General features: G+C 34.2%; 3 protein-coding genes and 1 pseudogene across 3 annotated transcripts; 2 read left to right on the top strand and 2 right to left on the bottom strand.

Moving 5' to 3' along the window:
• The first annotated feature begins 3,992 nt into the window (after window positions 1-3,992).
• On the top strand, window positions 3,993-5,784 carry LOC120121895 (ran-binding protein 10-like). Its single transcript, XM_039141181.1, has 3 exons — window positions 3,993-4,270; window positions 5,184-5,229; window positions 5,362-5,784. Exons 1-3 carry the CDS (start codon window positions 3,993-3,995, stop codon window positions 5,518-5,520), a joined length of 483 nt encoding a protein of 160 aa, XP_038997112.1. The 3' UTR covers window positions 5,521-5,784.
• A 28,608-nt stretch (window positions 5,785-34,392) lies between these two features.
• Window positions 34,393-35,403, top strand: LOC120121835 (annotated as a pseudogene).
• Window positions 35,404-37,719: 2,316 nt separating this feature from the next.
• LOC120121859 lies at window positions 37,720-40,385 on the bottom strand. The gene is made up of 6 exons (XM_039141153.1): window positions 40,060-40,385; window positions 39,574-39,637; window positions 39,200-39,364; window positions 38,499-38,564; window positions 38,156-38,337; window positions 37,720-38,087 (listed from the first exon to the last, which is right to left on the bottom strand). Exons 1-5 carry the CDS (start codon window positions 40,335-40,337, stop codon window positions 38,158-38,160), a joined length of 753 nt encoding a protein of 250 aa, XP_038997084.1. The 5' UTR covers window positions 40,338-40,385; the 3' UTR covers window positions 37,720-38,087; window positions 38,156-38,157.
• Window positions 40,386-63,834: 23,449 nt separating this feature from the next.
• On the bottom strand, window positions 63,835-64,356 carry LOC120121842 (calcium-binding protein KRP1-like). Its single transcript, XM_039141143.1, has one exon. It carries the CDS (start codon window positions 64,224-64,226, stop codon window positions 63,888-63,890), a length of 339 nt encoding a protein of 112 aa, XP_038997074.1. The 5' UTR covers window positions 64,227-64,356; the 3' UTR covers window positions 63,835-63,887.
• Window positions 64,357-72,089: the final 7,733 nt, after the last annotated feature.

Here is a 72,089-nt window from a genome sequence, read left to right as displayed (position 1 = left end):
AAAAGTTGTGGTGATTGAATTTAATTCTTTTAGCGACCATATTTATTTTCACTAATATTGCATTTATGTATCTTAAAAAAATTTAATTTAAGAAACTAAAAAAAAATCTAGAGTAAAGCGGTGTTGTTTTATTGAGTATATCAACTATTAAAATTTATAAAATAATCATTTCGACTATAAGGTATTATTTTGTTGAGTCTCCAATTATAAAAAGCTATAAAATAGTCGCCGACTAATCATATATTATAAATTCATCCTTTTACTTTTAAAAACCGGAGACCATCTAAGCTGAACATTAACATGCTCACCAGAATTTAATAAAATATGATTCTAGAACTGTTTGAGTTGTGTTTTGAGGATTGAGTCTTTGTTTACATTATGTCATCGAGTTAGTTCTTGAAAAATTATGGCGTCGAACCAGTGCTTGAAAGCAATGGCGGTGCCAATAGACATCATTAAAATACGATTTTATCATATCTCAATCAGTAAGTTAACGTCCAGATCAAACGACCTTCAAAATTTTAACGAAAAATAATGAGTTTGGAACATATGAATATTCATGTGACCATTTTGTAACTTATTATAGTCGAGGGCTCAATAAAGTAGCGCCCTATAGTAGAGGATCATTTTGTAACTTTTAATAATTAGAGGACTTAATAAAGCAATGCTTTATAGTTCTTTTATAGTCGATAGATCATTGGAAAATTCTAGAATGCACGTTGTACACTAAAACACACCACTAATGTGACACATCGATACACACCACTAACTAAATTGTCCTTATTACATAAATTTGGAAAAAAATATAATGATCTATCCATAATTAATCCTTTATTATTATTTTATTTAAATTTTTATATGGATATAATTAAATTATATTTTTCTTAAAAAATATAATTATTTCTAGAATTTTTATTTGTTTATGATTGAAACACTTAATTTATATAAATTTACATATTCATCCCAACAATAATCATCGGAATCAACAATCGACGATCCAATTCATCGTCGGAAAATCATGTTTTTCAACCACAGCTTTAAATTCTTGTTCACCCAGTCCCCACCGATTTTTAGATGCTTTACAATACCCATCTTGAAAATTTTTTAATAAAGAAGACGAGTCTTTATTAAAACCCCCTCATAATCGACATTAAACACAAGGTTCAACGTCAAAAAGCGAAAAGGTAAAATAGTGCCAAGAATATGTATTATAAATCAAACATCATAATGTTCTTACAACAAAGGAATAATACCAAAAAAAATAACCAGACTTAAGCAAAATCAACGCAACCAAGGAAGGTAGCAGCTTGCATCCCCTAGACTACAACATACCAAAAACACAAAATTGACTCCCAAAATACTGGAAAAAGAGAGAACTAAGGAGTTCAAGAAAGCAGTTGACAAAACTAATACACCACTGAGGAGAAGACCAAAACAGCCAACAGGAAAAGCAATCCAAAAAATAAGCAAAGCTGCAACTTACGAAACAGAAAATGCATAGCTTGAACCATTCAATAAAAACATATAGAATAACCATAACTTATACCTCACAGGGAATCATAGATGTTGGAAGAGGAAATTCCGTATAGAAACTTCAAATTCACCTTCACCCAAAAGATAACGGTCTAAAAAATATTTGTAGCCTTGATTAATTCTTCATATGTAAACAATGACTTCGAATTGTCTAAACTGTTGGGTTCTGCCATCATTGATGGTGAATGCACAAAATCACTTCCGAAACTAGTTTCAACGAGAGGAGCTGAAGATTGTGTCTTTGTATGAGATGAATCTATAAGCATGTACCATTTATCAAAACAGAAGCTCCAATTACATATAAATCGAAAATTATCAATAATTCCTTAAGCAACTGAATAAACTAATATGCAGCTGTGAAAAAATTATGTGATCTTGAGAAGAGCCTAGTGGGGATGACATTACATAACCACAGGTAAGTAACACGATTTTTCGGCAATGAATAGGATCGTCGACGGTTAGTTTGATGGTTGCTATTGGGATGAATATGCAAACTTATATAAATTAAGTGTTCCAATCATAAACAAATAAAAAATCTTTAAATAATTGTATTTTTTAATATTTAATTAATAAAAATAGTCTAATTAGTGGTTGCATCGGTGTGTCGTATTAGTGATGTGCATCAGTCACTACAGCAAAAATGGTTTTTAGCGGCGGATGTAGCGGCGTTTTTACTGCAAACGCCGGTAATTGTTTACATATAGCGGCGTTTTTGAACAAACACCACAAAATACTATAATTTAGTGGCGTTTGTATAAAAACGCCGCTAAAGAATCGTAATGTAGTGGCATTTTTATACAAACACCGCTATAAACTAGTATTTTAGTGGCGTTTTTATACAAACGCCGCTATAGACACGTACTTTTGTGGCATTTTAATACCAAACGCCGCTATAGACTCGTACTTTAGTGGCATTTTTACACAAACGCCGCTATAGACACGTACTTTTGTGGCGTTTTAATACCAAACGCCGCTATAGACACGTACTTTTGTGGCGTTTTAATGCCAAACACCGCTATAGATTCGTACTTTAGTGGCGTTTTTACATAAACGCCACTATAGACATGTACTTTTGTGGCGTTTTAATACCAAATGCCGCTATAGACTCGTACTTTAGTGGCGTTTTAATACCAATCGCCGCAATTGTCATATAACCTAGTGGCGTTTACGTAAAAAAACATTGCTACTGAACACTACTTTAACATATCGAAACAAAACCCTAATTTCATAGATTCAGTATGGGCATCGAAATATATCTCCCCTCCCTTTTATCTCTTCGCATCCACTCTCATCCTTTGATCCTTCGACCTCCATTGTTCGATCCATCTTCCCCTTAGATTCAACCCAGATATCTCCCTCTTTCATTCCCCTCTTGGTGGTGGCGCCTGATAAGTTGTCGGTGAAGTATACTGCCGTAAGCCTCCATGGCCATGATGTCGGTGTGGTTCAAGCCAATAACCCGGTTCATGTAAAGCGTCTGGTTTATTACTTCGAGATTTATGTGAAGGACGCTGGAGTCAAGGGTCAAATTGCTATTGGATTCACCAGTGAAGGATTCAAGATGCGCAGGCAACCGGGGTAATCTCTGGCTTTTTTCTTCTTCTCTGTTTCAAGATATTGTTGTTGAAAACCAGTTTTAGTTGGAGTACTTTTCATTTGAAATAGTTTGCATTTGTTTGATGAATTGGGGGAAAACTGGAAATTAAGAAAAAAAAGAAAAGCAAGAGAGAAAAATAACCGAGCGCTTTTCAGTTAGTTAACAAAGGAGCAAGAGAGAAAAAGAAAAGGAAGGATAGAGTGAGAATTAATTTCATTTGATGTTTTCTAGTTTTATCAGTATGTATGATCGTTTATAGCTGCTTGATAATGGAAAACAATGCATAAGAAGATTAAATCCAATCTGAAAAAAGAGGAAAGGGAGTTGCTCTTAGTTGAAGTGAAAGAGAACTGATCTTGTGTTCTGCCTGTTGTTCATTCAGTTCAACTGATTCTATGACTAGTTTTGATGAGAGATTCTGGATATTGAGAGAAGTAAATCTCTTCCTATGTTAAAGAAATGATCTTGTGTCGAGGGTCCCTATTTTTGGTAATTCAGTTCAATTGGGCTTATTTCTTGTTTTAGTGAGAGATCCAGAATATTTAGATAAATGAATCTCCTTTTAGTGATTGGGAATGTGTGTGCATTGGGGGGGAGAAAGGAATGAATTCTCTCTTTTAATATTGTGGGAAACACAAGATTTTTAAAGAATGAAAGAAATATAATCAAGATGAAAGCTTTTAATTATGTAATACATATAAGAAAAAATTTATTTTTCGTAAATTCTTATATGTACACACTAAGTTCAAAGTATCCTTAACTGTGTCAGGTGGGAAGTAAACAGTTACGGGTATCATGGGGATGATGGTAGGCTCTATCGTGGGCAAACAAAGGGAGATGCTTTTGGTCTAACATATACAACATGAGATACGGTTGGTGGCGGCATAAACTTTACTTCACAAGAATTCCTTTTCACGTAAGTGCAGTTGTTCATCAAGCACTGTATTTAGGAGCACTTGTGGCTCAAATGTATATGCTCCTTACATGTGAGGTTCTGTTCATTTCTGAAGATTCTCATGATTCTGTATGCTCATATGTTGATGCCAGTAAAAATGGGGCAATAGTAGGAACTTTTAGCAAGGAAAAGGAAATGAACCGTTGCTTGTTTCCCACCATTGCTGTCCACAACCAAAATGAGGAGTATGTTTACCTTCTTTTATTGTGTATTTATATGAATTCTCTCATCTATATGTTGTTATAACGTACCCATATTTGCATTTGGCGAAATATAGGAATAATGGATATGCCATTTCTCTCTATTCCTTCCTCTTCAGTTGCATTTAATTGATACATTGAGGTTTGTCTATAATGAATGAGAAGTGATGGGTTAGTTATGACACCTTTTTTCCTGCCATTTTCCAACATATTGTTTGGCCTTGTAAAATTACTTTAAGGGGTAAAATAAGCTAAAAGTTGCCTGAGGTTATTCAAACTTATTTCATGATAGTGACAGTGCCAGAGTCGGTTTATATGGCTTCAATATAAAATTTTCAGATCTGAACATAGGTTAAATGTGGCTTGAGCAAGTTAATAAATTATCAAGCTGAAGTGTAGTAGGCTTTTGCCAGACTCTGCTAAGCTAGTTTACAGTCATATCCTTGGGCAATTGGTGCGCTATGTTTAAATCAAATATAACACAATATTGTCCTACTCCGTTAATAATGTCATGTATATTTTCAAAAAACTTGGCTTTGGAATGTTATAATTAGGCTATATGTCCGAGGGGAAATTTTGTGATTAATGCAAAAGTGGCAGAAGTATGTGTTATGGATGTGACTTTTATATGCAATTTGCAAATGATGTTTATAGTGATTCTGTTATTTGAAAAATCAAACAAACTCTTCTCATTCGGTATGCTAGTAGGTTGGCATTTCTGGTGATGATATGCTGCTTTGGTTGTTAAAAACACCTAAAATGCAATTACGATATATCTTATCTACTTTGGTTTTTCCTTACTACTTGCATTGATATTTATTACATAGTTTCATCATCATGCAATTATGATATTTCAAGTTTTTCTAATGAGCTTTTTTATTTATTTCAAAATGTGCAGGGTTCATGTCAACTTTGGGCAAAATAAGTTTTCTTTTGATCTGAAGGCAAGTTATGCTTCCTTTTTCTGCTTGTAAATAGTCTAATTAATCTTAGTAAACCATGGTTCCCTCAGTCTGTCATTTTAACTGGTTTTTTTCTGTATCTTCCTGTTTATCATCTTTGATGCTATATATAAGGAATATGAAGCTCAAGAAAGGTTGAAGCAGCAGATGACTATTGAAAATATGCCTCTACCTCCAAATATTAGTTATGGGTATTTTTTTCTCCTTCTGCTTTTATGTATTTTCTGTTATGTTGTTTTACATGCCTGTCCATTGCAGTTACCTATTGGATGATTTGATGTTTGTGGTTAAAGAAGTATCTAAATTATTTAAATCTAGGCTACTGCTATGATAATGTAACAGTTTCTGTAAAATAGAAACTTGTCCTCTAGGCAATGGTGTTAATATTAACTGCATGTTGTTGGTTCTTGATAACTGGTCTATCTTCTGCCTCATGTTACATCACATTGTAATAAGGCATTGAAGAAGTCTGAAAGGGTTTTGAAGCACCAGAAGCGGTATGAGTAGAAGATAAAATATTAATACTTGAAGATATATGTGTCAGACTAAATCTAGAGAATAAAATCTTATGCATGCAAGTTCTAATGTTATCAGCGATGACGATTTGCAAGCCTTTTTGCGTATATTCCGTCAAACTACAGAGTACACAAAGGACATTATTATATATGTATTTCATGATCCTAAGCTGGAGCCCAACCTTCTAGTCACAACAGTTGTTATCTTGGGGTAAGAATTCTAACTTCTATAAGTAAGATGGCAACCAATACATTATTAAATTTTTTCTTTATGATGACATTTTTTACATTCTTATGTAGAATATATTTTAGTTTTCATGGTTCCTGCCTTCCTGTTTTTGTTGTTTGTTGCAACATCTTTTTTCAGTTCTCAATCACTCACATGTAGGTTATGAATGCAAGTTCTGCTGGTTGTTTCATTTTCTTCTTAGTCTCATCTAAATTATTATAATTGCAGTAATCTTGAAGAACAAACTTCAACAAAAAGCGGCTTCTTCAATAGACTGGCACAACGTTTCCCATTTGTTTTTAATCTATTGAGGAGAGATCATTCATTGTCAAATGATACTTTCAAATAAGATGTCAAGACGATGAATATGACAAATTCCAATGAAGTGGGAAACAAAGTAGCTTTAGAAGGCATATCTGGAGGTTATGATGATGACGCTAGTGAAATTGAGGATGTATCGAACAATAAATCCATGTATATCTACACTTTGAGGTTTAATTGTAACTCATTTGTACTTTAATGTCTTTTAAGGTTCTCTTTCCATAAAAAAAACTTTAATTTATTTTGTTGTTAAGTATTTTTCTTTATGTTTTTTGTCTTAATTAAAATGTATGGTTGTTGTTAATTAGATAAAGCTAAAGAAAGGTAATTAGCGGCGTTTGTATCCAAAAACGCCGCTATAAGTCTGACTTTTTGCGGCGTTTGTGTTCAAAAACGCCGTTATAGGTCTGACATTTTGCAGCGTTTGTGTCCAAAAACGCCGCTATAGGTCTGACCTTTTGCGGCGTTTGTTCTAAAAACGCCAGTATAGGTCTGCTCTTTTGCGGCGTTTGTATCAAGAAACGCCGCTATAGATCTGACATTTTGCGGCGTTTTTTTCTAGAAACGCCGCTATAGATATCGACCTTTTCCGGCGTTTGTTCAAAAAACGCCGTAATTGATATTGAGCTATTACGGCGTTTTTTGTTCTCAAACGCCGCTAACTTTAGCGGCGTTGATATTGCTGGCGCTTCTTACGGCGTTTTTTCTATCGCCACAAATACTTTTAGCGGCGCTTAAAAACGCCGCTATAAGACTAAAAAAACGCCGCTAAAACTCTATTTTGCTATAGTTAATGTGTTGCATTAGTGTTGTGTTTCAGTGTGCATCATACACTCTACACTCATCCATATATCATTTGTGTATTTTACCCAAAAATCTAAATATGGTATTTAAGGGTCAACGTGTCGATTAAGTGAGGTATATAAGGTAGGGTAGGGTTCTTGTTTGACTATGGGGAATGAGCCGACCAGCGCCATAGCAAAGGACAACCACATTGTGGCGTTTCCATTTTCTCGACCGCCCGAAGAAATTTTGTTCTTTCAAACATTTTGAACAACCGACTACGCTCTCTAAAGTGGGTTTCTGTCTTAACTTGCCTGTGTTTTTTTCATGTTTTTCTTTTTGTTGCTTTTTAAATGACAGTGAGTGTAAGAAAATGTGAGGGGGTTAGAAAAGCAAATGAGAGACCATGTAAATTATTATCCGTTTGTTTACTTTTTTTATTTTAAAAAAGATGGGATTTTTTACTAACAATAATTCACTTTATTGGGATGTTGATTTCTGGGTTGTGAGGGGTTAAAAGGATTTGCTGTAACCTTAACCGATGATTGCTTCAAGCTTTACTTCATTGACGAAGGCAAAGTTCAATCCAGATTCTGTAGTTTTCTCCATTTACATTACGTATTAAAAGTAAAAAAGAAATACCGTCTTAATTTCGTTTTCTAAGTATGAACAGCCCTTGTCTGAGTCTCTACTCTATGGCTATTGTTTGTTGAAAGCTAGGCCGTATGCTGTTGAATTCTTATTTGTTCACTTATAAGAGAAAGACAGGAATGGACCAATAGGGAGTTTCCAAAAGTTAAAAGTATCGGCGGGAGGGATGAGTAGGACATTATTAACACCCTATTTGCAAATCCATTCAAGTCGAAGACAAACTTTATTTCACGGCAAGAAGATGACGCTTATAATGTCAACCGATATACACTTGACGATTGGGGCTCCTTAATCATTAGTTGTTTGCACTGTATGGATCATGGAATAATGTTTTGTTTTCTGATATCAACTTTAGTTTTATATAATGCTAACGCTAAGCCATTTGATTTCTTAATTACAGGAATATGGGTCAATTTCGAGCATGTCGTGTGCTATCCGATATTGAATAAGTAAAGCAATGAGAACGTGAATTTAAGTATTTAAACTCATAAAATTTTATCAATTATAAGAAAGGAATGTTGTTCTTTATATATATCATCGATTTGAGCAGTTGCGACCATGAAATAGAAGTGCATTATCAATTGATTAAGAAAATTTTAAATAGATATTATTTTGTAATAACTCTAAATTAATAAAAAAAATATATTTATAAGCATTCAAACCGTATTACAGGTGCCATTTAAACAAGTAAAAAATCAGTTGTTTTCGTGGTGAACAAAGTCCTGTTTTCTGTGGAGATTAATGGGCTCAGCCCTCTTCAGTTGGGTAAATAAGTATGCCCAGAAGTAATTAAATCTTTTTCTTTTTCCTATTATCCCCAATAGACCATATGTCTCCAATCAAATCAATATCTGAAACAGCCTAGAGCTTAAAGCCAAGCCATAGATACACGCAGTCACTACTCACCATACTGCACCACAAATCATTTCAAAATTCTCGTCACTTTGATAGTTATCGAGTTAAACAACGAGAAACGGAAAAATGATAAAGAGGAGAATGCATAATTCTTCTACCTAGCCTAGCCTTCCGACATTTAAAGCTTAGTTACCCTTCCATATTAGGGATCGGAATTGTTTTCTTCTTCTTCGTTTTGAGTTTTGAGTTAGCGATCTACGCAGACTTTTTCTTGTTAGGGATCGGTCTTCAAGGAATTCTTGCGAAAGATGTCTCTGGACCTCCTTACCAACGCATCAAACATTGATGTACTGGCCTCGGCCTCCTTTTTCCCATTAAAAAGAAATCACCTCAACCAGTATTTAAAACGTCAAATTATCAACTTAACAGCAATAATTAATGGTTTATGTAATATAACTATTAAAAAGACAATAGTACCAAATAATGGTCCTTGTAAGCGTCCAAAATAATGTATCCATTATCCATTCGACTAAGCCCGATACTGGCGTCTGATTATTCCACCTAATTGTGTGTTTTGGCATTAAATATAAAAGTAAAACTGTGTATTAGAGATGTTATAGGTTTAAATGAATTTGATTCTCTATTTCCTGAAAATGATTCAGCTGTAAGAAATAGATCAATGGCAAAGGTAATGCCTTTGGTAGCATCATGTCCCTCAGGAATATCTACAACAATCCTGCAACACAAACATTAATTTTAAAGGATACAGGAATAGGTTGATATAGGGGTTCAAGGAGATGGATGTTTGCTGTCTGTCTGTCTGTATTTGTGTGCATGTATGTAATTCGTTCATTTTGATTGAAGGGGGAATCATAAAATATGGGAACAAACATGAAGTAATGCAATATCCATGTAAAACAACCTTGAAACTTAATTCATATAATGAGATACTCGATAGACCAAAGAGGCCCTTTATATATGATTCTAATCTAGCGTGCTGCTTGATTTCGACACCAATTAATGGTATTGGGGTAGTCATCAAATCAGAAGACTAGTTGTGTAGTTTGCACTTGGTATTAATTTCCCAAATATTGGAGAAAAAATCTAGGAAGGCTAATCAACAAAGAGAGACAAAACCTGGAGTATTTATAATTCTCTTGAATCTTGACTCCTGATATGCATTTGCTCCAGAACTAGCTCAGGCCACCATAGAAGGCAAACTACTGAGTAGATAAGAAACTGATTTGGTCGGAAGTCCTGTTGAGGCCTAATTTTATTTAAATATTGTAATGGAACCATAAATTTTGTACTACCTTTAACCCTGTTCCAACTATCGAATTCATTGTCTTGTCTACCATGATTTTCTTTATTACAAATTCAGCTTCCATGTACGGACCACTTGAATGGTAGGTTCAAACTTCAAACTCAAATCTCATAATTTCATAATTCTCCATTCACAGCATGCCTCCATGGACCAGCTTTTTCAGGAATAAGAACCAACCTTGGATAATAACACCTGATTTTATTTTTGGCATTAAAACCTAAATTTGATTATATATATAAATACAGTGAAGTTACATGTGGAAAAGGGGATACATTGACTCAATTTAGCATATTTGACAAGAAGAAAATTTGAGGAACCAACAAATAGTTAAATGTACAAATTTATTATACATAGAATTGGTTTATCGTCTGCGAAGAATCATCTTACCCTCAGCGTCTTCCTCCACAATACGTAAAACTTCATTCGGAGGAATGTGCCACCAAATTCGAGGCTTCTCTAGCTGATGTCCGATTTGAGCAAACTTATCGGCAGCTTTATTGCCTTCCCTATAGATATGAGTCAGGACGCAATTGTTAAGCTCCGGTATGATAAAGTTTATGTGGCTAACATATCTCTGTAGTTCGGCACATTTAACCTGCCTCCTACGGACAATGACATCAATCAATGTCCTGGCATCGCCTTCGAGCCATAGATCGGTCCAACCATTTTCCAATACCAACTCGAGGCCTCTTCGTAACGCAGATAGTTCGGCGATAGTGCTAGTGGTTCTCCCTATGGATTCAGCATAGCCGAGTAAGAATTCAGCCTTGTGGTTCCTGATGATCCCTCCAATGCTTCCTTTCCCTCCTCTACCCTTACAAGATCCATCAAAGTTTAATTTAGTCCATCCGATTTCGGGCTTTTCCCAGGACACTGGAATTGGTTCTTTGTGCCAGCTCCTAAGCAACAACCGAACCGGGTTCTGTATCAGTCTATGGCATCTAAACATATTGCTGAAGGCCAACATCATTTTTTCCTTCTAATATTTCCTTTATCCTCGTTGAAGTTTATGAGAAAATCAAAACTAAAAAGAAACGGTGAAGAATGTGTCGAGAAGGCAAAAGGTTGAAGAAAAACCAGAGGTGTTAGGCTTATACAAGTCCGTTTCGTTTACTTTTGGCATTGGATAACAAAAGCTGAAGTGGAGATGAAGCAAAGAACATTCAAATTCTTAGCAACATTTTGATATTCAAATGGGCAGAGAGATTTCTTGAAAAACTCTCAAGCATCTTCTCTTAATTGGATTCTTAAGGAAACCCTGCGTGCTTCCTTGGTTACTGCACATGATGGCCACCATCAAACTATAACTGTAAATTTAATTACCAGCTTCCATTATTTTTTAAGTATATTTGTATATCGCAAGCCAAAACTTTAGGGGCTTGGAGGGGGTTTACTTAATTTAGTTGACTTTGACTGGAATGTATTTATTTGCCACCTTTTGATCTAATTTATGCATGAGAAATTACTGCAAGCTGGTTTGAGTCCTCCTATTTTCTTACGACATTATCGCACATGCTGAGCTTTGGGGATCTTTGTTACATACGATATATAACTGCCGGAAACTCTTTAATTTTTTTTAGGTTAAATTCAGTCAATGACTCCGTGTAGATAAAATTCTGGTCGCTTGTATACGTAATGCTGGTGCCCTGAAACCTTTCAAGATTGACGGGGATCACTATACATATTTCGTTTACGTTTTCAGTAAGATGCTAAAAAAGACTATGAGGTTGACTGTGATTAAGTTGATTTTTTAGGGAGTTTTGATGCTTTATATTTTATTAATAAATCGATTAAATGTGGGTATGATAATTTTATACATCAAAACATAACTGGAAAAAATGATAAACATAATATAAATATATATAATTTTGTCCCGTTGAGCTTAGATATAAGATTTCTAACCTTTTTGCACGTACAATTTATTTTGACTTTTAACCCCACGGTTCGAATAAGCAAGCCGCTGGTTAAATAAAATCTATATATAATGACGATCATCCCTTTTTTTTCACGACAAATATGATTTTATTGAAATAGGTAAATAGGCCAAAAAGGTTGCTAAATGGTATTTCCAAGAAGTATGAATATAAAATCAAGCACCGAATAACTTCGAATTAACGAAAATCAATAATACAAGTAAAATGTTACAAGTGTACAACATTAATACACTGACTTAAAAACAATATTGCAGTTAAAAAATTACATTCATTATAATTAAAAAAATTATTAATCAAACCTTTTATAATGTTAATCATGTCAATCGTTACTTTTTATTAATGTAACTAATGAATTATTACAATGGTTGTATTTATGCACATAGCGGATTAAATGATTATTTTATGTTAAGGGTTTAATTGGATACACATTAGGGAGATTAATTTTAAATATGTATTTTAAAAACATAAGAAGCATTAAATTAAATATAATAACTATTATGAAAAGTTGTAAAATTATAAGAATATATACATATAATTATAAAAAAAATAAAATCATTTAAAAATTATAAAAATATATAGCACATTACAAATTATAAAAAGGAAAGAGAAAAGAAAGTTTAGCTCTCGGTCGTCGATACTCGGGATGGTGCTCCATGAATTCGAATGATAGGGAAACACAAAAGGACTAAAGGAGGAATATACTTCGACTTTGCTTTGATCGGATGACCGGAAAAACTAGATCAATTGTCGAATGATACAACATTAGATCTACACTACCTTGGGTCATTTTATTGTAATTTCTTATTTAGATTATTTTAAATTTTATTGATTCAATTTAGCATTAATTGCCATTATTGATTCAATTATTTATTTATTTATTTATTTATTTATTTTATACTTATAATTATTATGGCTGACATCTTTTTTTAATGGTTCATTTATTTTATAAAATGTGACAACATTTGATTCCTTTAAAAGTATTAATTTTTCATTGTAAATATATATATTAAATTTAGATGTCAATGCTCTAATATTCCCTAAGCATAAAATGTTTTCGAGCTTGTTTTTGATCTAAAATTTAAATATATTCAGTTATATTTAACCTAAAATGACCAATTATAATTCTATCTCTTGATGAGTTTTTTAAAAGACAATTTTTGTTTGAACCACCACTAAACGGTTTCGTCAACTTTAATCTTATTGGGCCGATCATTCTTCCCAGTTCAGGCCATATGGGACCGGTTAGGCACCTTACCCATATTTCTAAAAACGTACATAAACCATTTTCACGGCATACAAGAATGCGTAAGATTTTGCATCTAATTGAACCTGGCCTGGGGAGGATGTGAGAACCCGACCACGCTCAGGGTGGTCCAATACAAGCCTCGTCCAGACATCTGCGACCTTCATACAGCAGAAAGTTATTTTTAACTGCGGCCTTGCGTGGTCCAAAGTTAACATATATGTACAGTGTCTGAACCCTGATCCAAAGGGCGGGATGGCCAAGAGATGTTAGCAGCCTCAATAAGATTGGAACCCAATTTAATTAACCACTCGTTGGTCCTCTTCCGAAAGTTTCATGCACATCAAAGGGGTCGGAATTGATTCTGATGTCGACTACTCCGCCAATCCCTATGTCTTTGTTTTTGTGGTTTTATTATTGCATTAAATTTTCTGGGACCAACACTCACTTTTAGTTCCAGAGGGTAAAACTCTCAGTTTTCTCAACCCTACATCTAACATTTGCGCAATGAAGTGAATTTTAAAATGATTTAAATCGAAAAATGTTTAAAGTCTGTTAGATAAATTACTAATTTGTATAGGCCATAGAGACGGACAATATCTCTCACCTACACTGCCTTGACTCATGGGTGATGATGATTGATCATGAATCCATGACAACACAAACATCACTACAACAAAACAGGCTTTGCGGCTTTTTTTTACCTTGGCGTTTATAAACGCCGCTAAAAACACATGCGGCATTAAGACAAACGCCGCAAAAATCACCGTTGAAAATTAGGTATTGATATTTAGCGGCGTTTGTGTGAAAAACGTCGCAATAGGTGTTGATATTTAGTGGCGTTTGTTATAAAAACACCGCAAAAGGTGTTGATATTTAGCGACGTTTGTCATAAAAACGCCGCAATAGGTGTTAATATTTAGCAGCGTTTCTCAGACAAACGTCGTAATATGTTATGATGTTTAGCGGCGTATTTTGTTAAAACGCCGCAGTAGGTGTTGAAGTTTTGCGGCGTTTCTGCTAAAAACGCCGGTACATGTCTGTATATAGCGGCGTTTCTAGGATAAAAACGCCACTAAATGTATGGTATATTACGACGGTTTTTTTACAAACGCCGCTAAATAACACAGAATTTAACAATCCTAAAAATTATGCTTGATTACCCCAAAACTGTTTTTTCAACCTATTCCATTTTCCAACAAACAAAACAATAATAATTTCAAACTCTATATTCATAAGAAACAACATCAAATCCAATATAATAAATAAAAGTTTTCATTAACGTAATATAAGTTCAGTTACAGAAGGTTCAGTAGAATGCTCATAACATAAATGAGACTACGATGATGAATTCTGAGGTTGCGTTTTCTGAATCATCAGCATCATATCATTGAGTCGTTTTTCAAATTCTTCACATCTCTGCTGATATGTTGCTTCTCTCTGTACTGCCGCAACTTCTTTCTCTGCTTCCGCTGCTGCTCTGGTTGCTTCTGCTGCTGCTCTCTCTGCTTCCCTTGCTTCATTTTCCGCTTTCAAGTTAGCCATTTGTTGATCCATCTCAGCCAACTTTTCTTTTAAACGACAAACTTCTTGGTGGGAAGATTGAGACTGTGATGACATGTACTGTGATGAACTGGATCCAAAATATTTGGTGGGAGTAACGAATGATCCTTGACAGCGAACCTGACCATATCTTTCAGGACCCAAAACGTCATTAATAGCTTGGTTTTCAATGTCATCATCATTAACAATACCTTGACTCGAAGCAGTAACATGATACTCCGCCTTTTTCTCCCTCAATTTTTCCTAATAAGGTGAATAATTAATTAAAATAAAAAATGTCATGGTACAAATATAAATAAAGTCAGGTAAATTTAAAACATCTACCCAAAAAACGTACCATAATTTCTGCAGCGTCAGCAGTCATAGGAGTGCCATCCTTCTTCGTATGTGTCATGTCAAAGAGTTGGATTCGACCAACTTTAGAACCGGATGTATTTTCCTACAATGTACCATAATATAATTACTATGAGTTAGTATGTACATGGAATACAAAAAAAATATCTCAATAATCTATAATACCTCCTCATGAGCTATACAAGCAAAACTCTTCGATCCAGCCGTGTGCGTAAACTTTTGTTGTTGCCTGCTAGCAACACCAATATGCTCTCGGGTCTATAATGTCAAACAACCAGTTTTAATGATGATTTACAATTCGTTACAATTATTTCTGAAAAATACATCATACCTGTCCTTTTTGTGAACTCCAAAATCTGACTGCATCTTCCCATTGGTACCTGAGCATTCCTGGTGGGACTGTTTGCAACTTCTCTTCAAGGATGAGATCATTCTTGAAGTATTTCTTCTTTAAGGAGCTCTTGTGATCCCTCCATCTATTCCCTAACGTTTGCTTCACATAATCGTCAGAGACCTCTAAAGAAAATTTCTCCTATACAACATATAAGTGTGCACCGTAAGTATAAATTAGTATTTAATTTCTATAGAGTATGTATTATAATGACATTATTACCTTAACAAAATCTAAAGCTTGATTTTTGTTACTATTAGGCATTTCACGCCATGACTCGTAATTGATCGGTAACAGATTCGCATTACGTCCAACTATGCCTAAGTAACCTGCTAGAAGACGTGATTCTGAGCCAATAGGTTGACCGTCATCGTTTCTTGAAACTTTGACACGATGCGAGGAGGAAGTTGGTATAATTCCTTCAAAGTTGTACGTTCTCGAGTCTTGCGCGTTCCAGCATTTTCAACTATATAAGAAATTATTAAATGCTAGTTTTGAAAATGAACAAAGTAGTAAATAATGTTTCGAAGAATACTTTGAATTTCTACGTCTTCTTCAATAGTTTCCAAAACTTCGGAAGACTCAGGTGCATTCGATTCCTCGTTATTTCTTTCTTCATGGTCTTCAGAAGCTCGAACAACCCGCAAATTATTTATTTTTCTCCTCGGCATGATATCTATAATAAACAAACATGAGTAATAAAAAATGAATTAATTAATGAATATATTGAAAGATAACATGTTAAAGGTTATAACATTATAAATAAATAAATAAATAAAGATATAAAATCGCATAAAAGTTTTATATAATGTCAGTTGTCATAAATATCTTCATCAACATCCTCCCGAACCCATTGAAATTGTGTTGTATTACTGATAGTTTCATCTAAGTTTTGTGGTAGTAGAGGTAAACTTTCTGATCTTGTTTTAATGTCATCTCTACTTCCTTCCCCGAAGTATATCAAGTCTCTGGGAGTATTTCGAAGCACAACATACCAACCGTCATCCATTGGATAGTGACAATAAAATACTTGTTTCACTTGAGAAGAAAATACATATGATTCATCCATCAAACGTTGACCCGTGTGAATTAATCGAGAGAAATTCACCATTGTAAACCCGAATTTATCTCTTTTTATACATCTGTTTACATCAACCCAGTCACACCGAAACAACACAACCTTTTGTTTTTCATAATAATCTAACTCAATAATGTCCGTAAGATTTCCATAATAATCGACCTCTCCCTCCTGCGGATTATTGTCCCTTACAGTAGCATAACTTGTAGTTGACGAAGTAACTACGACTCCACAATTTTGTGTCCTTCTTAATCTTTCACGAGATTTCGTGTGGAACCTGAACCCATTAATGAGGAAGGCATTATATCTTTTAACTATTCTATTCGGACCTTGAGAAAGCCATTTAACTTCTTCACTAACTTATCTCCCACTCCAAACCTATTACACATGAATGGTGAATTAATTTGCATTGACGTCAATATAAAAATAAGACGTATATAATTTATAAGTGTTCCGTAAGATTTAGTTGCTTACCGTCTGGCCTAACCATTCATGAAAAGTTTCTATGAATAACTTATGTAGCTCTCGCTGATTTAATCTTCAGGAGCGTGCTCGAGATCTTAATACTTCTTTAAACTCACTATAAAGAATATTATTTCGTTAAAAATTGATAAATATAAAAGATAAAGAGATTTCATTAGGATTGGGTCCAAAAGACTTACGTGCGAAAGGGATCTATTGAATCGTGATGGAAAAGAACATATCGGTGTGCTTGTACCCAAGACGTGCCATCTAAGTGTGCAATTTCAACTTTCCCTAATGGTTGACCATAACTTCCAAAGAAATAATGTTGAGGTAAGTCATCAGTACTTAACACATCATTTCGATTTGGTCTATTCCATCTTGTTTCAACATCTTCCAAATATCTAGAGCAAAATGTCATACATTCATCTGCCAAATACCCTTCAGCAATTGATCCTTCCGGATAACGCTTATTACGACAATAAGACTTCAACTTGCCCAAGAACCTATACACAAAATAACATACTATGTAAATACATTTGAGTGAGAGGTATAATTAGTAGTAATTTGAAATGTGATATTCAAATAACACCTCTCTATAGGGTACATCCATCGATAGAAAATTGGACCACCAACTCTTGCTTCGTGAGGAAGATGAATTAGCAGATGCACCATAATTGTGAAGAATGAAGGTGGAAATATATTCTCCAAGTTGCATAAAGTCAATGCGACTCGATCTTGTAGTTTATCAAGTTCTTCAACCATTAGAACTTTCCCACATATGGCTTTTATTATATTAGAAAGTTCAATGATACAAGACGTTACCTTACTTGACATGCAACCACGAACAGCTACTAGCAGTAAATCTTACATTAATATGTGATAATCATGTGACTTTAAACCATAAAGTCTTCGATCTTTAACACTGACACATCGAGAAATGTTTGATACATACCCATCTGGGACTTTTATATCCTTCAACACCGTGCAAAACACCTCTTTTTCTTTCTTCGAAAGAGAAAAAATAGAAGGCGGTAAGAAATTTCTTCCATTTGGACGTAATTGCGGATGAAGATCATGTCGAATTCCCATGTCCACTAAGTCAAGTCGAATCTTAAGATTATCTTTAGATTTTCTACCATCATTCAGAATGGTCCCGATAATATTCTCACAAACATTCTTTTCAATATGCATTACATCAAGATTATGTCTCAAAATCTGCATTTTCCAATAAGGCAACTCGAAAAATATACTCCTCTTTTTCCATAAGTCTACCTCATTTGGATCATCCTCTTCATCAGACTCATCATCAGTTTGTTCGTCAACTTCAACCTCTTCATTGACTTGCTTTGCCTTTTTCTTTGATCGTGCACTACTTGGTTGATTCATCTTTCCATAAGTAAAATTGATATTTTTCAACATTCTGAATATTTGAGAGCCGGTTGTTTGGTCAGGAGCATTTCGAAACTCTTCATCACCATCAAACATATTCTTTTGACTTATAAATCTATGATTATCAGGTAACCACCGATGATGTCCCATATAAGAGAACTTCTTTCCATTAACCAACCACTTCGAACATGTTTCTACAGCACAACAAGGACAAGCGTAACGACCTTTGGTACTCCAACCCGATAAATTTGCATACGCGGGAAAATCATTAATTATCCATAATAAAGTCGCGCGTAAATTAAAGTTCTCCTTCGTCAACACATCGTACGTTTCGACCCCTTCCCATAACTGTTTCAACTCTGTAATTAGTGGCTGTATGTAAATATCAATATCATTTCCGGGGCCTTTCTCGCCGGGGATTATAATGGATAAGATGATTGTTTCATGCAAATCCAAGGAGGAAAATTGTATGGAACAAGTACAACAGGCCAAGTACTATACGAAGTACTCATGATTTTGAATGGATTAAACCCATCAGTTGTAAGACCGAGCCTGACATTTCGAGGATCTCTCGCAAAACTTGGATACTTGTTGTCAAATGACTTCCAAGCTAAAGAATATACTGGATGCCGTAATAATCTATCATCGGTTCTACCATCATGATGCCACCTCATAGACTCAACAGTCTTGGAGGACATAAACAATCTTTGTAGTCTAGGTATGAGAGGAAAATATCGTAGAATTTTAATCGGTTTCTTTCTTGATCGTGCTTGAGCTTCATCCTCAGTAACATTTTCTGCCTCCCTAATCATCCATCGAGAATTTCCACATACATGACAAGAGTCCTGATTTTTTCGATCACCCCAATATAACATACAATCATTCAGACAACTATGAATTTTGTCATATCCAAGACCCAAATATTTTATCATTTTCTTCATATCTTTGCATGATTGAGGGATTTTTGCAAAAGGAAACACTTCTCCTAGTAACTCCAACAATTGCGTAAAGGAATTACCAGCCCACCCTCCCAGGCATTTTAAGTGGAAAAGACGAATGCAGAAAGAAAGCTTTGAAAACTTTGATCCCTCATAAAGTTGTTCATTCATTTCATTCAGCAACTTGTAAAACTTTGCCGCTTCTCCATTTGGCTCTTCAGCACTTCTAATTCTTCTCATCTCAATGAAATCATTAACATCATTCTGAAAATAATTTTCTGTAACATACGACTGATGAGTGTGCATATTAAATGCATCTCGTAACATCCCTTCCATGTCATCTTCTCTAAAAGTTGGATGGTGAGAAGGAGCAGGATAAGTCGAATAACTCGTGGAAGCATATCTATCTGATACAAACTCTCCATGAAAGATCCATTCTCTATACCCCCGAACAAATCCAAAAATAACTAGATGCTCGTACACAACTTCACGAATGTGACAGTTAATGTTAACACAGTTCTTACAAGGGCAAAGAATCATATTCTCTTGGCTTGCATTCAGAAAAGCTAAATTTAGAATTTTTTCGACCCCATTTCGATATTCGACACTTACCCTTGAGAAATCCATCCAACTCTTATCCATTTCGTATTTCTGGAGTTTCAAATTCAAATGTTAATTGCTAATATTATAAATAACTTTAGAACCTAAACAGAAGCATTAAACTATCAGATATAGTCCATAATACTTAAACATAATATATAACTAATGACTCCTAAATTATAGAACTTTTAAATTGATAAACATTTTTTTAAGCTGATAACAATACTCTTTTGCTCCTAACATTTCATGCTCGATCATTTCATGCGGCTACATAATCTACTACTTCACATGCCAATATTATACACTATACTCCAATTCCCCGGTAACTTTTATATATATTGAACTTATGCAGAAATGGTACATAAAATTCTCAGAGATTGAAAATTAAAGAACTAATTTTAACCTTGATAACATGATGAAAAATGAATAAATAACTAAAGAACTGGTTAAATGATAAATGAATAAAGAAATAAAGAACTAATTTTAACATTTAAATGAAAACCAAAATTTCTTAAATTTAGATTCATAACATTTAAAAAAGGAACTGGTTAAATGAAAAATGAATAATCTCTGGCGAGAAATAAACTAAATTGTTTCGTAACAATAGGAAAGTTCAGTTCATAATTACATGTGGGCTTTCGAGTTCATGCCATTTATTTTATGTTAGGTTTCACATGTTATGCTTTCTCTTCAGTTATTTAATATTTCTAGGTTCGTAATCCTATTAATATAATGTCACCCAACCCAATAGTCCAAAGGTGTATATGCTTCATATTCATTACATAGCAATTACTGGAATAGATCAATTCTTTCATAACCTATTTGAATTTAGCTAGCCAATAAGTCATAGTTTACAGAGTTATCCGGTCAAATGGAATTTACCTAAAACATAAGTCATTGTATGACCTAAAACAGTCTTGTCGTACATGGTTTAAAAGGTCTAACAAAGGTGTAATTAACTACGGATACGGTCAGTGCTATTAGATCACACATTGTTCTAGAAGGTTTCATCAAAAGGTAACAATGTTATCCTTACCGTTTATGTTGGTGACATTATCATAACAAGAGATTACTTTGATGAAATCAGTAAGCTAAAAAGTGAACTTCATGTTAACTTTGGATGCATAACAATACCTGAACTTCTGACTTTGGATGCAGTGCACTTTTATCTATGACTTTATCGACTTTGAACCACTCAACAAGTATGAGCTTGAAAGGGGAAGTCCACCCGTTATCTGCAAAAAAGCTTGTAGGTTACTCAACTGATTCGATGCAGAATATTGGGAAAAACAAGAAATACGGAGAACAAAATACATATATAAAAAAATACAGAATTCCTTGCATACTAGAATCCTTCAACACACTTAGCAACAATTTTGTTTGGTAAACAAAATGCTAAACCTTATTATTTTTCCTCATCGGAAGGTGAGTAAGAGCAATGGAAGTTTCTTATGGTAGCGTTTATATGTATATTGGTTTTTAGCACAAATGCAAGCTTAATTTTTAAATTTATAGTTCTTTTCTGCTCGTGTACAGACCAAGGAAAGGGCATGGTGGTCCTTGGATCGAACTACCAAATATGACAGCCACTTATGTTTATTTATTTATTCTTTTCGTGTTCTAAGGTCCACAAAATAGGTAGAGGCAACGGCTGTCTTAATTTCTACCCAAAATGAGTAAATTAATAGATTAAGTAGAATTAAGATGAGTAAATTAATATATTACGGGGAGAGTTGAGACAAGACTATCTTGATGATGTTTGTTTCCGAAAATGAATTAAACATTGTAAGAAATTAACATAGTGCAGTCAGTGCAGGTAACTAAACGAGTTCAGCCCTGTAAAATGAACTACCTAAACGCTAAAGTTTGGAGTAAAACCAAGGTATACCAATATAGTACACAAAACAAATATGTGATAACAATTACATTCTCTGACTACTTCTCAAGTGAAGGACCTAACTGCAGAAGATGTGGTGACCAAACTCGAAAGAAGGTCGATAATGAGTGCACTGTTATACGTGGTTGGCTCGGCTTGCATCGAGTTATTTCGTGGAATCGATGAATGTTTCAAATAATAATAACATTTAAATAGTGTTCTACTTAAGAAAAATAAAATTCTAAATGCAACACAGTCCAATCAATTCTAATTTCCTAGCATCGACCCTCAAAATGGACATATTTCTTTCCTGACTACCAAACGACATCATGAAACAAATTAAAATCGCTCAAAAAATTGGCTGTCCATTCATTTATCTCCAGAAACAATCGGTCAAAATGTTTATACTCAAACATACATTCAAAATAATAAATGGGGACCATACGTCCGTAACGGAGAACCAAACATTATATGTTTAAACTCAAAATTTCATTACATAAAAGCATGAGAAATCCTAAACATAAGATGCTAAATCAATACCCATTTTTATTTCAGTGCAAAGAAGAGATTTAGAGAGTACCTGGTGTAAATGTAATGGCGTTGGTTTGGGTGGCTCTGGGTCTCTGGCTGCTTGTGGCTACGGAAGAAAGAAAATGAACCGATGATGGAGGGCAAGGCGGAGTTGCTGAAATGACACTGAAAGGGGATCCAGAACGCTTGGCTGAATGATGGTGAGAAAGAAATTAGGGCTCGGGCAAGAAATTTGATTTTGGGGTTTTTATAATACTTTGCGGCGTTTGTAAACCAAACACCGCTAATTGACAATTCTACAAGTCGTTACTGCCCTAGCCTATAGCGGCATTTTTATAAAAATGCCGTAAAATATTATATCTATTGCGGTGTTTATCTTAAAAAATGCCACAAAATATTATATCTATGTGGCGTTTATCTAAAAACGCCACTAAGGGTATGAGTCTATAGCAGCATTTGTATAAAAACGCCACTAAAGTACTAGTCTATAGCGACATTTATATAAAAACGCTTCTAAAGTACGAGTCTTTAGCGGTGTTTTCATTCAAAACGCCACTAAAGTACGAGTTTATAGCAGCATTTAGATTCAAAACGCCACTAAAGTATGAGTATATAGCGGCGTTTGTATAGAAACACCACTAAAGTACTAGTATATAGCGGCATTTGTATAAAAATGCCACTAACGTACTATTTTATAGCGGCGTTTGTATAAAAACGCCACTAAAGTACGTACCTTTAGCGCCGTTTCTAGATACAAACGCCGCTAATTACCTTTTATTTAGATAATATTAGTTGATTTTACATATTTCATTTCTAATGTACATAAACTAAATTGACTGATATATGTATAAACATTATATGGAGAAACATTAGTTGATTTTACATATTAACAACAACCATACATTTTAATTAAGTCATAAGCTATGCATAAAAATACTTAGCAACAAAATACATTACAAGTTAGAAACATTAAAATTATGCATAAACAGTCTTCACCATATTGTTCAGTAGAATTTAGTTGTGCTCATTCGTATGGAAAAGACGTAGGAAAGTTGTTTTCCTTGTTTGACGACGTATCGTTAAGTTTTTCCTCCGTGTAAACTCTATATAAAGAAACTCTTCATCCATTTCACCAAATAAATCTCCTACCTCCGGTTCACCAAGAAGAGTCCTTGCGCGCTTCAGTGCTTCACTTGAAACAGATAACGACCTTTCACCTACAATATGAAACTTGATTGTAGGTGGCTTGCGAACTAAATAAAAATTAAAATAAATTTAAATAGATGATATAAATGTTTACTTGGAGTAACAGTAGAGGCAACTACATCTTCATTGAGGATAGATACTGCTTTTGCAATTGAAGATTCTTTCAACGCCACAGAGTTATCAAATTTAGTTCTAAACATCGAGTATTTACCCACTCCTCTATCATCATTCTCAATAAGCTTCAAAGATCCTATATGCATACAATCTATGAAATTTGATTGAGCGTAGAAAAAGAAATTATAGTGGTTGAAAGATGCATATATTATTAACTTCAAGAAGGAGATCGGCCATGGAAGGGTATGGAGCAATAAGAGTTCCTTTCGGGTCATCATCCAGTTTCGACGGTAAGACCAGACCGATATCCTCCCAACGATAATTTGATCCATCATCAGAGCAAATACGCCACTTAGACATTCCGTCGATGATAATTTCTCTTACTCAAGGCAATACCTGCTCTTTTTTTCTCGAATACGTTAGCTTTTTGGGTTTTCCCCATTTTCAGAAGACCAAAAAAATGAAAAAGATCATTAATGATAAGAGGGATTAAACCGTGCAGTTGTGTTATAGTTCGTCGATGAGAGGCCCGATTTGGTCGCCGGGACATACAAACGACGACGTCGGTAGGAATCGTTTGAGAGCTATTGTTGTTCCAGAGAAGAAGCTTTGAGGGAATAAGAGTTTAATTGATTTTAGGGTTCAGACAGGAGAAAAAGAGGACTATATATTTAACATTTTTCGGCGTTTATACAAAAAAACGCCACTATTGATTACACTATTGTGGCGTTTGTTAAAAAAATGCCACTATTGATTAAAACTATTGCGGCGTTTTTCTAAAAACACCACTATTGATTAACACTATTGCGGCGTTTATTTAAAAATGCCATTATTTATTATCACTATTGCGGCGTTTTAAGAATAAATGTCACTATATCTGTAATCTATTACGGCGTTTGTGGTATAAACGCCACTAATTTACCGATCTATTGCAGCGTTTTAGCTAAAACGCCACTATATGTTAAACTATTATTGCGTTTATGGTATAAACTCCGCTAATTTACCACTCTATTGCGTCATTGTTTTAACAAACATCGTAATAAACCACCCTATTACGGCATTTTTTGTAAAAACGCCGCTAAATGTCAAATATATTATAGCGTTTTTACAACAAACGTCGCTAAAGTATCAATTTGTGGCGCTACGATTGTAAACGCTGCTATATGTTTAACTTTTATGGCGTTTTCTCTCCAAACACCGCTAAAAATGCCGCTACATATCAGTTTTGTTGTAGTGCATCATTGAATAATATTAAATGTAAACACATATATGTATGTGTGTGTGTGTGTGTGTGTGTGTGTGTGTGTGTGTGTGTGTGTGTGTGTGTGTGTGTGTGTGTGTGTGTGTGTGTGTGTGTGTGTGTGTGTGTGTGTGTGTGTGTGTGTGTGTGTGTGTGTGTGTGTGTGTGTGTGTGTGTGTGTGTGTGTGTGTTTGTGTGTGTGTGTGTGTGTGTGTGTGTGTGTGTGTGTGTGTGTGTGTGTGTGTGTGTGTGTGTATGTATGCATGTATGTATGTATGTATGTATTTATGTATGTATGTATGCATGTATACAATAATTTGTCTTTATATTAGGATATATACATTTATAGTTGAGCCCCATTAGTTTGAAATCATCGCTGCATTGGGCCTTTGGACGATAGGATGCTGTTATCTGCATAGAGTGAAAGGCGTGCATGCACGCATGCACTCGTATCTTCAGGGGAGGAGGTAGGCCTAAGTAAGGGCTTCCTCGCCCATATAAGGTTGTGGAAAAAATTATTTTCTCATATAAGACATCATATTATTTCTCTAAGTAGTGCTTCTTATTAGTCTAAAGATGTTGTGCACTTTTGGAGTCTTCTCTATTTGCCTGAAGACGCCATACAATCGTGGAGTCTTCTTCATTTATTTGAAGACGCTATACAGTTTTGGAGTCTTCATACTTAGCTTGAAGACGCGTAGAACACTTGGCGTATTTAAATTGATACTGTGCAATTCACCCTAGATAGAGAAATAATCCCCAGATTAGACTGTATTGAGAATTAAAAAATCTCACTTATATTATGTCAGACATTTTGCTGAGAACATGGGGTTGTAATTTTTTTTAAGAAAAAGGGAGAAAACAATTGAATTATAATATGTTGAAGAGAAAATAACTTCAGTGACCGAAAATGCCTTCTAATATACGATTTTAACAAACTTTTTTTGGATTTGCGAAAATGAGCAACAAATTCACAACGCGAACTCCAATTTCGCAACACAATTTCCAAATTCGCAACGCGATTTCCAAATTCGCAACTAGATTTTTGAATTCGCAACGCAAATTTTGTTTTTGCAACTCGATTTCGAATTCGCAACACGTATTTAATTTGCAACATGTTTTATTTTCGCATCACAAATGTTTTGGGTATATAACTACGCAGCAGCAGCAACTCATAACCTAAATCCCTAAATCGCAACTCATTCCATCTCAATCTATCACTCTCTCCGGCGACATCTGTTCTTATATCCAACGACATCCTTCCCCATCTCTAATTTTTTTTATATAATTTTATTTCTATATAATTTTTCAATGATTTCTCTCCCAAATTATCAACTATCAACTTAATAAAGATATGTTTTTCTCTAAGTTAGTGATGATATGTAGTTTATAGCTCATTTGTTTAGTAAATTAATTTACAATTTGCAGAATGAAATCATCTAATGTTGATCATGTTTGGATAGATTTGTGTTTTGGAGGGTCATGGGAGAATGTTCATGGTGTTTTACAATATATGCCTTTACCCATGAATTTTCAACTAAAACTGTCATTAAAAAAGTTAACTTATGAAACTCTAATGTTACGTGTTGCAAAGAAATTGAATTTAGAGCCTCTAAGTGGATTTAGGCTATCTTATAAGAGAAAAGGCAAAGTTTATTTGTTAACCGACAATGAATATGTTGAACGATTCATTGCTTACATTAGTGTTTCGCAAGAAGATGATGTTACATTGTATGTTGTTGAACCTAGAAGTAGTGAAGTTGGGTCAGTAGCGGGTAGTAATCAACTAAGTTCTTCAACCCTAGTTTATAGTGTTCACAATGTACAACGTTGTTATCAACCTCAAAATTTAATGGTTCCACAACAATTTCATCACCAAGAAAATTTTGTTTCACCATATTTCCAATACCAACGCAATCTCAAAACCCACAACATTTTCCTAATCCAAATCCCAATAAACTTTCAGCACCAAATTTTGATTTTCGTATTGACCAGTTAGACGATTATGAGCAAACATAAAAAATTGTGAGTACTAGTCAGTATTCGAAATTTGATCTTGGTCAATATCCGGACTTTGATCTTGGTCAATACTCAGATTTTGATGATGTTTCAGAAGACAAAACAGACTCTGCGTGTAATGATTTTGATATTGGTCAATACCCGAATTTTGATGATGAAACAACCGCTGCCGAGGAAGATGTTGTTGATAATAATGAGGATGAAGTTACGACTGTGAATGAACATGTTGAACATCCATTCTGTAATTCATATAACCATGAAGAAGAAAAAGAAGAAGAAGAAGTCCCCAAAGAAAAGAAAAAGAAGAAAATGCCACGGGAGTATAACTGGAATATTCCAGAATTACATCAGATACCGGAAGAAGAGTTGGTAAAGATAGCAGTTGATTGTTACACAAAAGTTATTCGTATCAAGAAAGATGATTGTTTTGATACAAAGGAAGACTTGAAGATAGCTTTGTATACGAAATTTGTGGAAGATGGCTGTCAACTAAAAGTTAACATATCAAGCAAAGATCGTTTCGAAACAAAGTGTCTGATTGACAAAAACTGTACGTGGCGTATGATTGCAAAGAGGATAAAAGATTGCGAAATGTTTCAAGTTAGGACTTTTATTGATAAACGTACATGTTCAAGAACCTAAGTTTTTCCTCACCATAGATAGGCAAACAAAAAGGTGTTGGGTGGTTTTCTGGCTGAGTTAATGTTTTTGAATGGCAGGGTATATCGGGGACATGAAATTATGACTGACATGAATGCTCGGTTCAAGATTAGTATCTCATATTCTCAAGCTTGGAGAGCCAAATGCTATGCCTTGGAATTGTTGAGGGTCTCCAGAAGCATCGTTTGCCCAACTGCCGGCTTATTGTCACAATTTAAAGCTGAAAAACTCCTGGTCGGTAACTCATCAAAACAGATAGAGATGGACGCTTTGAGTTGCTGTTTATCGCCATTGGTGCTGTAGTTAGTAAATCAATATAATTTTGTTGACTCATTTTTGTTAGTTACATGCATTTCACATTAAAATGATTATATTTCTTGTGTATATTATTTTGTAGATTTGTTCATTTATTACTTGCATACGTCCAATTATTATAGTTGACGGAGCACATTTGAAAGGTCAATACCTTGGAGTAAACTTATTAGCAGTAGCCATGGATGTTAACAATGGGATACTGCCAATAGCTTACGGGGTTGGGAAATCTGAAACCTCTGATTCATGGACATGGTTTATGGGGCATCTTAGGGATTGCATAGGTCCTATTAACAATTGACAATCATATGATAGGGCAAACTCAATTGACAACGCTGTTAGAACGTGTTTCCCAGATGCTTTCATGGACTTTGTGGTGTTCATTTGTACAGAAATCTAAAATCAAGGTCTGTTGGTATAAAACATCACAATAGATATACTGGAAGGCTGTAAAAGCTTATCGGGAAGTGGATTTTAATAAGCATAAATTGTTTAAGACGTGTTTTGCCTCAATGTGCTCAACACTAGAAGACGTCGGGTTTGAAAGATGGTCAAGAGTACATCAACTTGGAGCAAGATATGATTTCATGACGTCTAATAGTGCAGAATCAATCAACGCTCTAAGTCGTCATTCCCGAAAATTACCCATTACTATGTTAATGGAGTTTTTTCGAGCCTCTATTCAACAGTGGTACTACAAGAAAAGAAACCATGCAGGTATTATTTCTTTAAATTCGTAACTTATCATATTTATATATTTTACTAAATATTATTTATTTAAATTTACAGGAGCATTGGAACGTCGTGTTACACCATGGACTGAAAAAAAGATAACGAAACATGTTGTGAAGTCAACGTCATGGAGAGTTGAACCATGTTCAAACACTTTGTTTGAAGTATTGGATAATAACTTAAATGGGCTTGTCGATCTAAATGCAAAGCCGTGTAGTTGTACGAAATGACAAACATCTGGTTATCCATGTGGCCATGTTATAAAAGTTGCTCTTCATCTAAACCAAGATGATTCTAGCGCATGCGCTATGGATTGCTACACTACAGAAGTATATCGACAGACTTATGCCGAGATTGTCTACCCTAGTCCACATCCTTCTGAGTGGGACATACAAGATGACTTACAAACAGTTTTGCCACCAATCATGGACAGCAGACTACCTGGCCGACCAAAAATCACGATCGTATCCCGTCTAAGGGTGAAGAGAAGAGGATATCACATGTAGTCGGTGCGAATTTGGAAACTGTTGTGAAATTGGAGTTCGTTGCAAATTTGTTGGTCATTTTCGTAAATCCAAAAAAAGTAGGTTAAAATCGTATATTATAAGGTATTTTCGATCACTGAAGTTATTTTCTCTATGTTGAAAGCACAAGGGCACATTTCTCCAAACATTATATTACCTTTTGAAAAGAACACTTCTTTACCTTTAAAATGTAGAACTGAGTTGTTAATTTGGATTAAATGGTGCAACAAAATTTGTAATCAAGGCTACAAAATATTTACGGTCCTTTTTAAACTACAAAAAGTAGCCACAACTATGGTGGTTTTCGTTTTCTTTTCCAAGGAGAAAGTGAGGAACAGGGACCAACGCACATATAAGTTAAATAGGGCAGCTGTCGCCTTATGAGACTGAGGACTAATGTTGAAGACTTCACAGTCACTCGCACCTTCTTTTTTCTGCACAGAAAGTGAAGCTTCTCTTTTCCATCATTAATACTATTACTCACTCTCTTGCATACTTTACGGGAGTGTCTCAGGAAAGGCGGGTTAATATACGATTAATATACGTTATCGATACATTAAAAGATATTTAACAAATTCGGTTTAGCGCTACCGGAAATTGAGTAATAATAATGTAGTAGGTCTAAGTCATGAAAAATATTAAAAAATTTGGCAACCGACAAACTTAACTTGTCGGTTTGTGTCGATCCAAATTAAAAATGTATCGATCTATAAATAACAGGTAAAAATATCGATAAACCGATCACGAAAAGACAATACCGGTAAATCCTTACTGGATATATTGAACGTGTCGATACTTTAATATAAGGATCGACACTTTGTGAATTTAAAAGAGAAGCAGTTTTAACGCCTATAAAGTGTCGATATAAAAATGTATCGATCCACAACGCTATAATAGGTAAAAATATGACAAAACCGGTATTGAAATGATAAAACCGGTAAAGAGCTACCGGATATATTTAAAGTGTCGGTATTTAATATAAGTATCGACACTTTGTGAATTTAAAAGAGAAGCAGTTTTGGCGCCTATAAAGTGTCGATACTTTATAAAAATATATCGATCCACAATGATATAACATGAAAAATATGATAAAACCGGTATCAAAATGATAAAACCGGTAAAGCTCTACCGGATATATTGAAAGTGTCGATACTTTCATAAGTACGTGTAATAAATTATCGATACTTTCAAAGAAATAGGTAATTATCCTATCAAAAGTATCGACACCTGACATAAAAGTATCGACACTTTGGTAGTTGTATCGATTAAATATAAATAACATATCCGATGAAAATATAAAGGCCATAGCTAAATATCCTCTGAAAATATATAGAACGAACGAGTTTTTGAAATCAAAGCGTAATTGTTGTTGTATTTCAGAAGGCGTTTCTAAAGCAAAGTTTGTTTGTTGCTGCAGTCGAATCGAAAAGTATGTTGTCGAAACCTTAGTTTTTTATTATTAAAGTAATCGTAAATAGGGTTTTTATGTGTTGTTTGGGGTTTTAGAGTAAAGAAGCATTTGAGTCCGATTACAGGTAGAAAGTGATATTCAAGGTAAAATATAAATGTCGATACTTTTATTAAATATTTTAGGTAGAAAATGATATTATAGGTTGTATAAATGTGCCGACACATTTTGTAGTGGCCATTCAAATTCTTTTGAAGAAAACCGTTTTACCACAATAGTAGTTATCTATATTTGTATATTGAATAAAGTGTATGGAACAAGTATTTGATTTGATTTGTGTAAACTGATATATGAAGGAAAAATGGAGTCAATGGGTGGAAAAATTGTTGGTGGCGCAGATGACTTTGAAATTGAGGCCGAGACTCGAAAGCAACCAAAGGGTGGATATATGTACTTCTAGTAAGTATCAATGTCTTTTTGTTATTATTGTTGAAATGGTAATTGGATTAAAATATTTAAGAACTTTAAATTGATTACAAATTTTAAATGTAGACAGTATGGTCGAATGTAAAAGGATGAAGGAAGATGGCACACAGAGCGGTTCAGTATGTAAAATGAAATTTACATTGATTATTATTTAGTGTTAATGTATTGATTAAGAAACGTTTATGCTTAATAATAGGTGACAAAAGATGTCAGGTCCAAATAGAATTCGATGAGTGATGCTGAAAAGGAACCTTACATCACACAGTCAAGGAATGATAGTAAAGAATACAAAGAACGGAGGAAAGCACATGAAAATAAGGTATTCATTAAACTTGTAAATACGTTGATACAAAATATATAAGAACTATAACATTATATATTGTTAAAAAATGTAGGAAGCGTCGACAATGTGCAACATTAAAAGGGTGAATTCATTAATTAAACACCTTAAGGAGAAGGGTCAGTTGAATGTGCTGGGAGAAATAGGTTTTGGATCGTTGGTAGGAGTAAGGGATCGACCTATTCGGAGGGAATTGCATCGATCCTTGATGGCGCAATTTGATGTCAAACAATGTATTGCTAAGTATGGTGATTTTTCATTTCCTCTCGGGATCCCATTTGCTGCAGCCGTATTGGGGGTAGAAAATGAAGGCAAAAGTGTTGTAGAAGTCTGTAAGAGTAAGGACTGGAAAGCACTTGCCTCCAAATATGGTTTGAAGCAGAAGGTGACATATGCTGAAATTGAAGAGGAAATCAAAATTGGATCAACTCGTTCGTACGCATTCTACTAATTCCATCTTCAATTGCACGAACAACATCTAAATATGTCTTCTTGTGTTTCAATGCAATTGCTAGGGAAGCATTCATAGACTCGCACATTTGTGTTGAGAGAATATTGGCAAAGAAATGACCAGTTAGATATGCTTGTGCCCATAAGTGTCGTGTATTTCCCTTCTCAATCACCCATGGATGCTTTTCGACGTTGAATTCTAAAATAACCGAATTCCATTGAATATCAAATTCCTCGGTTGTCCACCAGGAAGCCATGCATTTTGAGAATGCTGCTGTAAATTTTGGGTCACCAATGTTAGCTTGTGCATTGCGAGAAAGATGTCAAGAACATAATCTGTGCTTAGCATAAGGGATAACATATTTGATAGCCCTCTGCATTGCTCTATCCCAATCGGTGACAACTGAAATAGGTGATTTATTCATCATGGCTTCTAAAATATTTTGTAGCACCCACTCGAAAGATTGAGATGTCTCGTCAGCGATTATGATAGTGGCAAACACAATTGTGTTATGGTGATGATTGACACCGACAATAGGTATAATTGGTCGACCATACAAATTATCTTTGTACGTTGTGTCGAACGCAATTACATCATCAAAGCATGTGTAATCCGATCTCGATGTAGAATCCGACCAAATAAGATTATACAATGCCCCTGATTCGTCTACCGAGTATGTCATAAAAAACTCAGGATCATCATGTTTCTTATAATCAAAGTAGGCAATAAGCGCATTCACATCCACATCGACGATTTCCTTTGCTTTACCTCTTTAAAGTGCATTGTAGAGGTCTTTATGTGTAAATCCAACATTATGATAACCCCCTGCGTTAAATAGTTCATTACTTATGACGTGCCAACACCGACCTCTTTCAATGTTGTTGCCTCATCGATATCAGCCTTACTTACAGCTCTATTAAAACGCATAAATGGTGTCATAACAGGTGTGCACAATGCATGATTATGTTCCTGATAAGACTTACTTATAACCCACTGATCGTTTGTATTTGTTGTTGTAACTACGACTCTAGCCTTACATCTTGTTCTTGTGACAGGCGTATGAGTACGTTGACGATTAACAGTATTCACTTTTGATGCTCGAAACCCTTCTTTGGAACAACAAAATTCTTGTGTCTTCACATTCCCTTCCACGTCAAGTCGTGTTGTTCCCTTACGTGCACTAAACCCAAGTTTCTGTACGAATCTCTTGTAAAAGTACCAAGCTTGATCACGTGAACAGAAGAGCTGACCAATCAATCTGTCAGATTCATCAACATTATGTACTTCATGGCATTCCTCGGTTGGCTTAACATTGTCTGCATTAGTATGATCCATGGCAAAAATTTTGTTGTGCAAGTTCAGTGATCCCGGAGTTGATGGAGATGTAAGCAAAGGTTCATTGAACATGTTTCAGTCGTGTTGCTCTCAATAGGATGTGGTATTAGTAGTGGTAGTTAAAGGGTGGGTACAACATTAAATTCGCAGTACATATTTAGGTATGTACAATAACTACCTAAATATGTGTCGATACATTTTATACAAGTATCGACCCCAAAAAACATCAAAACCAATAATTATAATGTAATAGGTAAATTAACAATGTAACTGGTATAAATATATCGGTTAATTAGAAAATAGGTCAACATAATGTATCGACACTTGTGTAATTTGTGTCGATACTTATTGTCCAGGATGAATGCACAAACGAGGTGCACGCATAAAGTGTCGATACATTTATTAAAAGTATCGATCCCAAAAATATCGAAACCGATAATTATAATGTATTAGGTAAATTTACAATGTAACCAATATAAATATACCCATTTTATGATAAAATAGGTCAGCATAAAGTATCGACACTTGCTAAATTTGTATCGATACTTTTGGTCCAGAATGAATACCAAAAAGGGTGCAACCATAAAGTGTCGATACATTTATAAAAAGTATCGATCCCGAAAACATCGAAACCCATAAGTATAATGTAATAGGTAAATTTTCAATGTAACCGGTATATATACCGGTTTTATGAGAGAATAGGTCTAAATAATGTATCGACACGTTGTTAGTTTGTGTCGATACTTTTTTCTAGAATGAAATATGAATGCTCAACCATGTGCAAGCATAAAGTGTCAATACATTTAAAATTGTATCGATCTAAAAAACATCGTAACCGATAATAATAATGTAATAGGTAAATTTGCAATGTTACCGGTATAAATATAACAGTTTACTTCGAAAATAGGTCAATATAAGCGCTACCTATTACATTATATAACTACGTAATATGTTATTGTACTTGATAATATTTCCGGTTAAATGTCTATTTTATTATATAAGCGCTACCTATTACATTATATAAGCGCTACCTAAAATGTTATTATACTTGATAATATTTCCGGTTAAATAATATAACATTACCGGTCACTTATTTAACCGGTCACGCCATTTTTAACCGTTTTTAACCGCCGCACAGCAGAACTACCCGACTTTTACTCTGTCTCGCCATTTATTTCTTTCCCATTCTTCTCTCATTCTACATTTATTCCAACCCAAATATACAGCAAAACAAGTAAGGCCAAAGGAGGAAGAAAGAAAACTGATTCACCAGCGATTAAGAGAGAATTTGATATGGATAACTTTGATCTTCGGGATCCATTGACGAGGATAGAAGAACAACAATCCGATACAATTTTAGTCCTCTTCTCTTCAGAATCTGATCACATGCCTTCTCACAGCTACTTTCAATGTTTAAAGACCAGTGGCTGCCATGTTTCTTTCCGACAGGAAGCGATTTCTCTCATTTTGCAGGTATCGCATACTGTTTTTTATTCTTTTTTCATATTTTTTTAAGAATGTTGTTTATTGTTCTCGTCTTTTATCTTCTGGCATTTTGTTGTAAACTTGTTCTAGTTTGTCAGGGGCAGTATTCTTGTAACCTTGATATCTACACGCAATACCTGGCGATTAACTACATGGATCGGTTCATCTCTTGGCAAGAAATCCCCGTATATCTTAATATTATAATCTTTTTATCTTTATAGTTAATAAATTGTGAACCAAACTTTAGATAGATTAATGAAGACTGAAGAGTTTATTGAAAAACACAGAAAATCCTTGAAATAAGATGCAGAGTTCTTATTTGTTTTTTTTTTCTTGGTTATCAAATACAGGCTTCGTTGATGCATTGTAAGAACAACTTATGCTAACATTAATGCAAATCGTGTTGAACTTTGCAGCAAAGTAATCCATGGGTTGTGAGGCTCCTTGTGATAGCTTGCATTTCTTTGGCTGCGAAGATGAAGGAAATTCATTTCTCTTTCTCTGATTTCCAGGTAAACAGTACATTCATGTTTCTTCTATTGTTTAGCCTCATGCATGAAGACTAATAAACAGATGAAACAGAGAGAAGAAAGATTCAAATTCGACCCCCCCAGTTATCCAACGAATGGAGCTTCTGGTTCTCGATGCCTTGAAATGGCGAATGAGATCAATAACACCCTTCTCCTTTGTCACTTTCTTCGTATCTTTGTTCGACCCAAAAGATCCGCCTTTAACACAAACATTAAAAGACAAAGCAACAAATATAATCTTCCAAGCTCGTAATGGTAATTAAACAGAACGTAGAAATCATTTCTGTTAATGTCTTTTTCATGACAAAAAGCTTAAACGTGAGCAAAATTTGTCTTCTGAATATGTTAACAAAGTAAGCGAGCAAGCTAGTACGTCAAATTATATTGTCTCAAAGCATAAAATTTGTTTCGTTTCATGTTAGTTAAGATTAATGAATGACTTCAACGATGAGGTTTGACAGGAAATGATGCTGAAATGCTTTAATGTGATGCAAGAGATGGTGAATAACGAAGTGAGCGAATCAATGGTAGATGTGGTGTCAAGCTCAAGCACAAGAACCCCAATAAGTGTATTGGACTGCCACTGCAACAAATCAGAAAGCGAGAGTACCAACAGCACCATGGCAGCCACCGTAACGCCCGAGCGTCGCGAACTGAATGGTTTTTGCAGCTAAAGTAATACTAAAATGAAGATGTTCAGCTAGAGAAAAAAAAAAGGCCATGAATGGCACACTAAGCCCCTTATTTTCTTGCCCTTTTCTTTGACCACTAAATTTTTTGAAAAGAAAATAAAAAAGGGGAGATGAGAGAAATTAGACAATCTAATCCATTTTGTTTGATGGGTTTATCATTTGTTTAATTAATTAATTATTTTACATTTAACCGGGTGACATGCCAGCTGTTGGAGAAGGGACATGAAGGACAAAACAATGCCTCAAAATGTTAAAATAGTACAAATTGCTTTTGTGTTGATGTTGTGTTGTTTTGTAGTAGACAGGGAATAGAGCAATGCCTCCTTCAGTAAGATCTTTTCTTAATATATATATATATATATAAAGGTTTTCTTGAAAAAGAAGAAATGGAGTTTTCATTTCTCATGTCAAACTATAGAACACGATAATAAATTGGTTTAAAAAAAAACAAGGAGAATGAAGATTGGCGGGAAAGAAGCAAAGGCAAACACAACGTTCAAGACACGTTGCTGTCTTAAAAGATTGTGGTATATTTGTCGAGAAACTACACAGTTTATGTGCTTGAAAGCAACCAGGGCGCAGGTGGGAGCAAGAAAATAACCGTCTTATCTTCGTGGGTTGTTGAGGTATTGAGAGGGGGCAAGACGTAAATAGTGGTTGAAATTTTTGTTTTGTTTTAAAGCACAGGAACCAATCAGATTAAACTTGTTTGTCAACTGGGGAAGATGTTTGTGTAAGAGTTGAATTACCCGCAGCAGTAGCACTGCAAGTTTTGCTATTAATTGGTAGATTTGGATCATTGGGCAAAGGTTGATATGGTCCTGAATGAAGCTTTGGGGCCACATTCTGGAGGTAAAAGATATGAATATTTTGTTTTCTAAGAGAGAGAAAAGAAAAACATCTTCGGGACCATTTTAGATGGTCCAAGGATCAAGGCCCAAATTGCATTTACTGTATAAACGACGCTCTGGGAATACTAAATCTATAGATTACCAGTTAATTGTCATAATATCCAACTCTTCATCCTTATAATAGTTGTTCTTCAATGTCTATACTTCACGTCTTTTAATAAAGTTGCACCATGAACTCAATGACAATTAAATAATTTCAACCAATAAATTATAATAAAATCCGGACTGAATGACAATTAAATTTGGGATCAATATACAATTATCAAAGAAAAATGGGAATAGCCGCAGAAATTTGGAATTCGTTGTTTTGGAAGCATTGATTAGTGAGAGATCAACTTGGGCAATGGATATTATCAGGAAAGGTTCACAGTTGGCATGGAATTCTGCTTCAAACGGTTTCTCAAGCGTGTATGCCAGTGATTTGGAATCTTTATATCGGAGGCAACGTGGATGCCATCGCTGGCCATCTCTAAATTTATCAAATTTTTTTTCCGGGACTCAAGATCCAAGAATAAGCTAGTTTCCATTACAAGAAGATGGTCAAATCCTTTCACGATCATACAATATCTCGAGTACAAAGTTGCCAGATTTCATCAAACAAACTGAATTAATTAGAAATAAGAACTACCGATCAAAAAGCTGAATTTGAACCCCCTCCTCCCAAAACCAGCAGGATTTGCAGTAATCATATGTTACGTAATTCAAAATTCTACAGCTTTATATCACTTAAATACATCACATGCACTTTCTTTGCCTTATTCATGTTTCATGACACATTATAGTACTTTACCTTATTCAGGTTTCAAGGCACGTTATGGTTTAATGGAAATTCTAATATAGTCATTTCTTTCAGTCTCATTATATCCTTTCTTTACCTTAATATGTTTCAGGACACGTTATGGTATATTGGAAATTCTATTCTAGTCTTATTTCTCAGTCTCGTTATAGCTCTTTGAAAAGGATTTCATTTCCTAAATACTTATGTAAACAAATATATTTCCGACGTATTCTTTAAAATAAAGATAATACACAATTCAGAGAGAAGCATCTAATCAATCGAGGTAAAGATGAATGAGAAGCATTGCCTCAAGATCCATCTGAGAAAACTAAAAAATAATAATCTAACGTTGGATTGGATGTCCTAAAAACTCCTAAAAAATAATAATCTAACGTTGGATTGGATGTCCTAAAAACTCCTCCAAACTGCTACAACTTCTATGCACATGGAAGCTCCGTTATGCTTCTCAAATAAAACAGACCACCGTTCTTGCAGGATTCGATGATCCAATCCAAAAAAAAGCTCTGCTCTCTATTCTGCTTGTTTAACATCCCTCCATCAAAGAATGAATTGTATTGTCGGGGAAGTTTGTAATTCACTGTTGTAGCCAATATTGAACTACATCTTCCAAGTAAAGCTTCTCATGTTCAAGCATTATCATTTCCATTTAAACTACTTTGAGGCTCAGATGCCTTAATTGACATAAGAGGAGGAGGGTGTAGCTCAAAGAGCGGTTTGCTGCCTTCGGCATTGCTTCCTATGCATATATCACCACGACCGTGCCATGTACCATCTTGGACATTGTTCATCTCCAATGTTCTAGATTCCTGAAGTAAAAAAACTATTTATCAATCTTCAGGAATGTGTTGGATTTTAAGAACTTAAATTTGAACCACATTTGATTTTCTCACTGGTTGACAGAGTCTTGTTGCATATTTGGATTATGGAGTTGATAAATTCTAAAAAACAGTTTGGCAAGGATAAGAACCTGGGATAGTGTACAGCAAGGGCAGATAAGATGGTAGAAGCAATCATCCAACAAGCTCTCATCTCCCTGCAAAAAAAAACATAATTCCCAATCGAATCAAGAGTGTTGGATGCTGGTAAAATAAAAATGTAAATAACTATAAGAAGTCTAAGAGCAACATCAACATAGAAGAAAGATCAGGAATATCACATCGGTCAAACATGTAGTTGAAATTCAAAATAGCTATAGTCTTATCCAGAAAGTATCAATAAAACAGCATCACTTAAAATTGGCAACATAAGCTGACGTTTAACAGAACAATACACAATTATCAAGCTTTAAATTCCTATATGCAAAAGAAGGGAAGTTTAATGCACCGAAAATGCTGTAATCACAGGAATAAAGAAAATTGACTGGGCATGCCTTCGGTTCTTCATAAAAGGCATGCTGTGGCCCGAAGAGTTTCAAGTGTTCAATTTTTGAACTCAGTGCGTGGGTGCATTGTTAAACATAGATGAACTATTTGTGTTTTGGCAGTCAACATCAAAGCAACATTGACCTTGAAACTGATGTCAGTCCACAAGAACAATAACATCCTGGTCAACAAATTCAATTGGGAATATGATAATTACCAAGCAGAAAGAAGTAGGATATGATCACTTATTATTAGACCCCTAGAGTTGGAAAAAGCGAAGGCATGCCCAGAAATAAAAAGTTCTCACCCTAATATTGAACTTTCTTTTTATCCGTGCACGGAAGAAACCCAGATATGCTCCAACAGACACGATGAAAGCAACACCCAAATACAGAAACCAATTCCGCTTGGTGGCGATGAAGGCAACAAAGTTGAGAATAGCAGTGGCTGCGAGGATGAAATAAACAGTTCCCTGCAAAAGCAAATTAAGAATATTCAGAAAATGTTGAAATACAGCATCGCTGATCGATGGCAATAAACTCTGAAGTGCATAAACTAGAATACATATAATCCTCAAACTTGCATATCATAATACAGCCATGGAAAAATATATCTGGGAATTGCCCATTTCCAGGAATGGGGTTTTGAGTTATAAGAATGTAGAAATATGGAATTTTTTACCTGAAGAAAACAAAACCCGAAACCAGCCCGTCGCATGTTCTTCCCAAATCTGTAGCAGGGGCAGCTGCAATATCAAAACAAATTATTGCACAAACATAAATATAAGCACTTGTATTATCAGTTTCATGACATCAAAACAAGAGCTACAAAAACATAAACATAATCGTTTTTAAACTAATCAAAATGATTAAACGATTTTTCTATTGCCTCTAAAACTATTTTACAGAAGAAGAAAACACCCAAGCTGCAAACATACATACACACATTTAAAAAAATGGGTCGGTAAAAGGAGCGGGTTCGTCTTTAATTAGTTTCATTCTTAACACCAACATTAAAAAAAATGTAAAAATTATTTCTTTTTGACGTATTTTGACAGCTTTCGAAATATCGGTATTAAAGACAGAAGAAATAATAAAGCAATCAATTTTAGTACTCCTATATATGATTTTTTTAAATAACTCCCAAATCCAGTTAGAGAGAACTAACCAGGCAGATTCGAGAGCAAGACGGCGGTCATCCAAGAAATCAAGAACAACTTCACCTTCCCACATCCTGAAAACGCCACCGAAATCGCCGCTTCCTTGTTCTAAAGGATCCTCGGCGCTTTCAAGTTTCCTCCATTTTCCCTGGGTTTGCGAAGCCACCGTCGAACATAGCATGTCGAAATCCAACACCGCCATTCCTTCGAGCAGCATCTCTTCCTCTTCGTCCTCCTTTTTGCCTCCATTTACATCAACTTTATCTTGCTTCTCTACTTCCGCCATTGCGAAATTTGACACCTTAAAGCCTTAACCCCTCTTCCCCCCCCCCCTTTTTTTCTCTCTCTGTGAAAGGGAAAAAAAGATGTGCCTTTTAAAATTGCGTATCGTTCCTCTCTTGGTTTTAATTCTTCAACAATTAATTATATATTTTGGGTTGGCGGGTATGATTAATGGAGCGTGGGACCCCAGAGGAGGCGCATAATTGAAGATAAAGCCATTGCCACGTAGGGTCGTCTGGATTGTAGGGATTAAGATTGTAATCTGGTAATAATTGCCTCCATTAACCATTCTTATTTGGATATTCTTATCTAACTAACGTCACTAGTTTTCCTACCAAAATTAACCATCAATTTCCTTTATAATTCCTTTTAACCTCGAGTTTGTAATTTTAATAATTACTATTTTGTTAATCTATTTAATTTATAAGATTTAATTTTAATAATGACTATCCAGCTCAGTTAGTAGACCACAAGATTTTTAATTTTGATGTCGTGAGATCGAGTTTCATAGAGGGTATTTCATAATTTGGAGGTCTCCTATGGAAGCTGTTCTTAACCTAGTGTTGGGGGCAGCCTACTATCTTACCTCCCCTTACCCTATTACATATGAGAACAAAGGACAACCAATGTTTTATGTTTGTGCATCTTCGAATTAAGAATTTTCTCACACACACACACACATATATATATATATATATATATATATATATATATGATGTATTTTTATATGAAATAGATACGATCAAACATGTTTGGATGATTTTAAAAAAAATATTTTGAATATTTATTAATAAATAACACATCATATCTTTACAGAGATTCTTACTTAATATCGTACCATGTTTGATATTAGATTTATTTTTCTCATCATATTTTTATTCTTAATTAGTTTAAATTTTGAGTTAATTAATTAAATTAAATTAACTACTAATAATATTAAAATAAGATTTAGTGTGCTTAAGGTTAATATTATTATATTTTAAAATTTTAAGACTTATGATTTAGACAATGATTTATTAAATATTTTGGTATAATAGTATTTTAGGCGCATTTTAATTTATATATTAATTAAGTAAAAACCCTTTCAGTTTTTGGATAAATATTTAATAAATCCTTGTTCCTTTCAATGTTAGATCCTAACTCTTTTCTTCGATTTAGGGTATTTAGTTGTATTTGTTGTTTATTAATGAAAATTAATTTAATATTGGCTGATGAAGCTATGGGTAAATATAAGCAATTATGGATGCCTATTGTTTAAGGTTATCGTAACCTAAGATAGACTCATTAAAGTATATATATTGTACAACGATTCGATATTTAACTTGTGCCAAAAACTCTTCCTTTTTCCTATTCCTTTTATGGGTAATTAGAGTGTGTTTGGTTGGGGATTGTGAGATTCCCATGAGAATGGAATTCATATTCCCTTGTTTGGTTGCCTGGGAATGTCATTCCCGGTAATCTTATATTATCAATAGTGGATTTTTTAAGGTATATTACCGGGAATGTCATTACCTCCCTTTCCTTAGGTATTGTTGGATTACCGACATTTTGGACTAAAATGCCCTTAATTTTTTTCTTTTAAAAAATATTATTATTCTGTCATTGAATAATAAAAATTCTACGAAGGATAAATTACAAATTTATTGTAACACCCCAACCTGTATCCGACCCGAATACCAGTCTGAGATGTCACATTGACTTTTCAAAACCTTTTTCTTACAAAATATCAAAACATTTGAACTCATTTTAAGAAAATACGATCATATATTATTGAATTGTGTTTGTTATAAAACTTTGAGGCAAAAATGTATTTATAAACAGTAAAATACGGTATGAACAGTAATGTGAACAATACATGCTACAGTACCCGAACGGTGCCATGAACAGTGAAAATTTCGAATATAAATCATGCAACGATGCACTGATACAGTGCATCGATGCACTCCTACATTACTGCTACAGTAACTTCGTAAAATACGTATAAATTAATAAAATCCAAGGTTTCATCCGTATAAAATTTTCATTTTTACATATACATATTTAAAACATTACAAAATTCAATCATATGATTTTACAAAATCGATTAAAACATATCGGATTCAAATATTTTATATTATTACATGCCAACTAAATTCTTTCTAACAAAATACATGTAATTCGATTTACATTTCTGATCTGATCTTAGATAAGGAGAACTGACATGTCTTGTTCCTCTTTACTTCTCTTTTCACTTTCCAGCCCTACGTATGAAACAATCACACGCTAAGTCGATGACTTAGTGAGGCATATAAAACATATAATAAAAATCATAAAACATCTCACATAACGGAATACATACATGTACATATGCCAGCATTATCATAATCTCTATCATATTCATACACTATTATCATTCGTATTTCTTATCTCTTGTTCATATAATCTCTTATGCTCTTATCATATATATTATGTCTCATTCTTATAACATATACAATGACTCATAACACACATATGCCATTCCATACAATTCATATCATATAGAAACCTATATCATCATATAATTCTTGTAACATTTCCTATCATCAAAGGCATATACATCGTATATATTATATTTAATCTCTTTATTAGCCCATGTACACTGTTGAGAATTGAAGGTATGTGAGTACACTGAGGTTGTGCACAAATACTGTCACCACAGCTCGTATAAATTGCACCGAAGTGTCACGTAGAATTTGTCCCGAAGGACCGCAAAGAAATGCACCGAAGTGCCACGTAGAATTGCACCGTAGTGCCATATAATATGTTCCTAAGGACCACATAGAAATTCCTTAAGAAACATATACATATACCAAGGATCAAGTATGTGTCTCAAAAGACCTCATACATGTTCCAAAGAATACATATATGTCTCGAATGACCACGTAGAATTTGTCCCGAAGGACCGTGTAGACCCTCTACTCTTGGCATGCCAACTATACCTCTAGATCTCATGACACATAACATGGGCATTATCTTTCATATTCATTACATATTCATATCGGCACATAGTTCACTTACACGTAGAACATTTTCATATGATTCATATTCACATGTCACATAGCTTATACCTTGTTTTTATGTCTTTTCATAGACATATATTCTTTCTCATTTAGTCACATAGATCCATATCATATAACATATATCACATGTGCATGTAATCATATAAATCTTATCACATAACTTATATTATTTTTCATGTGTTCATGTAAACATGCATGTCATATTTTGTTCACATATGTTCATATATACTTCATATAATCCTTTCCTATAGTTCATATTTTATTTTCACATATGGCATATCACATAAATCACATAGCACATATAAGCACATATCAATTCATTTAATCAAGTATACATACATTTCATGTCATTCACATCCTTATAATCAATACTCCATACACTATATCTATTGGAAATAGACTTATCACAAGTCCAAATCCTTATAATCCTATAAACTAAAATGCACTCATAAGAATCATATCAATCATATAACATTTTAAAAGCCACTTTTTACCATAGTAACTCCGTCACTGGCTCATCGCAAGCTAATGTTTTTCGATCGCATAAGTACAATTAAATTACACTCACCTTTGCCTTGCTTTGATTATTCCGAAACTTGTTTAGGCTCAATATCTACATAAACATAATTTTCGAGATGAATTTCAGAAGCCTAAACCTTATAATTCAATACTAATAACTTGAGCTAATTTAATAAACCCAAAATTCAGTTTTCCTTTAGGGGTGTATCGATGCACTATGGGTGCATCGGTACACAGAATAGCTTCGAAATTCCCATGCATCGATGCACCCCTTAATGCATCGATGCATATTCAAAAATTGTCTTAGTGCATCGGTACACACTCATAGTGCATCGATGCACCTGCCCAGAAAATCACAGTTCACGCACAAAAATTCACTATATCAACTTAAATTCTTCATGTTTCATTCTCTTTCATATTCTTAACTCAAATATACATACTTAAACTAATTTATATCCATTTATTTCATCTTAAACCTCAAAATTCTATTCTCCATATAAAAATCAATAATCATACCAAATTTTTCATGTTATCCAAACTTAATTCTAACACTTCTAACTTCTTATTCTCATAGATGACAAGTCAAATTCATCCTCCAAATTCATTTAAATCTTTATATTCAAAATTCATTTAAATATTCATATTCAAAATTTCACTTCAAAACCCATTTTCTTTAATCTGTCATAATTCCTTTATCTTTTGATTTTAAGATAACCTAAGCTTTCCTTAAGCTTAGTTATCATCTAATGATCAAAACCCACTCTTGAATTTTAAAGATTAACCAGAAAAATCAAACTCACCTTGGCTTGGGTTTCACGTTGGAGAGGAAGAAGATGAAGAGAGAAGAGGCAAGAGCAATTTGGAAACTTAATTTCCCAAATTATGATTCACATGGGTTTATAAAATACCCACTATCATCATTTTATTCCTTTATTTGTTCAATGACCCTTTTGCCCTTTGACTCTTTCAATAATTACCAATAACCCTTCAGATATTATTTTCAAATAAATCATTGAACTTTTCAACTTTTCCACTTTAATCACCAAATTCTAAAATTTTATAATTTAATCACTAACTCATAGTTTGATATGCTACATTTATCTTTAAACTATTTTAAATTTACAAAAAAAAAGTATATAATTAAAATTTTATATGAAGTTTAGGGGTTAAAATAAAATTTTTACCATTTCATTAAACCTTTTTATATTTTCAATTTTGTAAAAAAAATTATATAAATTTTATGCATTTAAATTTTTTAAAGAAAATATATAAATATTTTTCAACTTGTTAAAAAACAAATATATAATAAGGACAATTTGGTCAAATATACATTCAAATAATCTTTTATTTCTTTAACCAAACACGGTAATCTTACATTCCTGCTAAACTAACCAAACATAAAATACAACATTCTCAGTAATCATATTCCCTAGTAATCTTTTATTCCCACTGGTAATCTTACATTCCGTGAACCACACGCACCCTTAATATAATGGTAAAATAAGGTTTTGAAGACTAAAAGGTTATAGATTTATTTTTTTCTTAAATAATGATAGATATTTACATATTGTAATTTTGTGTATAGCACGAGGCAAAATCTCATTTTTAATTTTTTTAAAATATTATTTTTATATGTATTTACATTATTTAAAGTACTTTTAATAAAAAAAGCATACTATAAATAATGATAAAAGAGTAAATTTTACACTTGTAGTTCGCATCAATTTAGCCATTGAAGTTGCTCAATTACATCATTCTATACCCTACGTCTCACTTAACACCCTAAATTGAGGGTTTTAAGTTAGAGATTATGGTTTAGGGCTTAGGTTTAAAGGCTATGAGGTTATGGTTTAGGGTTATCAATTTAAAGTTTTAAGTTAGGGGTAAGGTATAGAACGATGCAATTAAACAATTTTAAGGGCTAAATTGATACGAAAATATAATAGAAACAAAAATGATAAATTAGATCTACTATAGGAACAAAAATGACCCTTAATCTATAAATAATTTACTACAAGAAAAAATATATATGTTCTCTTGTAGTGAACCTGGGTGAATGAATAAAGAAAAAATAAATAGTGAATGCTGCAATCTGTTTCAAGAAAAAAGTTATAATTGGTGGGGCAAGTGCAAATGTCCCTTTCTTTATTATCATACTCACTTTATTTTCGTATTCACCATCTATTATCGTTCATGATTGATAAAAATTTTAAATTCATACCCGCCCACATGAATAGATTCTCAAATTCACCCACATCTACTACCCAACTAGATACTCATCACCTATTTTGTACTCCTCCATACTTTCTTGCCAACAACCTCACATATTACATAAGCAACAAAACATAAAAGAAACACGTCCATTAAAAAATATTTACTAGAGAAATATGTGATTGAGAAAAAAAAAAGTAACGAACAAACATTGACAGCGATGAAGGTAGCAATAACGAAATGTGGTCAATGGTCAAATAAAGAGAAATTGTTTCTAAAGATTGATAATTTGAGATAGGAGAAACGACGATATTCAGTTCTAAAAATGTTTATACGCGAACATTTGGTTAAATTGAAAATCATGTCTTATAAAATCTTAAGATTTACAGAATAGTCTTTGAAGTTATACCTAAATTTATAATTGTCTAAAATTTATATGATGGGTAGTTAGTGGGTAGACGGATGCGAAACAGGTGGATGCGAGATAGGTAAGGTTCTAAACCCGTCACCTACCCACTATCCACAGTGGGTATGACTTTTTGCATACACATCCATCTACTACACACTAAACTTATACTCTTCCCCGTCTCAATTGAAGCGGATGCGGTGCGAAATCTACGAAATTATACTCGTCTGTCATCCCTACTTATACATATAGTATTATTATTATATTTGGATAAAAAATATAAAAAAAAATATGAAAGATAAAATTGAAAGAATAGTGAAATTAAAAGTTGGATTGAATTTTTATATTTTAGAAAGAAAAAATATTATTTTAAAATGAAATGAAATTACAATCATTTAATTTTTTTTTGTAAATTTTAATAGAGAAAACTCTATATTAAACTTGGTTGAATTTGTGAATAAAATAATAGCCAACAATTTTAGACTAGCCGTTACAATGTGGTTAGAGTTAGGAGTCAAAAGTTGCCCAACTGACTTAGAATTAGATAACCCAATCCAAACCCAAAAACAAATTTAGATTTGAACACTGCCTTTCTGACCCTTTATTTGTTTATTTTCAGTTTGAGATATGGGTGTCCTAATACTACACGCAAATGATGTATGATGGTGATATCTAAAACGAAGAAAGATTTCTTTTCATATTTATTTGTTTCAAGAATCTAATAGATCAAAGGGATAAGTCAATTAAGCCAAAGCAGGATAGCCAAGGCAAGGAATAGCCAAAGCTTTTTTTTTTATATATATATATTGAAGTGCGGTGGAGGTGGGTTTGTAATGGAAGGTTGACGAGGACATCGTCTTATGATTCCCAATAAAGGTTGGGTTTTCAACCGCCCAACGTGCGTAAAGCGCTCTTATGCTTCTATTTGACTAATTTGAAAATGGTATCTAAAATCTTTGCCAATCATATCAATAAAAATATATTTTTTAAAGTGAATAAAACAAATGAATACAAATTTTTTTAAGGTAAGTTATGTATTTAGTATTTAAATTATCAGTTTTGATCTATTTTGGTACTTAAAGTTTTAATTTTTTAAAACTATACTTAAACATTAGTTTTTGTTTCATTTTTAATACTAAAACTAAGGTGTTGAAAAAATTGAAAGTTTTAGTACCAAAACACGTTTAGTACCTAAATCATGCTTAAATTTAAAAATAAAAGTTTAAATACTAAAACGGACCAAAATTGATAGTTTAGATACTAAAAGCGTTAAGTTTTTAACGATGGGTATTAAAATGAAATAAAAACTAAATATTATGTATGATTTTGAAAAAAATTGAAAGTTTAGGTATAAAAATATATCAAAACTAATAATTTAGATACTAAATACTTAATTTATCCAAAAATTTAAGATAAACACAATCTTTATCAAAAAATGAATCCGCCACTACCAGTAGGCCAATACGACTGGTAGTCAGTCAGCACTTGCAGTTGTATATAGCGGATACCGTGGTTTTACTTGCGTTATTCGACATTTTATAAAGGACACTGTCGTCATAGCTAGGCATCGTTTTGTTGGGCATTGAGAGAGACTTGAGGATGACTGAGTCCGATCATTGAGATTTGGTCCCCTGCGTCACCTTCATCCACTATCCTTGTTTTACTTTTTCAAACTCAATTTGTTTTTAACCAAAAAAAGAAGAAAGTATTGGGTACAGGTTATGACTTCCCTTGCGTTTGCACATAACTTAACGATAATATATTATTGATAGAATATGAAGTGACCGAAACCGATTTAAACAAACACTTCACTCTCAGGGGCTGGATTATCATATCATGTCCATGTCCACCTCCTTCACTTTTAAAGAGCGGCTAAAACAAAATATACGAGACTTTAGCTTGGCCCATTGGTTCATTTTCATTTACTCATATTCCAGAATAAGTTTTAAAGTAACAATAAAAAATTAAAAATGCCACTGCAATTGGGGATTTCCTTTATTACGACAAAATTAAAGTATTCATGCCATAAACTTGAAGAACGGGATAGACGTGGAACGATATTAAATCCGAAATGCATAAAAACAGATGAAACTTCATGTATCCTTTTACCCATCAAAACAAGTTTTCATCGACATTTGTTAAGGTTTTTGTGGCGTTTATAAACATTGACCTACAACGAGGTAAGAAAGCATGTTGAATTTGTCTTGGCTGCCGGTCTCACGAGCCCCAGGCCACTACCACTTCCCTAAATGCTTGAAATCAGTGGCTTCATCATGATCCGCATAACCCATTCCCCATGTCTTCAAACTATAAAATATATCAAAATATTTTTTGGATAATTAATATTTTTATTATCCAAAGGTGGCAGAAATCTGCTACAAAATCAATTCATACAGAGGAAAAGAAGAAAGAATCAAGGGTATCCTATGAACAACCAAAATTAAACTATACACCATTGATTACAAATATCTAAATTAGTGCTATCTAATCTGTTGATATTTCTATTGCTTAAATGAGACCCTATAATCTGCTAAATTTCAAGAATAATAGCGTCCTCGGATATGCAAGTATCTATGAAAAGTCTTCGATTCCTTTCCTCCCATATAATATAGTTGAAAGCGCACCAAGAAAGTTTCAGGATGACAGTAATGAGAGATTTTCCTTTACATGTTGCTGTTGCCCAAGTCAGTAGATTAGACCAAGTGAAAGGAGGTTTTTTTATGCATGAAAGAAGAAGAACGGAATTCCATATTGAAGAAGACAGTTTGCATTCTGCAAACAAATGGTTTCTGGGTTCGCATCCATCGGAGCAGAGGATGCACTGGTCGTTGGTGACAAGCCCGAACCTCAGCAGCCTTTCTTTGGTGGGGAGGCGATCCTGGATTAGCATCCAAGAAATAATGTTGTGTTTAGGAATGTGAAGGGAAACCATATGAGCTTTTGCCAGTGGACTTTGCTGTGTTTAATTCGAACCTGCTCCTAAATTTCTTTGGTGCTGGTAACTCCTGAAGTAAGCAGTGGATAAGCAACATTTCGAAGCTTCAAAATTTTTCTAAAACTCCAGCTGAAAGTAGAGGATTCTTCCATGAACCAAAAATTAAAATGCTTGATAATATAACCATGTATCCAAGCTCTATTCCATGATTCGAGCTCCTGAAGCAGGAGTATCCGATCCTTTCCATAAATAACGAGAGCAGATTTGCTCCATTTTTTTATTGATAGATTGGGGTAGAATCAGCTGCCTACACCAGTAATTAGCGACGCTGAAGATGACATTTTTAATAAGCTCAAGCCTGCCAGCATAACTCAACTTCATCCTCGACCATTTATGAAAATTGTCTTTAATTTTATCTATAAGAGGCTGACAATCTTTTAAAGAAAGTTTTCTGGTGACCAAGGGTGTAACATCCCAAATTATGGGTTAGTGACCAAATTGTAAAGTTTCAAAATTTGATGACTAAAGTAGAAGAATGAAATAGTTCAATGATTATGTGATATATATGATGAAGGTTATTTAGTAATTATTAAAGGAAATAAAGGGTAAAATGGTCATTTGATCATTTAAGGAATTAAATAAATGTGATAGTGGGGATATATATATTTTACACGTGGGAAATGAGGGAAACAATGTTTCCAGAATTCTCTTATCCTCCTTTCTTCTTTGTGCGTGAAGCTCCAGTTCAAAGGTGAGTTTCTTAATTAGTTGGTTATTTGTTGAATTAAAAGTTGAGTTATGATTCTTAGGTGATACTTAAGCTTAAGGAAAGCTTAAGTTATCTTAAAAATCAAAAGATAAATGAGTTAGGGAAAATTTAAGATTTGGAGTTCTTGAGTGAATTTCCAGAATGGAGTTGATAAGTTGAATTGGAAGCTAAATTTGACTTGTCATCAGCTTAATTAAGAAGTATTAAGTGTTAGAATTGGATTTGAAACATGTGGAAAATAGGGTATGATTCTTGAAATTTCTAAAGAGGAGAGGATATTAAGGTTAAAGATGAGATAAATGAATATTAATGAGTTTAATTATGTATATGAAAGTTAGGAATATGAAAGGGGTTGAAATATGAAGGATTTAATCCAAAAAGAAGGAATTTTCGGGTTCAAAAAGAGGTTCTGGGCAGAGTGCATTGATGCATATTCATAGTGCACCGATGCATCAATGTTAAAACCCATAAATTGTTTGAAGGTGTATCGATGCATTGGTAGTGCATCGATGCACTCTTTTAAAATAAATACATCGAATGCAATTCGTGCATCGATGCATAAGTAGTGCATCGATGCATCCCATTAATATGGAAACATCGAATACAATTAGTGCATCGATGCATAAGGCATGCATCGATGCATCCTAGTAATAATACAACATCGAATACATTTTATGCACCGATGCATCAGTAGTGCGTCGATGCATACCTTCATTAAAAGATGAAATTACCTTTTATCTTAGTCTAAAGAGTGAACCATTAGAGTATATTAGTTATAATACTAATATAGATCTATGTATGATGATGTAGATATAGAACGTGATCCCGTTCCGAATCAATTGAATGATTATAATCAAATCAAAGCAAAGCTAATGTGAGTGCACATTATCTAGTATATGAGGTTCAAGGGAAAAAAAGACTTGTGATAAGTCTATTTCCAATAGTGAAAAACATGAATTCATAGAAGTATGTATTTGTTATGATGTTTATGTGTACATTAGTATATGCCTATGTCTAGTTGTTAAGTGCATCTTTATACATGATCTATGTGAATGCATGTGTATGTGATAAACCATGTGAATTAATATAATTGACTTATGTAATTAAAGGGAGAATTGAAATAAGGTATGTGATTATAAGATATGTGATAATAAGTTATATGGTTATATGATCATAAAATATAAGACATGTGACAAGAAATGTGTGAGTACATGAAAGTATAATATAAGCTATGTGAAAGTGATCTATATGACTTTTTGGTCTATGTGAATACAAATATATATGATAATGAGATATGAGACTCTACGAGGATATTATACGATCTATGTGACATGAAGCTATGAGATTATATGTCTATTTGATACAAACGTGTGAATATGGGACAAACATAAATATTAATGCCCATGTTATGTGTCTTGAGAGCTAGAGGTATAGTTGGCATGCCAAGAGTCGAGGGTCTATGTGGTTCTTCGGGACATATATGTATTCTTTGGAACATGTGTGAGGTCTTTTGGAGACACATACTTGATCTTTGGCATATGTATATGATTCTTAAGGAATGATATGTGGTCATTATGGACAGTTACCGAGGATCTTTATGACCTCTGGACAGTTATCGAGGATCTTTATGACCTCTGGATAGTTACCGGGGTCTTTGTGACCTCTGGATAAGTCCTTCGGGACATTTATATGAGCTGTGGTGACAGCATAGTGGTGCACAACCTCAATAGACTCACATATCATTAGTTCTCACGTATTTACATGGGCTAATCAAGAGAAAATAAAAAATATGTGTTGTGAGATGATAAATTTAATAGCAAGGACTTGAGGATGTATAGATTAAGTATATATGTTATGTGATTAAATGATAGTGACTAATGATGATTTATATGTATGCATGTATTGCTTAGTAGATAATCTGATATGATTTATATGATGATGTCAGTATGGCTTGGTTAATTGAATGATATGTTGAGTAAAAGAATGGATATAAGAGGATATAATTATAAGATTGTATGTTCATGCATGTGTGATTAGTTAGAGTTTTATTATATGTTTTATGCCTCACTAAGTCAACGACTTAGCGTGTGATTGTTTCACACGTAGGTTACAGAAGTTAGAAGAGTAAAGAGCTAAGAGGAGCAAGACAGGTCAGCATTTTCCTTACAAAGTTTCAGATCAGAAAATAGATGATTTAAATGAGTTTGGTTAATTTGAATATATTTGGCATGTACTAGTTGATTGAGTTAAAGATGCTCTGATCGATTTTGGTCATTAGGGTCAATTTATGTCAATAAACCGTTATTATTTTAATGAAAGATTTAAATTTTATTTGAATTTTGGTCAAGAGTCAAAGTTTGAAAAGTCATGTGACACCTCGGACTCGTATCCGGGTCGGATACGGGTTGGGGGTGTTACATTTAATGGTATCAGAGCTACGGTTTAGCCGATTCTAGGCTTAAATCGAAGTCAGAAGTGTTTTAAAAAGTGTACTTGCCAACTCAAAGTGAAAAATTCTGATCTGATAGTGTAAGGAGTATGCTGTCTTGCTAATAAAAATAGATTATTATGTGATAATACAAGTATGATAATAAGAGCTTCGAAAGAAGTGAAAGGTAATAAACCTGAAGGTAATAGCATTCACCTGCCCTGGCCAGGCAGGGAGAAGAGCGAATACCTCAGAAAATGCCTGTATAAAATTTGGAAAATTATTCTTCATGTTGAAGAATGTTCTGATATGTTTTCAATTTATACTTCTTTAACTCATAGAATGAATGTATCAAATTAGTTGATAAAGTTGCGAGCACCCAAGTTCAAGGGTGGATTTGAGGAAGGTTCTATTGTTAGAGACCTTTGGTTGAATGATATGATAGAAGGTTTTCATTTCTTCAAAGTGGAGATGTTGAATTGAGTAGTTTTGTTACTACTTTGGTAAGTTAGAGTATGGTGGAAAATTGTCACCATAAGAACGTTAAAAGATTAAATGATGTGATTAGAATTGTATAAGAGTTCAAGAATAAGTGCATTGATGACCAGTTTATAAGACAAATGAAACTGGAATACACGAGCTTGAAACAAGGGAATTACACCTTGTATGAGTATGCTTATAAGTTTATTAAGCTAAGCAGAATTGTTGCTGAGTTATTTCCGACTGAAAATGATACATGTGATTTGTTGTTAGAACTTGCGCCTTAAATTAAAAAAGTGTTACTGGTTTTGAATTGGTTATCGTTTCAAGAAATGGTTAATTGTGTTAAAGCTTTAAAGAGAAAAAGCTCAGAACGAAAAGTTTGGAGAACTAAAATCTCAGATGATTAAGAGAATTAGTGCTTCATAGAATTTTAGCACCATCAAAGAAAGGTAGAGATTCTGGTTCAACTTTAAACTAGACATGAATTAGTTGTATTCTCCGTCAGATAATCAAATCAGATGAGAGTTCGACAGACTCCAACAGTAGGTTTGATCTTGAAAGATTAAACAAAGAGTTAATTGAGCACAAGTCAGGGTTAAAGACAACCCTTGTGAATTGAGTTAAAAGCTCTTTTAGAAGTTATGTAAATCAAAGCAGAAAAAGTATTTTAAATGGATTAGATGAGTATTGAAATCTTGTGATTTTTTTTAACAAGTGGGGAAAACATAAGTATAAGAATGGTAAAGAATAAGGTTTTGTGCAAGTAAAGTTGACTATCAAAGTAATGAAAATGTGATAAGGAGTGATAGTTAAGGATGAATATATGTGATATAAAAGAGCATGGGAGTATGAAGAACATGATATGGTTTAGTTATGTATAAGACAATGCGGATTATAAAAGGATAAATGGATAAAGACCAATGAATGGATTAAGTGTTTTGCTAGAAATTAAATAATGTGAAGGATAAGAAGTATTTTAAATGTATCAAGTGAAGTAGATACTGTTTTGTATTTAAGATGGAAAGAGTTAGCGTAGGCTAACAAGATTATGGGACGAAATGTATTGAAATTACAAAATTTCAAGATATGGTAGGTTATGATAACCAAATATGAAGTGAATCTGGATACAGTTGTATACTGTGATTATAGTAAAGTGATAAAGTGAAGGAAGTGAGAATTCAAATGTTTGAGTAAAACTAAGGATTGATAAGAAGAGTTTAAGTATGGGTACATCAATGATCAGTTTATAAATAAAGGAAGTTAGAATGTTAAGCTTGAATAATGGAAGTGACATGGTGTATGAGATTGAATGTTTATTTGATTAGTAGAGTAAACTATTGTTGAAATAATTCCGACTGCAAAGAATGTATATGAATGGTTCGATGAAGGTTTATGTTTTAGATTGGAAGAATCGATGTTGACTAACAGAGTTATAAGATAGTAGTGTATTAAAGTTAAAGGATTAGAAGATGATTTCAGGGTAAGCTAATTATGTATGGTGTGGATTGAGATATGGTTATGTATTTTAATCATTGAAATGAAAGGTAATAAAGGAGACAAGGCATAATACTGTATATGAATGAGAGTATGGGTTCAATAAGTGAATTACACTGGGTTGATTTTAACTGAAATGATGTGTAAGATTAATTTGATCAGGGCTTACACCCTAGATTGAAAAGTTGTTATTAATTAGCTGTAATGGCATGGATGTTAGAATTATCAGATTTGAAGGAAACATAAAGTAAGTTAATCAAATGAGATACGAATTTGGATGTGGTTGTGTATTTTGATCATAAAGATATGATTGGTGTATAAGAAGATTTTGAGTTATGAAGAAAATGAAAGGATGAAGTTTAAAGAATTAGATGTGATAAAGATTATGTTAAGATAAAGGTTATAAGTTTAACCAGAAGTAAGAAAGGTATGTCAGGTAATATGAGAAATTGTTTAGTTATGCAAAGTGTATGTTTAATCAATTATGATGAAGATTTAAGGTTATGTTTCTTGGTCAAGTGGATGTAGTCAGAGAAATGAATAAATATTTATATGTATTAAGGAAGTTGTGGAGTCAGTCAAGTAAGGATGAAATAAAAGTTTGGTGATTCTTGAAAGATAATTGAAGATTGACAAGGAATTTGATTGATTTATGAGTTTGAGTAATAACAATTAATGTTATTGTCTATCTGATAAGTGACATGATAGGAGATATAAAGTAAAAAGGTAGTCGAATAATTGAAAAGATAAGAACCAAGTTATTAAAGATAATACAAAAGATTAAGTTCAGAAAGCAGCATGAGAACGTTAGAAGATATGTTCTTCTCAGGATATGCAGCGAAAATTCGAGGACGAATTTTTTTTAAAAGGAGGGGAGATTTGTAACATCCCAAATTATGGGTTAGTGACCAAATTGTAAAGTTTCAGAATTTGATGACTAAAGTAGAAGAATGAAATAGTTCAATGATTATGGGATATATATGATGAAGGTTATTTAGTAATTATTAAAGGAAATAAAGGGTAAAATGGTCATTTGATCATTTAAGGAATTAAATAAATGTGATAGTGGGGATATATATATTTTACACGTGGGAAATGAGGGAAACAATGTTTCCAGAATTCTCTTCTCCTCCTTTCTTCTTTGTGCGTGAAGCTCCAGCTCAAAGGTGAGTTTCTTAATTAGTTGGTTATTTGTTGAATTAAAAGTTGGGTTATGATTCTTAGGTGATACTTAAGCTTAAGAAAAGCTTAAGTTATCTTAAAAATCAAAAGATAAATGAGTTAGGGAAGATTTAAGATTTGAAGTTCTTGAGTGAATTTCCAGAATGGAGTTGATAAGTTGAATTTGAAGCTAAATTTGACTTGTCATCAGCTTAATTAAGAAGTATTAAGTGTTAGAATTGGATTTGAAACATGTGGAAAATAGGGTATGATTCTTGAAATTCCTAAAGAGGATAGGATATTAAGGTTAAAGATGAGATAAATGAATATTAATGAGTTTAATTATGTATATGAAAGTTAAGAATATGAAAGGGGTTGAAATATGAAAAATTTAATCCAAAAAGAAGGAATTTTTGGGTTCAAAAAGAGGTTCTGGGCAGAGTGCATCGATTCATATTCATAGTGCACCGATGCATCAATGTTAAAACCCAGAAATTGTTTGAAGGTGTATCGATGCATTGGTAGTGCATCGATGCACTCTTTTAAAATAAACACATCGAATGCAATTCGTGCATCGATGCATAAGTAGTGCATCGATGCATCCCATTAATAAGGAAACATCGAATGCAATTAGTGCATCGATGCATAAGGCATGCATCGATGCATCCCAGTAATAATACAACATCGAATACATTTTATGCACCGATGCATCAGTAGTGCATCGATGCATACCTTCATTAAAAGATGAAATTACCTTTTATCTTTGTCTAAAAAGTGAACCATTAGAGTATATTAGTTATAATACTAATATAGATCTATGTATGATGATGTAGATATAAAACGTGATCCCGTTCTGGATCAATTAAAGGATTATAATCAAATCAGAGCAAAACTAAGGTGAGTGCACATTCTCTAGTATATGAGATTCAAGGGAAAATAAGACTTGTGATAAGTCTATTTCAAATAGTGAAAAACATGAATTCATAGAAGTATGTATTTGTTATGATGTTTATGTGTACATGAGTATATGCCTATGTGTAGCTGTTAAGTGCATCTTTATACATGATCTATGTGAATGCATGTGTATGTGATAAACCATGTGAATTAATATAATTGACTTAAAGGGAGAATTGAAATAAGGTATGTGATTATAAGATATGTGATAATAAGTTATATGGTTATATGATCATAAAATATAAGACATGTGACAAGAAATGTGTGAGTACATAAAAGTATAATATAAGCTATGTGAAAGTGATCTATATGACTTTTTGGTCTATGTGAATACAAATATATATGATAATGAGATATGAGACTTTACGAGGATATTATACGATCTATGTGACATGAAGCTATGAGATTATATGTCTATTTGATACAAATGTGTGAATATGGGACAAACATAAATATTAATGCCCATGTTATGTGTCTTGAGAGCTAGAGGTATAGTTGGCATGCCAAGAGTCGAGGGTCTATGTGGTCCTTCGGGACATATATGTATTCTTTGGAACATGTGTGAGGTCTTTTGGAGACACATACTTGATCTTTGGCATATGTATATGATTCTTAAGGAATGATATGTGGTCATTATGGATAGTTACCGAGGATCTTTATGACCTCTGGATAGTTACCGGGGTCTTTGTGACCTCTGGATAGGTCCTTCGGGACATTTATATGAGCTGTGGTGACAGCATAGTGGTGCACAACCTCAATAGACTCACATATCATTAGTTCTCACGTATGTACATGGGCTAATCAAGAGAAAATAAAAAATATGTGTTGTGAGATGATGAATTTAATAGCAAGGACATGAGGATGTATAGATTAAGTATATATGTTATATGATTAAATGATAGTGACTAATGATGATTTATATGTATGCATGTATTTCTTAGTAGATAATATGATATGATTTATATGATGATGTCAGTATGGCTTGGTTAATTGAATGATATGTTGAGTAAAAGAATGGATATAAGAGGATATAATTATAAGATTGTATGTTCATGCATGTGTGATTAGTTAGAGTTTTATTATATGTTTTATGCCTCACTAAGTCAACGACTTAGCGTGTGATTGTTTCACACGTAGGTTACAGAAGTGAGAAGAGTAAAGAGCTAAGAGGACCAAGACAGGTCAGCATTTTCCTTACAAAGTTTCAGATCATAAAATAGATGATTTAAATGAGTTTGGTTAATTTGAATATATTTGGCATGTACTAGTTGATTGAGTTAAAGATGCTCTGATCGATTTTGGTCATTGGGGTCAATTTATGTCAATAAACCGTTATTATTTTAATGAAATATTTAAATTTTATTTGAATTTTGGTCAAGAGTCAAAGTTTGAAAAGTCATGTGACACCTCAGACTCGTATCCAGGTCGGATACGGGTTGGGGGTTTTACAAAGGGGATTCCTAGATATTTGACAGGAAGAAGACCATGCTTGAACCCAGTAAAATTAATAATATTATCAACAGAGGGAGCAGAGATACCAGCTATGAAAATCTCACACTTGAGAGCATTAAGTTCGAGCCCAGAAATCTAATAGAAAGAGTCAAGAACAGTAATTACACCCACAACAGATTCAAGATTACCTTTGCAGAAAATTAATAGATTATCAGCAAAAGTAAGATAAGTCAGACAAATTTTCTTACACTTAGGGTGGAAACCAATTATCCCTTTATCAGCAGCTTTATTAAGAAGATTGGAAAGAACATTCATAACAAGAACAAACAAAATAGGGGATAAAGGGTCACCTTGTCTAAGACCCTTGGCTCCTTTGAAAAATCCAACAAGCTTCCATTAAAGGCAATGGAGTAGGAAGCATTTGAGTAGCAGGCAGTAATCCAGTCGATGAATTTACTAGGGAGCTCTAAAGCCTTGAGGATGATAGGAATGAAGTCTAGTGGATAGAGTCAAAGGCCTTGTGAAGATCAATTTTTAGAGCACACCTAGGAGAAATATTTTTCCTCCCATAACCTTTCACTATTTCACTATTTCTTGGGGTAATAATCTTGGGCATTAAATGAGAGATCCTCTTAACAATGCTTTTTGTAATGGACTTGTAAAGTACAGAGCAACAAGAGATTGGCCGAAAATCCGAGACTTTACTAGGATTGGGAATTTTAGGAACTAAGGCAATAGTAGTAGCATTGAATGCAGGGTAGATGAATGATTCTTGAAAGAAAAATTTTATTGCATCAATCACTTCATCTCCAATCACAGGCCAAGCTTTCTTAAAGAAAAGAAGAGTATAACCGTCTGGACCCGGTGCCTTGTCATTACCTTGGCTGAAAATTGCCTCTTTAATCTCGTCATTAGTGATCTTATTTGTAAGTCCCTCGTAGTCTTCAGAGGAAGGAATAGGGTGCAGCAGGCCTTTAAGTAAATTGGTTGAACATGCTTTAACTTTAGGGTCAGAGGAACCAAGCAGATTTTTGAAAAAATTAATAGTTTCATTAGACATGTCATCGAATGAGTCTAGTCTTCTTCCTTGATCATCAACTAAGGCTCTAATGGTGTCACGTTTATTCTTGGTAGCAATGACAGAGTAAAAGAATTTGGATCACTTATCCCCCTCTTTCAACTAATGAGTTTTCGCTTTTTGTTTGAGAACCATAGCCTCGCTTCCTCAAGAGTATTTAGTTCTCTTTGCAGATCAAGTTCTGTTCCAATAGGCTCGATTCCTCTAAGGGTAAGAATCTGTTGTTTTTCAATCTCATCTCTTTTACTTCTAACACGGGCGAAAATATCACTAAAATAATCCTTGTTCAGAATTTTTAGGGAGGCTTTGAGTCTTTTAAGCTTGAGAAAAATTTTCTTCATAGGGTTGCCATGACAAGGTTGAAGCCAAGAGTTAGAGACTGTGTTTAAGAAATTTTGATGAAGAGTCCACCAGTTGAAAATTTTGAAAGGCTTGGGTTTGCGGAGCTGAATTTCTTTATTAAGAGTGACCAAAACCATGCAGTGGTCAGAAGGACCATGAGCTAAAAATTCCACAAAGGATTGAGGGAAGGATTCAAACCATTGAGAATTAGAGAGGACTCTATCAAGTTTCTTGCAAGGAAGTTTTCTCTTTGTTTGTTGCTCCAAGAGAAAGTAGCTCCAAAGAATGGATGGTCATGAAGTTGAAGATCATGAGTGAGCTCTTGGAATTCAAGCATGTCTGAAGAAGAAAATGTACCTAAAAGTTCGTGATTAGAACTTTCATAAGGGTACAAAGTAACATTAAAGTCACCACCCAAGATCTAAGGGTAGTCAGGAAACCTAGTTTCTATACTTCTAAGATCTTGCAGATTCTTTTTCTTGCTATTCCATCATTATAACCATAAATTCCAGTAAGCAGGAAGTGGACATTCTTGTAGAAACATTTAACAGTAATACTTTGGGCAGCAGTATGACATAAAGCAATATCAATTCCCTTTCTCCATAGAAACCATATTCTCCCATTCACAGCATGATCATAGTTGCAAAATACATTCCATTTCTCAAATCTAGAAGAAAGAATTTCAACAGATTTATCCAATTTAACACGGGTTTCAAGCAAGCAGAGGATATCAATATTATTAAGAGTAGCTCTCCTAAGAACTTTGCCTTGTTTAAGAGGATTATTAAGTCCTCTTACGTTCCAAAATGAAATTATCATTTGGATTGAGGAGAAGGGGTTGTATCGCCCTTTTTACTACCTACTGTTGCACTTTTTGCTTTTTCAAGATGGGATTTCTTTTTAGTTTTGAGCTCTCTAATCAAATCTGCAACTCCAGAAGCTGCAGCTATTGGTTTTTTCCCCTGAATCTCAGGCTCAGGTTGAGTCTCTTCAATAGAATTTAATATCTCAAATTTGTTTGAGGAACCTGCTAAAGATTTGGTGGGATTAATTCTCGGAGGTCTACCTCTACCCCTTTTTGAAGTAGATGCTGACTCATTAATAAAGATAGCAGATTCTGAAGGAATTTTGGGTACATCATATTCTACGTCAACAGATTCTACATCAGGAGGAGGACTTATTTGAGCACTCAGAGAAGAAAAAGCATTTCCAATAAGTGGGAGTTCAGAGTTAAGTTGGTTTCCTGCAATAATTTCCTCAAGAATGGAATCTTTAGCACTAATAGGATCCTCAACTTTGGAGTTCAGTAAAGGATCAATGCAAGGAGTAACTTGGGGTTGTGAAGAGGAAGGCATAGATTCCTTTTTCCTCCATACTTGGCTAGTGGTGGAGGAATTTGGGTTAAACTTGCAGGATTTTGTACTATGGCCGAAAATGTTACAGGACTTGCAGTAAGGGGAAGCCATGTGATATCAACAGAAACAATAGCTTGAAGACCATTGTTAAGAACAACATCGATAGTCTTAGGGATCGAATCAGTAACCCCTATTTCAACACAGACTTTAGCGTATTCCAACCTAGTCTTAGAAGTTGTGATAGAATCCATTGACAATGGGAAGCCTATGGCACTAGCAATGTAACTCAATCCATCATTAGAGAACATTTCAAGAGGGACATTGTACAAATGAACCCAAATCGGGATTCTAGATAAATCAAAGTGAAGTTTTTGCAAATTAGGTTCCCACTGTCTGAGAATTAAAGGTTTATTGTAAATATGCCAAGGCCCATTTTCCATTACCTAGTCACGAGCAGAATCGGATTCAAAGGAAAACAAATAGAGATTGGGACCTGCGTAACTGACCTGGATATTAGAACCTTTCAAGGAATTTTTCCATAAATCATCGATTATCCTTTGAAGAGTTGTAATATTTGGAGCAGCCCCCAGAAATTGCCCCACAAGGGAGTGCTTCCACTAAAAAATTCCACCTTCAAACACTTCAGGCGGAGGATGGACGGTCGGAACTCCATTTCTCTCGTTTGGGGGAAAATACTGAAGCTGATGATTTGAAGCGCATCAGAACAATTTACGCCAATCCATTGAGGAAACACTCTGAGTGAGAAAACAGGCTAATAATAAGAGAGGACCGGTGAAGAGACGGGAGAGACGCCGAAGAAGCAGAGGAAATCTCATAACCCATTAATCCAGCTAATGTGCGCCGAGAGAATTCTACAAACGTGCGCCATGGATAGGTTATATCAAAATATTGAAAATGTCATATTAATATAATTTTAAAATAAATATTATTATATACAAATAATTTTATATTTATACAGCAATGATCAAGAAATAGTTCCAGTTCAGCGTGATGTTGTTTTTGGCCCGATCAGAATCTTTACTGGTGTACATTAGCTTGAAATAAAAATTGGAAGAGTGCAGCCTGACGATCCGACTCAACAATAGACTAATAAAAAAATAATGAAGGTTTAGGAAATGATATTAATTTATTGATAAAAAATTTTATGTCGTAAAAACAAGATAAAATAATAATGCTAAAGCTAGGATAAAGATAATAAAAATTATTTAAATCTTTGGACTACCCCTAAATTAATATCCAAAACGCTTGTTACATTGTGTTTATAGATTGGACTCTTTAGCTAGGCAAAGCCCAAAATAATCATAGCATAGCCTAGCTTTTCCAAGATGATCCAACTTCTAAGACAACGGGGAAAATTTTTCATCATTCCATCTCCTTTGTAATTTTCGATTAAAAAGAATAACTGAAATTATAAAACAACTCAACATACGATCATAGACTAATGCCCTATTATACCACCACCACCATCTTATCTGAATAGAAAACAAAGCGTTTACACTTGGTTAACTAAAGCTTCTTCCAACAACTCGTTGGTGCTTATATATAGCTGTAGGAGGAAAGGAAACATTAATTTTGGAGGAAGGATTGTATGCTAAGGTAAGACGAAGTTTGGGAAGGTTGTTGCGGACCGGCATATACTCTTTCCTCGAAGTTGCGTGGGGAAGTACCAGTTGGTGACGCAAAGTTATGTAAAAAGGGTTGTGGATTTTTAATAGGCATATAAATGAATCGAACGGAGGTATATTCATGTTCGTTCATTTAATAAATAAACAAACATAAACGAACACGAACATAAACAAACAATTTTTTTTGTTCATGTTCGTTCATTAAGGAATATAGTTTGTTCATGTTCGCTCATTTAAATGATAAACGAACGTAAACGAACACAAACGAACGAACATAAATGAACATAATAAATGAACATAAACGAACAACACAAAAATAAAAAATAAACTTATTCGAACACAATAAATGAATGTAAAAAAAAGTAAACAACAAGAATAACAACTTAAAATTCATTAATATAATCTACAACTTTAGAGTTAATTTATTTAAATACGACAAAATCATACATAAATCATAAATAAACTATATGAATATAATAAAGTCTTAAAGTTAATTTGTTCAACAAAACAATCTTATTGAAATCTAAACAACTTCAATAATCTTCGTAACCTATTCAACTTGCCCTCTGTTCGAACATAAATGAACGAACATAAATGAACAGACATAAAATTGTGACCCACCACCGTCACCAGCAATTGAGTAATAACATATTCAATGAATGTTCAGTTCATTTACAGGTCTAATTTTTAAGGTCATTTACCGGTAATACCACACCCTGTAAAATTGTGACCCACCACCGTCACCAGCAATTGAGTAAGAATCTCAATTTTCACGTCAAGGTCATCAAATTGTGTTATATCTAATTCATAATTAGGAAGTAACCTCGAGAGTGAAAGATAAAAATGTAATATAAATTAATCATTTTTTAATGATTTAGAAAGATTATAAATCAAAGTTTTTATTTGATTTGTTCGGACGGAGATAAAAAATAATTTTTTATATCTTTTACTCGTTATATGATTTATGTTCGAAATTTATAGTTGTCTATTATAATAACATTATTTTTAAAAGAGCGTAACGCACCTTGCGTACCCAGCAAGTTACTTGGTGGTGAAATAAAATTCATTTTTAATTGGCGTTTAGTTTAATTAATGCTCTATAATTTAGTGGTTTATCAGGAAGCAGGGGTTATATGAATTGGCAAATGACGAGACAAAGATGGTGAAAATGGAAACCAGAATGGAAGCACTTCAAATATTTCCATTATATATATATATAACTCTTTTCCGCGCGGTACAAATTACAAAAGCCCAATTAAATAAATAATAGGTGGACAAACCGTCTAGAAATGGACAATCGCTTCTACAAGTAATTTTTGGGAATCGTTCATCAACTCAGGACTGAGCCCAAGCATGAGGGTACAAAACTCCATCTCATTCAAAGCCCCATCCCCATTCAAATCACCTTCCCTCAGCATGCACTTGGCCTCCTCATCGCTCATCTCTTTCAACCCAAGCAATGCCGACTTCTTTTTGAAGCTCTCGAAAGTGATCACTCCCTTTTCTCCATCCACCAGCAACCGAAACCCGTTGCTCAGCTCCTTCATAAAACCGTCAGCACCCAGTTTCTCAACCATGGCAGGGAAAAAATCTTCGAACACTACCTCATTTTTGGACCCCATTTTCCTATTTGTTCATGGTTAAACGTAAAAGAGAAGCTATGGGTTTTTAGTTTGTATGATTTTGAGATGGAAACTAGTTTGGTACAGAAGAGTTGGGGGGGGTACTTATATGTGATGGGGAGAGAATAATGCTAAAGAGGGAAATGGAAGAAATGTTCGAGGAAAGAGTGTTGTAATGAGAACAAATTAAAGGTGAAGATAAAAACATAGGAGAAGGATGTCCGTCTTCGCTGCCCTGGCAGTTGCTGCTGCCCATCTGCCTCTTGATTTGGTGACTTTGTGTCCATGAAAACTGTCCTCCTTCCTCGAAGTTGCATTTTATCTTTTGTCTCATTTTATTCACCCCGGAGCAAGAGCCCAGCCATAAGATTAAATTGGTTTAGGACATTTTATCTTTGTACCTGGGATTTTGTCTTATTGTTTGTAAAATTTAGTATTGGATTCTAACAGGGGAGCGTATAAGTTTGGGCAGTACGATTTGGTCCATTCTAGAATGTCATACCATTACCCTGATGCTTGGGCATTTCTTTGGGGCTATAGAATTGGACTATGATTTAATCGGCCCAGAAAAAACAGCTTTGATAGTTGTGGAGCCTAATGGAAGGGCAGGCAGGCCCTGATATCCAACAACTCCAACAATCTTGGAACATGGTACAAGAACCTTCCGGTTAGGACTGTAAGTATGACAATAGATGATTGTTAGGCAGAGTGCCTGAAAAATTGTTCTTGCACTGCTTATGCTAAAGTAGACATTAGAAGCCAAGGGAATGGCTGTGTAACCTTCTATGAAGACCTGATTGATATTAGAGAAGTTCCTGAATATGGACAGGATCACAGGACCTTTGTGCTAAATCATGTTTGAAGTAATTCATAGGGTGAGCTACAGTCCGGACGAGAAGTTGCAGTGAAAAGACTATTGTTTGAGTTCTTCATTAGATTAGCCAAAATAAGGAAAAGTCAACGACTTTTACTAAGTTCATACATTGATGGAACTTTATTAACATCACCAATTATGCTTAGATGCTTTCCCCTTTTAGTATTCCATTTTATGTCTATGCCTCTCTACTTTTTAGTAATCTAATGGTCAAACATGAAACTGAAATCAACTGCTATATAATTTAATTTGTCTACATAATCATTTAGGTAATAAATTTGGTTTCAAATTTTAATATGTATAACAGAGTAAATTTGAATAACTAATTTAATTTATATTCTGACACATATATCTAGATTAAATCTAATGTGAACTTAATACGTAAATCCTCAACACTAATTATATATATACATAAAATAAAATATATCATTATTTAAAGTAATAGGGATATAAAATTAAGAATTAATTACTTTTCCAAATAATTTGTGGTTAAATTACGGGTATATTATCAAAAATAAAGAAATTGTGGCATTTAAAATTATGAAAAAGAAAGTAAAAATAAAAAATTATGTGTGCTTACAATTCAAATCAGATCAAGTAGAGAAAGTAACACATTTATGAGAGACTTCACTCTAATCACTCAATCCATGAGAATAAATTGGAAAAAAAAAATTAACCAATGAAAGATTTTGTCAAATTCTTCGACACCCAATAATTAAATTTTTGTAACATGTTAGAGACAAATTTATTAAAATCGTTAACATTTGTGAACGATTTTTACAATTATTGTATAAAATATAATAATTTCCTAAATATTTTTGAGATATAACGATTTACTTATTTTTATAGGCCTGTAAACGAACCAAACGCACACGAACGGAGGTATGTTCATGTTCGTTCATTTAATAAATAAACGAACACGAACATAAACGAACAAATTTTTTTTTGTTCATGTTCGTTCATTAAGGAATATAGCTTGTTCATGTTCGTTCATTTAACAAATAAACGAACATAAACGAGCACGAACGAACGAACATAAACGAACAACACAAACACACACACAAAAAACTTATTCGAACACAACAAACGAATGTAAAAAAAAAAGTAAACAACAAGAATAACAACTTAAAATTCATTAATATAACCTGCAACTTTAGAGTTAATTTATTCGAATACAACAAAAACATACATAAATCATAAATAAGCTATATGAACATAATAAAGTCATAAAGTTAATTTGTTCAAAAAAATAATCTTCTTGAAATCCAAACAACTTCAATAATCTTCATAACATATTCAACTTGCCATATGTTCGAACATAAATGAACGAACATAAACGAACATATAATCGAACGTTCACGAACGTAAATGAACGAATGAGCCCCTTGTTCGTGTTCGTTCATTTAATTAAACGAACGCAAAATCTTGTTCATGTTTGTTCATTTAATAAATAAACGAACATAAACGAACTTCCCGTCGCACGGTTCATGAACGGTTCGATGAACGCTCAGTTTATTTACAAGCCTAATTTTTCATAATATCTTTGATTTAAACTTAGTTTCTTTAATCTAATCAAAATAAAAGTTTAAAAATCAAAATATATTAAAATATTAACAATAATTAATAAACCCTAATTTGAAATGAGTTCTTTTTTTTCTTTTGTTTTTTGTAATTTTTCTTCTTCTTTCAATCATAATTAATAAACCCTAAAAGCTGGTAGAGTAGGCCGCCATCTGTCTTTGGCATCCACCGCCACAACCACAACCACATTCCAAATATATATAGCACTTGTTCCTAATCATCAACGCTGAATTTAGCATTTGTTCCTTTTTTTAATTACTCCCAACGTATACTTGGATTATTGCAAGGAAAAACAACTATACATTTGGTTATCTTATATTTTCTTTTTTAATCCATCCAGGGTCTGCTTTGTTGAAATTATTAAAATGGTTTTCAAGTTTAGTAACCAACTTTGAAAAAATGGTTTTCAAAGTTTGGTAAATGTTTCTTTAAAAATGGTTTTGCATTCTCACTAATCTGGTTATAGGGAAATTACTTGTACTTGGTTTATTTCCCAACAACTGGTAATCAGAGCTTTTGGGTTGTGAATTTTGTCAATTTTTTGCGAGGTTACTATTCGGGTTACTATTCACGTGAATATTGAATTTCGTGAATAGTGAAATTCGGTCGGCGATACGAGTTTGTCGACGGAGGTGTTCTAATACACGGCGGTTCGCAAAAATTGTCAGAAACGATCCAAACGAAGCCAGATTCGAGTGGGAGCGATGGCTGCAGACGAAGGGAAGGTGAAAATTGAAAAGTTCGATGGTGCGGACTTTGGATTTTGGAAGATGCAAATTTAAGATTTTCTATACCAGAAAAATCTATATCAACCCCTCTCAGGAAAACAACCAGAGGGCATGAAGAATGAAGACTGGGCTCTTCTCGACAGACAAGCCCTCGGAGTTATCCGACTGACGTTATCCCGCAATGTTGCTTTCAACATAGCAAAGGAAAAGACCACGGCGGGTCTTATGACGGCTCTCTCCAGTATGTATGAGAAGCCATCGGCCTCAAACAAAGTTCATTTGATGAGACGATTATTCAATTTGTGGATGACGGAAGGGGAATCGGTGGCACAACACCTAAATGAACTCAACACAATCACAACCCAGTTGAGTTCAATGGAAATTGAATTTGATGATGAAGTTCGAGCTTTAATTCTCTTATCATCTTTACCAGACAGTTGGAATGCTACTGTTACAGCAGTTAGCAGTTCGTCGGGAAACAGCAAATTAAAATTCGACGATGTTCGGGATCTGGTACTGAGCGAAGAAATTCGACGGAGAGAATCGGGTGAAGCATCAACCTCCTCAGCCTTGCACACGGAGTCCAGAGGGAGAACTTCAGAAAGAAATTCAAATCGTGGCATATCGAAATCCAGAAGGGAAAATCAAGAACAGGAAATAAAGATTTTACATGTTATAATTGCGGCAAGAAGGGCCACTTCAAAAGAGATTGCCGAGCACCGAAGAAAAATATCGGCGCACAGAAATCTGCCAACATGACGGAGGAGACAGGTGATGCCATGATTTTAAGCGTTAACAGTCCGATTGAATCATGGATTTTGGATTCAGGAGCATCTTTCCACTCCACGTCATGCCAAGAAATCATGGAGAACTATGTCAGTGGTGATTTTGGGAAGGTTCATCTTGCTGATGATGAAACCTTGAAGATCGTCGGAAAAGGAGACATCCGACTAAAGCTGCCAAACCAGACCACCTGGAAGCTGACAGGAGTGAGACATATTCCTGGTCTCAAAAGAAATTTGATTTCTGTAGGACAACTTGATGAAGAAGGATACATTACAACCTTTTCAGGTTGTGAATGGAAGATTACCAAAGGAGCACTCGTCATTGCTCGTGGTAAGAAGACTGGTACTCTCTATGTAACCTCAAATTTAGAGAATATCATTGCAGTAGCAGATGCTGATGGAAAATCAAACCTATGGCACCAAAGGCTTGGCCATATGAGCGAGAAAGGGATGAAGACACTTTTGTCAAAGGGGAAGCTGCCGGATCTAAAGAATGTAGATATCGGACTATGCAAGGATTGCATCTTTGGCAAACAAAAGAAAGTCAGCTTTGCAAAGATTGGTAAGACACCCAAGGCTGAAAAGTTAGAGTTAGTTCATACTGATGTATGGGGATCATCTCCAGTTCTATCTCTTGCTGGCTCATTATATTATGTCACATTCATCGATGATTCTATAAGGAAGGTGTGGGTTTATTTTCTGAAGAAAAAATCAGAAGTCTTTGATACCTTCAGAAAATGAAGGTCATGGTGGAAAATGAGAATGGTATGAAAGTCAAGCGGTTGAGGTTTGACAATGGAGGAGAGTACAGAAATAGGAGATTCAGAGATTTTTGCTCAAACAATGGGATCAAGATGGAGACAACAGTTCTCATGACACCGCAGCAGAATGGCGTAGCAGAGTGCATGAACAGAACTCTGAATGAACGTGCCAGAAGCATGAGGATACATGTCGGATTGCCCAAATTTCTATGGGCTGAAGCTATTAACACTGCAGCTTACCTGATCAACCGTGGGCCCTCAGTTCCTTTGGATGGTAGAATACTAGAGGAAGTTTGGAGCAAGAAAGAAATAAACCTTTCACACATAAGAGTGTTTGGTTGTATTTCTTATGTACACATAGACTCTGCTGAAAGAAGTAAACTTGATGCTAAGTCCAACAAATGTGCCTTTGTTGGTTACGGCGGTGATGAGTTTGATTACCGGTTTTGGGACTACGAAAATCGGAAGATCATTAGAAGCAGAGACGTCATTTTCAATGAAAATGTGATGTACAAAGACAGGTCAACCGCAGAATCAAGTAATACCGAAGCTGAAACAAAGGAATTTGCTGAGTTCGAGGAGATTTCTGGAAATGATGTTCAGATCAGTCCTGAAGCAGTTCAAGAGGAAGAACCAGGCACACCAGAACTGAGACGCTCCTCCAAAATTCCTAAACCAACCCAATGATATTCTCCTTCTTTGCACTACTTGTTGCTGACTGACAATGGTGAACCAGAGTGCTATGATGAAGCAATGCAAGTGGAGGATTCAGTCAAGTGGGAGTTTTCCATGAAAGATGAGATGGACTCGCTTATGTCAAATCAGACGTAGGAATTAGCTGAATTACCACCAGGCAAGAAAGCGCTCCATAACAAGTGGATTTACAGGATCAAAGAAGAGCACGATGGTAGCAAACGCTATAAAGCAAGATTGGTTGTCAAAGGTTTTCAACAAAAAGAAGGTATTGATTACAATGAAATTTTCTCTCCAGTCGTGAAGTTATCTACAATCAGACTGGTGTTGAAAATTGTAGCTGCAGAGAATTTACATCTTGAGCAGTTAGATGTAAAGACAGCTTTCCTTCATGGTGATTTGGAGGAAGAAATCTATATGAGGCAGCCAGAAGGCTTCATAGAGGTAGGCAAGAAAAACCTAGTATGCAGGTTAAAGAAGAGCTTGTATGGTTTAAAACAAGCTCCTAGACAGTGGTACAAGAAGTTCGATAGTAAAAACCTAGTATGCAGGTTGAAGAAGAGCTTGTATGGTTTAAAACAAGCTCCTAGACAGTGGTACAAGAAGTTCGATAGTTTTATGAGTAACAGTGGTTTTACCAGATGCCAAGCAGATCATTGTTGCTACATCAAGAGGTTCGACAATAGCTTCATTATTTTATTGTTGTACGTTGATGACATGCTCGTTGCAGGCTCAGACATGCAAGTGATTATAAACTTGAAGCAAAAATTGTCAAAGCAGTTTGCTATGAAGGATCTGGGCGCTGCAAAGCAGATTCTTGGGATGAGGATCAAGAGAGACACAAAGTCGGGGACTTTGATATTATCACAGGCTGAGTACATCAACAAAGTACTCTCCAGGTTCAACATGCAAGATGCTAAACCAGTAAGTACACCTTTAGGTGTTCATTTCAGACTCTCCAAAGAACAGTCACCAAAGACGGAGGAAGAACGTGTACACATGGTGAAGGTGCCGTATGCCTCAACAATTGGAAGTCTGATGTATGCCATGGTTTGTACCAGACCAGATATTGCTCAAGCAGTGGGAACTGTTAGCAGACACATGAATAATCCGGGCAAGGTACACTGGGAAGCAGTCAAATGGATCCTCAGATATCTGCGGGGTACCACAAACAAAACACTTTGTTTCAAAGGTGGAGATACGATACTGACAGGCTATGTAGATGCTGACTTAGCCGAAAATGTTGACATCAGAAGGAGCACTACAGGGTATGTCTATACTCTAGGAGGAACCGCAGTGAGTTGGGTTTCTCAACTACAGAAGATAGTTACTCTCTCCACAACTGAAGCAGAATATGTCGCTGTTACGGAAGTCAGCAAGGAGATGGTTTGGCTCCAAAGTTTCTTGGAAGAGTTAGGCAAGAAACAAGAAAACAATGTCTTGTATTGCGACAATCAAAGTGCTATACATCTAGCAAAGAATCCGTCTTTTCATTCCAGGACAAAGCACATACAATTGCGATATCATTTTATCCAGTCTCTTCTGGAAGATGGGATTTTGAAACTTGAAAAGATCAGTGGAGCTCAAAATCCTACAGACATGTTGACAAAGACGGTGACTACAGACAAACTGAAGTTGTGTTCAACTTCAGTTGGCATGCTAGAGTAACAAGACTAGAAAAGCTGTTGCATTGATCGAGGTGTGAAGACAGATTAAAATCAGTCTTCAAGTGGGAGATTGTTGAAATTATTAAAATGGTTTTCAAGTTTGGTAACCAACTTTGAAAAAATGGTTTTTAAAGTTTGGTAAATGTTTCTTTGAAAATGGTTTTCAAAGTTTGGTAAATGTTTCTTTGAAAAATAGTTTTTCAAAGTTTGGTAGATGTTTGTTGAAAAATGATAATGGGATAATCACAATTAATCCCTAGGCTTTAGGGTATTTACAAGATTAAGTCCTTAAGTTTCAACTATAAATACCCTAGCTCATTTAGCTTCAAAACCATCCCAAAAATCATTTCTTTCTCCCAATACTAGAGAGTTTTCTTGTGAGTAATGAGTGTTTTGTAAACACCTGTAAATTTTCTCTCTTAGTAAAAGATCTGCAGCAGTCCGGAAACGTAAGCACAATTGGCTGAATTCCGTTATCAATTTCGGGTATTATTTTTCCGCTTTTATTTTGCATTCTCACTAATCTGGTTATAGGAAAATTACTTGTACTTGGTTTATTTCCCAACATGCTTCCTAATCATTTGCTAGCCCTTTAGCTTTTATTAGTTGTCTTCTATTCCCTATACCTGAAATTCCCGCCAAACGTCGGCGTCCAAAAATCAACAGCGGTCTCATTAGCAACCGGGAATGTGGCGGAGATTGGTTTTTTCCCTTCCGGACTTCCACTTCTCTGCAATAAAAAAAAGTACAACATGTTCAGACAATTACTGCATT

This window comes from Hibiscus syriacus, unplaced genomic scaffold (genome assembly GCF_006381635.1).
Source record: "Hibiscus syriacus cultivar Baekdansim isolate YM2019G1 unplaced genomic scaffold, ASM638163v2 tig00110383_pilon, whole genome shotgun sequence".
In the NCBI taxonomy this organism is placed as follows: domain Eukaryota; kingdom Viridiplantae; phylum Streptophyta; class Magnoliopsida; order Malvales; family Malvaceae; genus Hibiscus; species Hibiscus syriacus.
The sequence above is the reverse complement of the archived record's forward strand: the minus strand, read 5'-3'. Positions and strand labels throughout refer to the sequence as shown.

Excerpts from the sequence above, each read along its gene's own strand:
- LOC120121895 (XM_039141181.1), top strand. The coding sequence starts at position 3,993 with ATGAGATACGGTTGGTGGCGGCATAAACTTTACTTCACAAGAATTCCT. Across the intron at positions 4,271-5,183 it reads GTCCACAACCAAAATGAGGA|GGTTCATGTCAACTTTGGGC; the intron begins GTATGTTTACCT and ends CAAAATGTGCAG. Across the intron at positions 5,230-5,361 it reads AGTTTTCTTTTGATCTGAAG|GAATATGAAGCTCAAGAAAG; the intron begins GCAAGTTATGCT and ends GCTATATATAAG.
- LOC120121859 (XM_039141153.1), bottom strand. The coding sequence starts at position 40,337 with ATGGCGGAAGTAGAGAAGCAAGATAAAGTTGATGTAAATGGAGGCAAA. Across the intron at positions 39,638-40,059 it reads CTTGCTCTCGAATCTGCCTG|CTGCCCCTGCTACAGATTTG; the intron begins GTTAGTTCTCTC and ends TTGATATTGCAG. Across the intron at positions 39,365-39,573 it reads TCGGGTTTTGTTTTCTTCAG|GGAACTGTTTATTTCATCCT; the intron begins GTAAAAAATTCC and ends TTGCTTTTGCAG.
- LOC120121842 (XM_039141143.1), bottom strand. The coding sequence starts at position 64,226 with ATGGGGTCCAAAAATGAGGTAGTGTTCGAAGATTTTTTCCCTGCCATG.